The sequence below is a fragment of the Monodelphis domestica genome, chromosome 3 (assembly GCF_027887165.1).
Source record: "Monodelphis domestica isolate mMonDom1 chromosome 3, mMonDom1.pri, whole genome shotgun sequence".
In the NCBI taxonomy this organism is placed as follows: domain Eukaryota; kingdom Metazoa; phylum Chordata; class Mammalia; order Didelphimorphia; family Didelphidae; genus Monodelphis; species Monodelphis domestica.
The window spans coordinates 71,148,886-71,220,974 of NC_077229.1; the positions used below are offsets into that span (position 1 = coordinate 71,148,886).

Here is a 72,089-nt window from a genome sequence, read left to right on the forward strand (position 1 = left end):
GATAGACTGGAAAGACCAAGAATGTCTGAGGTCTAACGTCCTTTCCAGCATCAGCCATTTATGTTGTTATAGTGCATCAAGGCCAGACAAGGAACACATCATTTTCCTCCAACTGAAGCTCAAGAACCTGCGTAGACTGGAGGATTAATGAACTGCATGGGCTGTGTGTGATCCTGGGCAATGGCAGCTAAGTGACTTGCCCAGGGTCACACAGCTAGGAAGTGTCTGAGCCCAGACTGGAACCCAGGACCTCCTGTCCCTAGGTCCTGGCTCTCACAGCCTTGGGAGGGCCTGGCCGTTCCTACCCTCACCACCTTTGCTCTCTTAAGATAAACGGGCCTCCTGGTGCCAAATCCATGCTGTTTTGCTGTGAACAAACAATGAGCTGTGGGAGTGATGTTTTGCAAACAGCAGGACTCTTTGGGGGCCCCACAGGAAGCCTAGCTCCCTGCTGTTGTCACAGGCCTTTCTGGGCGTTGTTTGCTTGGAGTGAGCTACAGTCTTTATCTTGCTGGAGCCTAAGCACCACCTGGTGAGTTAGCAGTTAATTGCCGAGGAAGTTTCTGTTTAAAGGGAAAGGGCTTGGCAGGCTTTTTCACTATCACCACTATTCCATGCGTGTCCCTATCAGGGAAGCCTCCCTTTCAGAGCCTGGGGGCAAAGTTTTCAGATTCAAGAGTAAAAATCAAACTTCAGAGCTCAGAACTGTCCCATTGTGGAACCCAACCATCACCCACACCTCAGAGAAGCCAGGAGGGCGGCTCACGTGGCGTCTCCTCCCGGTCCGTGTATGCGTATTCACAAAATGTCACAGATGACATCAAGGTGGACCTCATTGGAAATGAGGGAACTGAGGCCCAGAGGACTCTCCTTTAGGTCACAACCAATTAAAGGCAGCTGCGATGGACAGTCCAGTCCTTGGCACTACTCTACCATAATAGCTTTCCTCAGGTCTCATTCATCTGTTCCCATTTCAGACTCTAAGCAATGCCCAGAATTAGCACACAAAGACACCATGAGGGCGGTGCCATTTGGAAGACTCCACCCACAGCACACGTATTTTTCCCCATAGGCTCTCACCCAAATAGGGAGTTGGTTGCGAAAAGAAACAACTGGGGTCAAGGGAAGAAATAGAAGGGCTTTTGAAACAGCCAAAGGCCCTCCCTCTCGATTAGAGGGTACAAACTGGATGGTCTTTCTTGGACTCCATTTGAGACAGACCTAAAAATCCTCATAGTTCTCCAAATGGCCATGTCTGGAATTCCTAGGAACATGAATGTGAGGGAAAACCCAGGGCACAACCAATCATTAAATCCAGGAATCTGAGTGGGAAGCCTCTGGCGCCAACACCCCACATTATGCCATCCCCTTGTACAATCACCTGGATGCCCAAGTGAGAATTTGGTCAGCTGTTTTCCAATGGACACGTGGCCGTATCTTTTCCAAATTCTTTGCTACGTTGCAGCTAGGTGACAGTGCATTGAGAGCTAGGCCTGGAGATGGGGGCTCCCAAGTTCCAATCTAGCCTCAGACATTTCCTAGCTGTGTGCTTAATCCAGTCTGCCTAGCCCTTACTGCTCTTCTGCCTTGGAACTGCTACTTGGTATAGACAGAAAATCCTTTTCACTGAGCTGGCTCCCTATCTGTTGCCATTAATCCTGGTTTTGTCTGTGGAAATATACAGAATACACTGAAGTTTTCCTTTCCTATGATTGTCCTTCAGAAGTCTGAAAAGATAAGGGACATCCCTGCCATGCTGTTCATCAGGCTGAATATTATTTCTTCAAATGACCTTTCCTTAAGGTGGATTTGACTGCCCTGACTGTGGCCATCTTCAATGTATTCCAGCTTATGAGATAGAAAGGATTCTCTTAACTACTCACTGACCAGTGCAGGCAGAAGGTCTGGCAGGTTTTTTTTTTAGTTATGGGATTCTGAGAAGCCAAAATAGGCACTCCAGCCCTGAATTCTGCAGTGGCCAAATAAATATTCCATCCCTTGACTCCCATTTATCTCCTGCATGCTGGAATACACTCAACCTCACAAAGGCCTTTCAGAATCCTCAGCCACCTAAAAGTCGATCTCACAAGTTCCCTCCTGGCTGCTGGGACTCTTATTCTAGCTTCTCAGTAGGAGGAAAATGGGGGCTGCTTTTCATTGTCTTTGTGGCCTCTGCCTCCACGGCCTTAAAACACAACAGGCTCTTAACAGATGTTCAATAAATTGAATAAAATCGACTATATGGAAGTTTACACAGAACACCAAGCTGGAAAATGGAAAAAGATGTCTTTATTGGTGAAATGTTAACAGGCAGGGGTGTCTCAAAATACTAGGGGACTGGCAACGGGCACAGATTGTGCCCCCACAGGTTCCTAGGTCAGATGGGGATGAGGAGCCCAGATTTCAGGTGGAATAGGTTTTACTGTTGCCTGTTATGTGCACGTAAAGATAACCAACCTTTAGACACATGTTTAGCCTAAAAAAACCCACAGTTCTGCCATCTCCTATGTAGTTGGCTCTACTGTGCCAATGATATATCAAGAACACTAAATAGAAGTCTGTGCAATAAATTATTACTATGATCACCATTGCTAGATTTATTCCATTTTTCACATGGTCTAGCTGGAAGGTAGTGTTTTGGAAGAAAAGGCCTTGAATGGCAAGCTTGGAACACTGAGAAGAAGAGAACAACACTCAATATGGGTTAAGTCGGTGGTGTGGGTTACCCTACAGGGATGTCACTGTGAACCAAAGGGGCAAGGGCCCTTTCAGGGGTGTGAGCACATTGCCAGTGAGAACATTTCAGGGAATAAGAGAGGGGCCTTTGTAGCTGCTTGCCCATCACTTATTCTTAACCACTGAGGTCAGCTCATGTCACACAGAAAAGGTCATTTGAACATCTCCCAAGAAGAGTAAGTAATACTTGTGGCTTCAAATATGATTTTTCTTTAAAAAAGACAAGACATTAATTGCTTCAGACAGGCAGGTTAGCAGGACCAAACTTTTTTAAGCCACCTCATTTATTTAGACGGGCAGAAGCAGATGATATTCTGCCCCACTGGACTCTTCCCTCCACACAACACAATAATACACACTCTACCCTTTTTGAAGACGCGGCCAGCCGCTATGGAATCTTCTCCCTTATTGGCAGCCGGGCCTCTAAAAAAAGAAAGGACTCTTCCTGCCAAGAGAACTCTCTCCCCAATTCTGTGACTCACTACCCAGAATAAGGGTAGAGTCATCTAGAAGAGGATAGGCACATGGACCGTGATATCTATTACCCCACATCCCTGAGGGACTAACGCCAGAGATCAGACTGACTGGTGGCCAAGGGACAAAAATGTACATGGGGGGGGCAGGGTGTTGAGGGGTTGGGACAAAAAACCAAAAACATAAAAAAAAAAAAGAAAAAACCGCCACCCTCCAACAATTTTTAAAAGTATTTGAATTGACAACTTAGTTAGCTATAATTTGGTGAAGACAACTTGCATTTTGCAAGGTACATTAGGAATATACTCCACACTACATTGCAAAGAAACACACACAAACACACATCCATCAGGCAAGGTCTTCATCAGAAGTCACCTGGGGAGAAAACAGCAGAGACTTTTCTGTTTCTTTCCATTTATAAAGATCTGATTAACTGGTTAGCTTTTGGCTATTCTTACTTCACTCTCATCTTTCCACTGCTTAGCGTCCTGTCTGAAACTGTAAGCATGTAAGTGGAATAAGGGCAAAGGGAGGAGATGCAATTCCACCAGTTGAAACTTCTGATGAAAATGGCCCCACTACTCGGACTTACTGCCAAGGACAATAAAGTCCTCCCAACCTCAGCCTTATTTTATAAAGGAAAAAATGGTGGCCTTGAAGTACATATAACTTACACCTCAAGAGCTCCACAGGGAGCTCTTTTAGATTCCAAGAGGTGAACATTTTATATCCCATTTTCCAGCCTGGGAACACAAACTCATGCTTTTTCAGTTTTCACAATAGCCGTGTCATGGAAAGAACACGAGTCGGATGGCTTGGCCCATGTCACTCACTTCCTGCCCAACCTTGTGAGGGTCACTTTCTCAGGGCCTGAGGATATTGCTGTAGGTCACTGGGGTGTTGTGAGACACAAATGAGTAATAACTGTGAGCAGTTATTACTGTTACACAAAGAACACTCAGACAATTATCCCTCACTTTAGACAACAAACACAGGCCTATTCATGAGCAACAGATGTCTTGCTCTTCGGATCATATTTACTTTAAGGGATCTTTGAGCAAAGCAAAATATGATTCCCCAAGTTTACCAGGAATGACTTCATGGAGGAATTCCCTATATTGAAAAACCAAAGATCCACTACCCAGCCTGGTCTGGCCTAAGAGTACCAGCTCAAGCAAGACTTAATCCAGAAGAAAATTAGACCATTATATCTCTGAACTAAATCAACTTTTATTCCAAGTTTCTAATTTATCTACTACAGTGGACTGAGAGGACAGGCCTAGGTTCTGGGTTGTTTCTAGCCATGTGACCCTGAGCAAGTCACTTAACTACAACTGCCTCGCTCTTACCACACTTCTGCCTTGGAATCAATACTTTGAATAGATTCTAAGCAGAAGGTAAGAGTTTAAAAAATATACACATACTAGATTTACTCAGTAGGAGACAACTTTGCTAAATTAGATTATAATAAAAACCTATTCATATTTACTTCATTTCATGTGAGAACTGTGTATGTACTTGAATACAATGTCAGAGAAGGGAAGGTCTTTAGGGCATTTAAATTCACTCTTATTCCAGAGGGGAAAGGCACATAACTTGATCACTGACTTAGTGCTAGAAGTTTTTTTCAAGATCCTTCTGGTCCAACCCTGGTGATGAGGAGTTTAAGGCCCAAACAGGTAAAAATGGCTTGTCCCCCAGAGGTCACAAGGCAGTGGCTGAGCCAGGGCCAATTCAATGCAGCAAACAACAAGGTCCTTTTCATTGTATGACAGGTCTATTTTGCCCATCTAGAAAAGGAGGGGATTTGTTCTCCACTGTCCTTATTTTTGGTTCTAACCCTTTGAATCTGGTGCTGAGCTGGGATTTTAAAAACTTTTAACTATCACCAGTGATCTTGCCTTTTAAGAAAAGATCAGATCACTCTCTGGTGCAATAGCACCATTATCCCAACTAGAGCAAATGGAGAAAGAAACCCACATCTTAAATTTGACATTAACAATTTAAGCATTATGCACATTCTCATAGTCCACGTGATAGCTATATAGATGCCATTGGAGATGACAAATGAACCTGGCAGGCTTTCACACCAACTCCCAGCTACTACTCTAAACTGAGTAAGAATAAGAAATAGTCTCACCTTTGCTCAGTTGGAATTTCTCTGACGAATGTTGCCACCTTTCTCATTCACAGCTGAACTGGCTTTTCTAAGAAGATAAAAAGAGGAGAAACTTAGCACAACTGGAAACAGGAAGCCTGGGCAGAGCCAAGCATTTATCGGTACATCTCTCCTCTCCTTTGTGGCTAACCTCCTTGAGAAGGCTCTTTACAACCAATGTATCCACTTCTCTCACAATCTTCTTGGATCTTCATGGTCTGGTTTCTATCCACAACATTCCACTCTCTCCAAGTACGAACGATCTTTTAATTACCAAATCTATTTGCCTATTCTCAGTCCTCATCCTTCTTGACCTCTGCAGCCTTTGAAGTGTCCATCACTCCCTTCTCCTTGATATTTTCTCCTCTCTAGGTCTTTGTGACAATGCCGTCTTGGTTTTCCTACCACCTGTATAGCAAACCATCTCAGTCTCCTTCATTGGATTTTCACTGAGCCTGTTAACTGTGTATGTCTCCCAAGGCTGTCCTGAACCCTCTTCTCTACTATTCCATTAGCATTTCAATGTGAAATGTTTTTCAGATCTACTTCTCTAGGCCTGTGCCACATTCAGGCACCTACTGGACTTTGTATCTCACAGACATATGAAACCTAATACGTCCAAAAGGGAATTCATTATCTTTGTCCCAAAAACTCCCCTCCCTCTTCCTGTCAAGGGTATTCTCCTAGTTACTCAAGGCTTGCAGCCTACATAGTGTCTTTGATTGCTTACTCTCTCTCAACCTCTTTCCAATGCCAAGTCCTGTCATTTCTACCTTTGCCACATTGTTCGTATATGCCCCCTTCTATCTTTCTACAATGTAATCCCTTTGGTATAGGCCTTCATCACCTCATGCTTAGACTTTGCAATAGCCTGCTAGCCTCCCTGACTCAAGTCTCTCTTCACCCCAATCCATCCTCAACTCAGCTGTCAAATTGATCTTCCCAAAGTCAACATTTGGATCATATCCTTTCTCTCCCACCCATTCAGTAAACCGTAGAGGCTCCCTATTACTTCCAGGACCAAGCATAAAATCTTGTTTGGCATTCAGAGCCCTTCATAACTTTTCCAGTATCCTTATGATGTGGGCTGGCAATAGGCAAGAAAAGGGTAGTAATTAGGAACGAGACTCATACTCAGAAATTTTTGCATTTCTCAGTTAGCACTGGTTAAACATCAACTACAAAATCTGTAGTTTTGGCATTAGTCAAGTATGAATTGTAGATGTTCAATTATCCACTCTGTGTACTGAATCTGTAACATTCTATACTAGACACCAGTTTTGTACCTACTGTTTCATTAATTACTTCTACTGTTTTAAGAAATAATTAGTTACCTATAGTGGTCCTCCAATGTACGCATCCCCCACCCCACCCCAGGCCCGCCCCATGTTCCCATTTAGATGGGCAACAAGATCTCTCCCACATTGACAAATGATGGCAAGGTAGACAATGGAGGAACACTGAGGACTCCGGCATTCCAGAAGAATCCCTCGATCTTGTGCATGCTCCTCATTCCCTATGGACCTCACCTAAGTTTGGAAAGGGAGATGCTAAGCTACCAGACCCTTCCACGGGGTATGGAAGCTGTCATTCTACAGCAGAGCTGTTATACCCTACTATCAGCTCCAAAGAGGCTACTCTACTAGCCCCTGGGCTTATCCACCAGCCCTAAGGCTAACTGATTAGCTCCCAGACTATTCCACCAGCTATTAGGCTATATTAAACCACCAAAAGCCATTTCTTCTTCAAATAAAATTCTTTTCTCACTTCTGGAGTTTGAGTCTCCTATTTTGGGGGCGAGACACTGCTACAAACTTGGGTGTGTTTCTCTTACATCATTTATACTTTATCTCCCCCACCACCTCCACCCCTCAGCCCAACACAAAGATCCAGTGACATTGGTTTCCCTTCTGTTCTTCAAACTTTCTATCTCCTGACTCAGAATGTTCACCATCTCCCCCACACACCTAGAACACCTTCTGGTTTCATCTTGGCCTCCTGGCTTCCCTCACTTTCTTCAAGTCTCAGCTCAAGTCCCACCTTCTGCAAAAAGCTTTTCCCTGCCCTCCTTACTGTGACTTCCCTCTGAGCCCAACCCCAATTTATCTCAAACATATCTTATTTGTATACAGTTGTCTGCATGTCGTGCCCCCCCCCTTACCTGTAGCTCCCTGAGAGGAAGAATCTATGACCTCTCTAGCACACAGGAAGCATTTAATTGATGCTAGCTAACTGACTTAAGAGTCCATCTAAAATGCATTAAAAAGATATACCAATATATGAGGCAAGCCCGAGAAGCTATTATTGTATATAAGGCCTCTCCTCATAAGTACCACCTGAAAATTCCCTGACAGAAGCATCATTCATTTCTTACTAGTTATGACATTCTTAGCTTCCTTCTGAAAACAATTTAAAAACCCATACTACACTATGGGGGGTGGGGCAGGTCCCCAAACCCTAGAAAGTGGCTCCCTGCCCATTTCTAGCACAGCCAGTACTTACAGTGGTGCAGCACCTCCATCTTCATCTTTTTAACCAAAAGTCACCATGAAGAGAGAAAAGAAAAGGCATATGAATTAGTTCATGGCTGTCCTATTTCTACTAATGATCAGCTCTTTCCCATATACAAGCTTGCCCAAGAGAATATACCTCAGAGTCATAAAAGAATCTAAAAGGAAAAGTAACTTAGAGATCATAGAGTCCAACTCTCTCATTTTACAGTTAAGGAAATTGAAGCCCTGAGAGGGAAGGGACTTCCTGTGGTTCTAAAGGGGTACCAGAGTAAAGGCTCCTCCTAGAAGGCAAGCCTTTGTATTCCTATTTCAGTCTTTTTTTTTTAAACCATTACCTTCTGTCTTAGAAGAAATACTATGTATTGGTACCAAGGCAGAAGAGTGGTAAGGGCTGGGCAACTGAGGTTAAGTGACTTGCCCAGGGTCACACAGGTGGGAAGTATCTGAGGCCAGATTTGAACCCAGGACCTCCTATCTCTATGCCTGACTCTCTAGGATGGAGCTACCCAGCTGCCCACCCAGTCTTTTTATAATAATGTGTGACAGCCACCCCGCTGCAATGAATTCATGTTTGAAAAGCTACCAGAGGTATGTATGGGACAATAGAGTGTTGCTGCTCTGGGTCAGAAGCTTCTCAAAGGTTTGAATGATGGCCTTATCTTAAGAACTGGTTTGAACACCAGAATATTATATGACCTTGGACAAATCAATTACCTTACCTGGTCTCATTTTCCTCCATTAAAAATCTAGGATTTCTTTTAGGTCTAAAAACTAAGAAACAGAGGAGTTGGACTAGATCATCCCTAAGACCCTTCTAGCTGCTTCTGGATAGAACTCATTTGTAACCTCCCAACTTCCCTAACTAAAAGATGGCCTTCTCTATTTTATAAAGAAAGACACAAAAGGTCCCAAAGGCACAATGCAACTGTAATCTCCATGATTCCATGCATTGTGTCGGGACAGGACACCCAGCACCTTCTGGAGACCAGAGTGGACGGAGAAGCTATTCAGTGAACCGTGGATATGCTAGTCATTGAGATTTGGACCTCATCCAATGAGTAAGAAAGAAGGAGAAGACTAAGACCACCACCACCACCCAGAAGCTGTGATGAGAGTCTTCAGTTAATATTGGGGATATTCTGGATCCTAGATGCATGCAGACAAGGAAGGTGTGAAGGACAGAGTGCTCATGTCATTAATGCTTCAAGCAGGCAAAATGCAGTCCGGGAGCTGTTGTCTTGGCTCAGGTTTCCTAGAGTTAAGTGAAAGTTCCCAGCACATGTAGAAGTCATGCAAAAAGTCATGAAGTTCATGCTTGAGACTCAAACAGCTTATGTGATGGTTGAAGTCGAATGACAACTGGAGGTGCCATTCACTTACCACGCGGGGGTTCAGCTAGCAGCAGAAGCAAGGGGGAGAAAACAAGTAAAAAGTGAAGCAATCATCACTCTAAATGGAACTATTATTCTGACCTCTAACAACAAACTTCACAGAACTAAGAACATATATTTTATTATCCACAAAGCAATTCAAGAACAGATAAATGCCCTTCAAAAACACTTTGAACATAGTCTTGTTTCTATTACTAGGAATAGCCCCTCCAGAACTATCTTTGTCACTTGATGGGAAACAGATATAATCTGACAATGAAAAAGTTGGAATTCTCTTAGAAATTTAGACATCTCTAGCCTAACAGAGTTTTCTCAGCTAAATGAAAAAACAGCAACAAAAACAAAAACAAAATCCAAATACAGTGGTCTGGTAGGGGAAGAGATAGACCTTCCCTCATTTTCCTGCTTATCTCTTCATTCCTCCCCCTTCTCAAACAAACAACTAAATAGAAAAGAGGCTGGATGCTTAGATTCCCCTGTCCCATCCCCTCCATATGCAAGGAAAGAGATTTTGTCATTCATATGTGGAGAAGTGCTGGAAGAGCATAATCTTAAAGTTAGAAGGGACTAAAAGGCAAATCTAGTCTAATTCTTAATTGATACAGAATATCCTTTACAACAACATCCCACATAAGTTATCTAGTCCCTCCTTGAACTATTTCCAGTTAAAAGTAACTCACAATCTACTGAGCCAATCTATATAACAGTGAGGGGCATCTAATTGTTAGAAAAGGCCTTCCTGAGATTGAGCCAATTTAAGACCCACCTGATGAGTCCATACTCTGAAATGAAATAAGCCTTCTATTTCTGACAAGCCTTTAGACATCATCTTCCCAATTCTCTCCTCTAGGCCCATGAGCCTCCTATGACCATCACCCTTTCCTGAACCTATGATTCTTCTCTGCTAATCACTCTCTGAAAATAAGGCAACCATGCCTGAATATTCTGGTCGTTGTCTGATCAGTACAGAAGATGGAGAGACCAGCATCATCCTTACTCCAGAACAGCAGTGATTTTTAGTGACCACATGACACTGGATTCATACTGAGTTTACTGTACCTTTACGAAAACTCTAAAATCTTATTATTATAAAAATGTTAAATAAGAAAGAGCTTAAGAAAAAACCTAGAAGCAGGCTAGAGACCTCCCTTTGGGAAGACATAAATCCATTGCAAAGTCTGGTCATTCATAAAGCTACAAATCTATCGTGCGTTATCATCACCCTATCCACACAGCCTCTCCTTTGTCTCTAAAAATGACCATGTTGGATGCCTTGCTAAAATCTAGGTACACGGCATCTTTTACATTTCCCTGACATATCAGTCTAGTAATCTCTTTAAAAAAAAGGGAAAGGAAAGGAAATTGAGGTTATTAAGGAAATGAGATCAGTTCCTCCTGGAGATTTAACATAATCCTTTTCTGCTACAATTTATGCCTCTCCTATTAGAAGTAGGGAACCTAGGATTTTTCACTCCCTCACTGAGGCACCTGGCCTCCAACTGAAAAGACCACAAAACTAACTCATGGAAGATGACTAACTTATTCAGGAACAAAACTTAAGACTTGTAACCTTTTGCTAAAGTTCTTTGATAGCCAGTATTTCCTAAAGGAGGGCTTAGGAGATTTAGAGTGTCTGGCTTGGTTCATGTATAAGCCCTTAAGGCTTTGAAAGATAATGAAGATGAAAGAGGGACAAGCAGGAAAATTTTGCAGAAGCTTAGGGACAAAAACTTTAAAAACTACATGCATAGGCTTTTTGCAAAGAAAATTTAAGGACAGAATTTAAGAAGGAGCTCAAGAATCACACACTGAATACTAATACTTAGCAAAATCACAGGACATTCCAGCTACACAGGAACTTATTAAAAGCACATAAAACACCTGAAGGAAGAGCATCTAATCCAAACCATTCATTTTGTGGATGGGGAAATTGAGGGCCAGAGAAAAAAGGGGTTGTTGCCTGTACTTCTCTTTTGGGCCATTACACTGCTCCCACCCCACCCCTGCCAAGGTCTTTGAAGATGAATTTTTTCAAGTGCCCACTGTAACCAGGTAAGAAACATCTAAATTTATACTCATATCTGTTACAGCATCCAGGATAACTAATGTCTTGTATGAAGGAATCATTCAACAACACAGCTACTGAACTGTTCTGGAGAAGAGACCTTGGACTAGAACTGTGATTTCATTTTGTTTATGGAAGTCATTGGCCAAAATTATGGGCCTTCTGTGTGGTGGCCTGCATTTTAAATATATGACCCAATATTCCCTTGCCCTCCCCTTCCCATCCTGTTTGGAAGGAGCAGATTCTTTAATGAATAAGCACCTTACCTTCAACAATATCATCAGTCCTTCTCCTCCTTTCATAGATGAAGATAATGATGACAAGGATCAGAACTTCTGCCACAATCCCCAGGAAGGGCCAAAGTGCAGCCAGACGGCTGCGCACTTTCAAAGTAATTACAGCAGTATCCGAGCCCTCAGAATTGGTGCCATTGCAGATGTACTTTCCAGGATCCTCCTTTATATCCGCTGAATTAATGTGGAGCTCTGTTTTTTCAGGAGTGCTTATTATTGACATCCTCCCTTCAGTATCATTTACAAGGATCTGTTAAAGAGAAAAGGATGGCTTAGAAGCCAACAATTCCCAAGAGGCAGCAGGTACAATGGAAGAGAAGTCAAAAATCTGAAATTCAGATTCCTTATCTAAAACATGAGAGGGAAAAAACCAACCTCTACAATTTTCCCCCAATCCAAATCTATGCTACTATAACCCCAACTATGCTGCTAACTAGCTATGGGATCTTGAACAAGTCAATCTGACCCTCTGCTTACTTATTTGTAAAATGGACAGAAATCTGGGATCCTAACACTTGCCCTAACTAAGTAGAAAGACTTTGTAGACTGCAAAGCCTCACACAGATTATAAGTAATTAAAGGACCCCTATTCCCAGGATGATACTTACCATATTAGCTTCCCCTTCATTTTCTTTGTACCATTTCCATTGTTCAATAGAGGGATAGGAAGAACTCTTACATGTAAGAACTATCGAGTCTCCCTCATTCCCATATTCTGACTTCTTGTTAATATAAACCTTCGGGGGACCTAAAAAAGAGAAAATGTGAGATGAAGAGTGCACAAACTTTGGTCTTGAAACCTGGCCTCCAAATTTGTTAGCAGTGATCCATTAGCTATCCTCCCAGTTCTGCCACTACCAAGGTGGAAGATTCAATCTCACTCTCAGACTACCAAATTAACAGTATGGCTCCTCTATCAATTCAGTTCCAATGAGGAGTGTACAGGTTAATTTAATTAAGCTAGTCCTTTTGGCTCATTAACCACTGCTCCCACCTCAGGAAAGGGGTCAGACCATGCTACTTGCTCTGAACTTATTCATTGCCACCTGGTTCAGCTACTGCTGAGCTTATTCCACTCACTCATATGCTTAACAAAAATTGCTTTCTAATAACTTCAACTGAAGTTCTTTTCCCCTGATAAACATACTATGCTGCTACAAGAGACACTCCAGAGCAGTCCCTTACTCCCAAGGCCATTCCCTGAACAAAGTCACACAAAACCAGGTAGCAGAAGGGCTTAGTTAGGTCGTGTGACTTTCCACTTCATGTTTATGGATTTTGTGTTAGCTGTCCATGCCTGATAGCAACACTGAATATCATTTGGCCAGATTTTCATTGCCCTTCGGTGCCCTCTTCAGTTCGTGTTAAAGTCATCCATAAACTCCTTTCACTTTTGTCAGCTCATCTTTTATAAAGGTCTTCTCACTTTTCTCATTTCTTTAGACTGATTATTCCTTATGGTATATGCTCCAACTTTTAAACCAATATTTCTCCTACCACCTCGAGTCAATAAAGCATGGTCCTCCTCAGAGAATACCACATGAGTTTGTTTTGTCTACTGCTGAACACCCACTGTTTCCGTTCTCAAAAACTAAATACCTTTCCTCTTTCAAGGGTCACTCACTCCATCTGTACCACCTTATGAAACCTTGTTGCTTTGCACCTACTAATTTCTAGGTAACTCCTGAGTCTAGTGGATCGCCATTTCTGTCTCTTTCCCTTCATCTCTGTCATCATTCTTGGGCATTCAATAATCAAGCTCACAGACCCTGTAGAAATCTGCTTTATTTCCTGTACTCCAATGAGCCATCCCCACTACCTCTAAGTCACAGAGACATGGTCACTTAGCAGTAATTTGTAACTTTCTTCCCCATCCCCTGCCTTTTTATATCTCTTCCCCTTTACTCTCTCCTTTCCCTTCTATCTTAAAATCTTAGAAACATAACCAATCCATTCCTCAATTTTTCTTAACTTTTTAAATATCCTTTAAAGACAAATATAAGAAACAGCTAAATGATAGAGGGCAAGGCTGAAATACTGGTAGGGTTTTGGGGAATGCAATTAGATGTTAATATGTAGGGCCAATATCAGAAGAATACACATTTGGGAAGGCTATCTCTGTAGGCTAGTCAGGAGGATCTGGGTTCAAATCTGACCTCAACCACTTACTAGCTGTGTGACCCTAGGCAAGTCATCTAACCTCTACTGCCTAGCTCTTGCTACTCTTCTGTCTTAGAATTGATACTAAGACAGGAGGTAAAGGGGGGGGGGGGGGGGGACGACAATACAGGTTCTAAAGAGATAGCTGCTTCTTCCTTCTCATTAGAACATTAGCCTTTCAATATCACAGAACCCCTGCTAAAATAAATTTATCTTTCTAGGTTTCTTTTTCCCTCCTCCATTTTGGAATTCCTATTTAGCTCTGTTCATCAGGAATCCCTGAAAAGCATTACATTTTAAATTTTAAAAATTAGCATGTAAATTATTTTTGCTTGGAAGTCTGTATCTTTTGCCTATACACTGTACTCTTAAGATCTCTTATCATCTCTGACAGAAGCAGCCAATCTTGTGAGACTGATTGTGGTTCCCTGATAATGTATTTGGAATTCTTTCTGGTTGCCTACAATATTTTCTTCTTAATGTAGAAGCTTTGAATTTTTCTATGACATTTCTAGGACTTTTTGTTTTAGGGTTCCTTTTAAGAGATGATTGATGTGGTCTTTTTATCTTCACTTTGCCCTCTGTTTTGAATTGATTTGAGTAATTTTCGATTACGATTTCTTGAAATATGGTGTTCAAGATTTTTTTTTAATTTTAAGGGAATCAAATGATTCTCAGATAATCTCTAGTTCTGTTTTCCAGGTAGATTTTCAAAATATTAGGTATCTTACATTTTCTCCTACTTTTTTTCAATCTTTTGATTTGTTCTATCTCATAAAATCATGATTTCTCATAAAAACCTCTGACAAAGGTTTAATTACTCAAATTTACAAAGAACTAAATCAATTGTACAAAAAATCAAGCCAATCTCCAATTGACAAATGGGCAAGGGACATGAACAGGCAGTTCTTAGCCAAAGAAATCAAAACTATTAATAAGCACATGAAAAAGTGTTCTACATCTCTTATAATCAGAGATGCAAATCAAAACAACTCTGAGGTACCACCTCACACCTAGCAGATTGGCTAACATGACAGCAAAGGAAAGTAATGAATGCTGGAGGGGATGTGGCAAAGTGGGGACACCAATTCATTGCTGGTGGAGTTGTGAATTGATCCAGCCATTCTGGAGGGCAATTTGGAACTATGCCCAAAGGGCGATAAAAGACTGTCTGCTCTTCGATCCAGCCATAACACTGCTGGGTCTGTACCCCAAAGAGATAATGGAGAAAAAGACTTGTACAAGAATATTCATAGCTGCACTCTTTGTGGTGGCCAAAAATTGGAAAACGAGGGGATGCCCATCAATTGGGGAATGGCTGAACAAATTGTGGTACATGTTGGTGATGGAATACTTTTGTGCAAAAAGGAATAATAAAGTAGAGGAATTCCACGGAGACTGGAACGACCTCCAGGAAGTGATGCAGAGTGAGAGGAGCAGAACCAGGAGAACATTGTACACAGAGACTGATACACTGTGGTACAATCGAAGGTGATGGACTTCTCCATTAGTGTCAATGCAATGTCCCTGAACAATCTGCAGGGATCAAAAAAATACTATCCACAAGCAGAGGATAAACTGTGGGAGTAAAAACACCGATGAAAAGCAACTGCTTGACTACAGAGGTTGAGGGGATATGACTGAGGAGAGACTCTAAATGAACACTCTAATGCAAATACAAACAACAGGGAAATGGGTTTGAGTCAAGAACACATATGATAACCAGTGGAATCGTGAGTCGGCTATGGGAGAGGGAAAGGGGGGGGGGGGGCGGGGGCGGGAAGGAAAAGAAAATGATCTTTGTTTCCAGTGAATAATGTTTGGAAATGACCAAATAAAATAATGTTTAAAATTAAAAAAAATATATATATCATGATTTCTGTTTGGCTTAATTCTTTGGGAGTGTTACTTGAATAAACTTACCATTTTCTGTTCTAGGCTATTTTATTCTATTTCTAATTCTTTCCTCTAGCACTTTTATCTTTTACTCTTGATTTATTTCTTCTAAGTATTCATGCAATTCTTTTTTTCTTTTGAGTTACTACTTGAGGTTGTTACAAAGTTATTCTCTCTTTCTAGGTTGGATTTTGGGGTATTTCTGAATCAGTTGCTCAGCCCTATTTGGAGCTATCACCTGAATTTGTGAAATTGCCCTTAATTGACCTTTGAGGTTCAGGAAGTCCTGATTCTGAGTGCTACTAAGACCATACCATTCTCAGTATCTGTTGAGGTGCAGGTTTCTGACCTCCCTGGGGCTTTTTTAGAGGAATCCTCTGTCTTTTTTTCCTATGGTCCTTCCCAAACCATTCCCTAAAGGTTTCTCCTTGTTCCACTTTTCCTCTAGGTGATTTTATTTACTCCCATGGCTTCAATTACCTCTATTCAGATGGCACCTGACTCACAAAAGATAATTCTAAAATACAATACCAAAACTGCCATAGATTTAAACCCCTTTCTTGTTAATGGTTTTGTAAAAACACATTTGACAGAACTAAAGTCAATAGGAATAAAGGATTTACTTTATACTTCTTAGAAATAAGCTCTTCAATCAATAAGGACTATTACACGTATAATCATCTCATTCTAACTTGCCAGTTTTTCTGTATAGTTTTCCATTAATTCACTTACTACAGAAAGAAGGCTAATGGACCTACTCAAGCTATACTAGCCACCTGCAAACCAGTTTCTAGAGAACTCATTCCTATATAAGAGCATACACAAGATAGTTTTAGTTTAACACAGCCAACCGTAACTCCTTTTATTTCCTTTTTAAGCCCTTACCTTATTAAGGATTGATTCTAAGACAAGGGCTAGGCAATGGGGATTAAGTGACTTGCCCAGGGCCACATAGGTAGGAAGTATCTGAGACCACATTTGAATCCAGGCCTTCCCATCTTTGGGCCTGGCTCTCAATTCATTGAGCCACCTAGCTGCCCCCATCCCTTTATTTCTAAAGCAATTTTTATTTACTAAGAATAAGAATAAAAGTTTGAGTTCCTACTCAGTCTTCTGCAAGAAATGTTCACTACTGCACATTATTATTTTTCTAAAACTCTCCAAGCTTCTTTCTAGTCGCATAAATTTTTGCATATGGTCTCCTGAAGTCTTCTGAGGGTTTGATTTGACTTTCATCTAGGTCTGAAACAGCTTTTTGGTTTGAATCATACACACACACCCATGGATTACCCCAAAAGGACCTATAAGTATCAAGATACCAATATTTATCTGCATGAAATGCTTTCTGAAGAAGTATTTTCAGAAACCATAATCTTTACATTCCCTCAAAAAGTACTGTCATATACACACATATTCTCCCCTTTGGCTCTCTAATGACTTCTTCAAGATTCTCAACCCTTTGACCTCCAACAAATCAATATTTAGTTCATTTAAATTTACATATGTGGTTACTTTCTTTGGCCTATGGTCCAATAACAAACATTACCTTTTACTTGTACATCAGCCTTTCCTGCAAGTTCTGGAAGAAAAATGCACTGATACTCCCCAGATCTATCATCTGACACAACCCTGGAAAAGGAAACAGGTTTAAGGTGGAGAGGGTGAAAAACAAACAGCCACAAGCAATTACAGGGGAAATCCAAGGATTTAGACTTGATATTGTGAGTATATCTGGTTCAGTACTATACCCAAGTGCTAACATTAATACAAATGTCTCCATTTTTCCAAGGAAAGAAAAAGTTGAGTCTGTGTGTAACTAACCAAATTATAAGGCATAAAAGGCATAAGGAAAACAAATTATAAGGCATAAAAAATATTACCTAACCTGTTTGAAATTCTTCTACAAATTAAGAATTCTCTAGGAAGGACTAGAAGATTCCCTTACTTCTGAAGGATTTCAAACTGTTTGATTCTAGGCAGTTTAGTTCCCTTGCTTTCAGAAAAGCCCAGTACTTCTGAGAACATGTCCCCCTCCCATCCAAAGAGAAGTCTAAAGAAACCCATCAGTCATTTCACGTAAAGAAAGCAACATGGCAAGTGCCGAAAAATGTGAAGTTTTATCACAGGTCTGCCACAAGCTAGCTAGCTCATTTCCTTGGGTAAGTCCTTTAACCATTCTGCCCCTTAGTGTTTTCATCTGTAAAAAGAAAAAGGCTAGGCTAGATAATCCCTAACATCCCTTAGAGTACCAACATAGGAGAGCTGTAGATTTCTACCAGTAGAAATGTGTACAGTATTGTAAACATCAATCTGCCTTGTCTTCTAGATGGTAGAGTAATAGGCTAGTCTTGGAGGAATAAAGACTTTTTAAAATCCTGCCTCTGATACTTACAAACTCTGTACTAGGCATGAGGGAATACAAAGACAAAAATCAAACAATGCTTGTTCCATAGGAGTTTTTAGTATTCTTTTTTTGGGGGGTGTATTAAAGATAAAGGTAAGTTATATCCAAATAAATGAGGAGTTGGTGGGGTTTTGGTTTGAGGGGGAGGAGGCAAAGGAAAAGGAAAATAGTTATCAAACTGTGCTGGGAGGAGCTAGAGATTTGGTAAAACAATGAAAAGTCATAAACAGGGAACAGTAAGTAGGCCAAATAACCTAAGCCTCTGTTCTTTCATCTGTAAAATGGAGACTATACCAGAAACATTACTACAAAGAGTTGTTGTGAGATCAGCTGAGATACTGTATATAAAATGTTTTAACTTTAGAGTGCTCTCTCCATATCAGTTACCATCCTGCTTCCAATCATTTTCCTTGGGTCAGAGGTCTCTTACCATTACTAGGTATTGACAGATTTATCTATAACCATTCAAAAACTTTCTTGTTTAAGACTCTGAGGAAAATCAGTTATTTCCATTGGACTATTTGACATGACAAAATTCAAGGTACTAGGCAGCCACCCTAAAAAAATCTGATTCTGTAATTCCAAGGCCCTTCATTGAAAAGGGAGTCTTTTGTATTATGGCACTAACCACAATGATGTTTGTTAATTCTATCAGATGGGTATGTTGACCCCTTCCCAAAAGCCACTGGGCTGAGGAATTGAGGTCATGGGAGGAAGGCCAGGTTATAAATACTTTAATCCTCATTTTGCTTCACTGTTGCCATGGGAGGGGGAGGAAGGAGAGGTAGTGAAGCCCATCAACTCTATACAAAGGACATGATGCCTGGGCTCTGAACACCAGCTAGAATTGATGGTAATGAGAAAGGAAAGCTTATTAAGCTTTTAATGGTCTAGTATTCCCATTAGTAGTCCCAGTTCTCACATTCTACAAAATAGCTATTCACACTTGGGAATGTTAACTATGAGAGATTTGATTTGGAAACACAGATTTTGTTAAGAGCAGCACAGACACCATTTGCCTAACCCTTGCCCTTCCATCTTAAAATTGTTAGTGAGATAAAATGTAAGGGTTAAACATTATCAAACCCACCCCTACTTCTGTACCTCCTTGTCTTCAGCCTGCCAGGCTTGGAATTAAGAGGACCGGGTTTCAAATCTGACCTAAAAAACTTCCTAGCTGTGTAACTCTGGGCAAGTTCCTTCCTTAACCCCATTTGTCTAGCCCTTACCCTTCTATCTGTGTAATTAGAACCTGCTTCCCAGGACTCTAAATCCCAGCAACCCACTTTCATTCTCATGTTACCTCCTTATGTTTTGGAGATAGCTTTGTGTAGTTCCACTCCTCTCTTTTCCCGGGAACACAGTTGGGAAAACGTTCTTTACTCAGGTTTTTACTTTTGTTCTTGTATTTTTTCTACTTCAAGTGATTATTAATAAATCTTGTAAAATATAATACTTGGAGTTATTGGATATTAATTTTAATCTCACATATCTTAAGAGTTGTTATTAAGGCAGAAAGTAAGAGTAGCAGAGATAAAACATTCCAAGTCCCTAGAAGGGCAAAAGACCACACCATCAGTATGATTCTTCTACAACTGGAGAATTTCTACAATTTCCTCCACTACCAGAAACTAACACTCAAGAATTTGCTTTCAAGCTTTCTCTGGGCTGTCCCAATGATCCAAAATCACTTTTTATGTCAATAACTGTCAGTCCAACTGATAGGGGTTTATTGAACACCTAGTTTGTGCCAAGCACTGAGTTAAGACACCCAAAAGACAAAAGTGACAACAGTCTTTGCCCTAGAAGGGCTTACATTCTATCAAGGAAGATCATGTATACACATAGGAAATACACAAAACAGATACAAAATAATTTTTAAAGGGGAAGATCTTAGCAGCTAGACCAGGAAAGGTCTTAAAGGAGACTAGGAATCATAAGAGGTGGAGGTGAAGAAAAAGTACCATTTAGTAGAGGGGACTAGGAATGCAAAGGCAATGACATGTATGAAGAATGGCAAGGCCAAGTGAATGGACCCTAGAATTTATAAAGGGGAGTGATATGGAATAAGACTGGAAAGATAGGCTGTAAAAGGTCTTAAAATTCCAAACAAAATAGTTTATATTCCTCTTGGAGGTCGGAGGGAGCCCCTAGGTCTCTGAAATTTAGTAAGAGAGGGACACAGGCAAGTGTGCACTTGTAGAAAGTTACTTTGGCAACTATGTGGAGAATAGGGGAGTAGAGACTCAAGCCAAGAAGACTCATTAGGAGAGTAACTGGAATAATCCAGGTAAAAGGTGACTCAGTTGATATTGGTGGCCATGCAAATGTAGAGAAGTAAACAGATGCAAGAGATGCTATGGAGGTAGAAAGATCTGACAACTGAATGAATTCACAATGTGATTATGAACGTGGGTGATTAGTGGTGCCCTCAAGAGAAACAGGAAGTTTAGAAGAGGGATGGAATTGGAGAAAAGATATATTCAATTTTGGACAGGCTGATAGTGATAAGAGACTAGGGCTGGAAATATAGTCATGTGTGTAGAAATAAATCCATGAGAGTCAATAAGTCCAACTGCAAAGAGAGAAGAGGGCACAGAACAGAGCTTTAAACTAAGTCCACAATTAGGTAGTGTGATACAGAAGATAATCCAGCAAAGGCTCCCAAGAACCTAGATCTAGAGCAAAAAGAGCCCATCTAGTCTAGCCCTTTCATTGGACTGGTAAGGAAACTGAAACCAAAGGAGGTTGTGACTTGTCCAAGATTACACAAGAGTAGAGTCATAGCAATATGTGAACGCAGGGCCTGACTTCAGAACTAGTGGGTACTGTTGTGTCCTAAAAGAACATTGAAAGAGAACAGTCAGACAAATATAAGAATAGAGACCAACATTCCAAAAACCAAAGAAAAACAACCTAGGAAGAGGGCTGTCAAGAGAGTCAAATGCTGTGAAGACCAAGAAAGAATGAGGACTAAGTAAAGGTCCTAAGATTTGCCAATTAAAGAGCTCACTGATCACTTTAGAGAAGGGAGATTCAGTTGAGTGAGGAGGCTTTAAAAGTGAGAGTTTAAAAGCAGAAGCTGGGAGAAGTAGGTGGCTAAGTGGATTGAGAGAGTGGTCTTGTGTTCAAATATGACTTCAGACATTTATTGGCTATGTGACCCCGGACATGTCACTTAACCCCCATTGCCTAGCCCTTACTACTCTTCTGCCTTGGAACCAATATGCAATATTGATTCTAAGACAGAAGGTAAGGTCTCTAAACAAACAAATAAAAGGGAGCAGAGACACAGTTCAGAGAGAAGAGATCTTTTTGCTGGGACATTGAGAGCAAGAAGAGTTCATGGGCATGGTTCCTGGGCTTGAAAGAAGCTTGGTAAGGGATCTGCCAGCCACCCACAGCTAGAGGTGTTTTCTTTTTCTGATCTGTTTTTAATTATTTAACAAATAATTTGAAATTAAGATAGTCTCCAGAGAATTTTAATATGAACAATTCCTAAATGAAGAAAATGCTCAGTTTGTTGGAAATTAGTAAAAACAAATAGATATTTTCCCCACTGAATGCACTTGAAATGTATCTACAAACTCCTTCAGGACCTACTGACCCTAAGTCAAGAACCCCCCCATTCTCTAATCTAGCATACTGAGTCTTTTGGAATCGCCTTTATTCTTCTAGCTTTCTGTCATCTTTGATAAGCATTGTCATTTATGCCATTATCCAGATGACTGAAAAAAAACCATGACTCCTGGGGCATGCTACTCAAGCAGTCATCTATCACTAATGACTCAACATTCAATCTACCCTCCTATATTGTCTAGCCCATGTCTCTACCCCCTTCATGAGAATAGCTGGACAAATTGCTAGGTCTTTTGTTCAAATCTAGATAACCCAGATTGCCATAGTAGCTAGAAAGAAGAGTGGATGGAATCTTGTCTCAGACACTAACTGGGTGACCTTGAGCAAGTCACTAGATCTAGCTAATTATAATTTACTCTGATCTAAACTAGTTTATTCAAGTCTGACTCTTTACGACCCCATTTGGGAAGTGGTCTGCCACTTCCTTCTCCAAATCATATGACAGATGAAAAAATTGAGGCAAACATAGTTAAATGACTTGCCCAGGGTCATATAGCTAGAAAATGTATAAGGTCAGATTTGAACTTGGGAAAATGAGTCTTCCAGACTCCAGTGCTGGCACTTGATCCACTTTGCCATGGAAATGGAGGTTAGTCTGGCACAATTTTTTTTTCTTTATCCTTAACTTCTATCTTAGAATCGACATCAGTTTCAAGGCAGAACAGTGGTGAAGGCTAGGTAATTGAGGTTAAGAGGCACACTTTATTCATGAAGTCAAGCTGGCTCTTTTGTAAAGACAATATTCACTCCAACATGATCATTTCCTTTTAAGGAGGAGAGCACTTAGATATTTTTGCTTCAAATAGACACTGTTCAAGTCAATCAATGTCAATACTTTCTAAATTTTTTGGTCTACTCGGGAAATTCTGGGCTCTTGGCATATGATCTGGCTGAAGTTTTGCCATATCCACATATGATCAAACTTGCATGTCTTTCCATGTCTACATGCCTCTGAGGACTACAGGCTGGGCCAAAGGAACTGGGGTTTAACCATGGGGTTGGTTTGACTTGCCTAGGTTTCTAAAGATGCCTATAAGGAAACTTCCCTAGAATCAGGAAAATCCTTGATCTAAAGAACAGAAACTTCAGTTTAAATTTTGAAGTTTCTTTAGTGTCTGATTGTGCGTGTACCTAGTAGTACAAGAAATCTTTAATAAGCCATTTAAAATTGACTGAAATTACTCAAGGTTTAAAAAGACTGGGCAGAGCATTAAGTCAACATATTAAAATAAGATATTAGCTTTTCCATGATCCTTCAGCTATGAATATTTGATTGAAGGGATGGTGTTACAGTGCTTCTAGAAGTCAAGAAATCCCCTAGTCTCTTGCCTCCCTTTCTCAATTCACTTCCTCTGAACAGTCTCAGCTTCCACCCAGCCACACATTCTCCTCTGAATTCTTAGTGAGGGGAAGGACAATGAATCTGAAGGCATAGTTGTACATATTTTGGAGGGTTTTGATGTACATTAAAAAAAATTTTTTTCCATCTTGTTGTAGCCCCTGTGACACCAGGAAAAAAAAACAACCACAACACAATAGAGAAATACTACCTTTGTAGCAAATTTAGTTTAGTTTTTTTAACCTACTCATATTCTGTGGTTAGGCTATCCGATTTATCTTCTTTCAACACCTTGTCACCCTTCAGCCATCGATGACCCTCAATGGGAGCTGAAATAGCTTCTTTCAATTTACAGGTCAGGAGTGTTCTATGGCTAGAAACATCTATAGCTGTCCAAATGTTGTTTCCTACAATTTTAAAAAAGAAAAGAGCAAAGTTAGTCAAATAAATAACAAAAAGATTTGGGGGGGAAACCATCATCTTTTCAAATTGAGAATTTTTTTAAAATTCTTTTTTCTTCCACTTTCTTACCTTCTCATCCCCCATTAATTTTTTATAATTTTCTACTTAATGGGGTGAGAAGGAAGAATGGACAATGCTAAAGACTAGAGACCAGAGTGCTAAGTAGAGACTGTATAAAAAACTGTTTTCTATAATAGGTAGGTAGCATTCTGAGCCACTTTTGATAGGCATATTCTCAAGGAAAAATCAACTGATTTCAACAATCCTAAGAGAATTTAAATATTTTCTGCAAGAAGAAATTTTATCAATACTCTAACAAATGTCCTTATTATCAACAGGTTAATAACATACATTCATTGCTTTGTTCTTATTTTAGCCTCAGAAATCTTCAAATTAAAGGCTGAAGTAAAAAAATGGGCATTGGCTTCTGACGCATCTGTAAAATGGTGATGACACCAGTGTAGGAAGTGCCTCAATGGAGTGATATGTAGATCAAAGAAAGTATATGTAAAGCACTTCATAAGCCATAACACATTAAATGTCATAATTATTATTAGTAATTGCCTTTGCTCTCAAACTCAAGATTTTCTGGAGAGACAAAGAAAATATTTTTTTAAAAGTATCCTTGAGCAGCCAAAATTGAGGTTAAAATTCTCTCCACAAATAACTACCACAAAATCTATCTACCCTCCTTTTTTATGCCCAGGTCACCCTGGCCTCACCCAACAAACTATTCATACAGGGCTGAAAAATATTCTTTGCTTTGGCCACGTTGGTACAGCCCCACCCCGCGGTGCAGCTTGGATTGCATTATCAGCCAGGGAACATTTTAAAGTCATCTGGCTGCAACAGTTTAGAACACCAAAAAGCTATCTTAGGAAATCACACGCAATTTCAAAAAGTACAGTGTTCCCAAAGAGGTAACCTATTTTTGGAGTAGATCCCCTCCTAGACTTTCAGCTCTGTATGCAAGGTTGGTTCACAACATCAAGAACTATGATCTACTTGTGTAACACAGAGATGGCCATTTCAAAAACGGTTGTATCATCTGGAAAAAGGCAGGATTCCTCTAAATGCAAGGCAAAGTATTCATCGAACAAAACAAAACACAAAAAAACCAGAAGTACTAGTTTGCTAGTAATAGTTAAAACAGAGCCCTCAAACAGAATCAAGACTCTGAAATCTGGAAATACAGAACAAGACAACTTAGGAAATGGAACAGTTCTAAGCCTTTGGAATCCAGTGCCATAATCAGACAGTATTTTATATAAAAGTCACACAACCCTTTTTGAGCAGGGCCTCAGTGGTAAGGGAATGAGAGGGAGACTCACAGGAGGAAAGAAGTTTCTGAGGTCTACGAAGCCAAAGCAGGTAAGGGGGGAGACAGTGGGCTTTCAGAAAGCCACAGGGCACAAGTGGGAGGTAGTGCACTGCAAATTTCAGACATCCAAAGAAATATGGAGTCTGGTCAAGTGTTTCAGCCTAGCGACTCACGTTCGATGACAATTATGTTTGCCTGGGAACGAACCCACTTGACTTTGGGACTCTTCCACAAGTGATTGCGGTCAGGGTCGTTGCTGGCCCGACACTCATATGTGCCAGAGTCGCTGATTGTGAGGTTAGAGATGAAGACAGTACTGGTAGAATGCTCATTGTAGGTGGCATGGATTCTGATCCGGTCCTGCCGAGCACCATCCCACAGCTGGGAGAAGGTCTCATTGGGTTCATTTCCTTCAAACCACCACTGGATCTCTGGGATGGGGCGGCCAATTGCCTCACAGTGTAATTCCACACTGTCCTCCACCAATGTCTTTTTGGATAGTGGTGATTTTATAAAGCCAGCTATGAGTTGGAGAGTTATTAGTGCAAATGTTAATTTAAAAAAACAAAACAAAGAATCTCTTCTCTAAAGCTAGTTCCCCGTGCTAATGAAGGCAAAAGGATGGTATTTCCCAAGCTTCAAAAAGATTGGAAATTCTCTGATGTGGTGAACACCTACAATCCTTGTCCTTAATTATCATAAATAATGAGTGGATGTGACAGAAGATTAATATAAGTCTCCATTTAAAAAAAATCCTTTTGTAGGTAGTAGTCATTGTTTCTGAAAAGCAACATGCTAGAGAAAAAGTGGCAAGGGAAGAAGAACCCAGAAGAACTGGTCACTTATGAGACTCCACCAACTAGAGCCTCATCTGTCCTTCCTACTTCACAGAAAGGTAAAGGATCAAAAATGTCTGAGGTAAGTCAGAACTGTCACTATTATTTTGGTTGCTCAGAAGCAGTTCTGCTTCTTAGTTAACCACTATTTTGATATCCAAAAGTTTCTTTTTAGCAAATTCAGCTAAATTAAGTGTTAGGTGAAAGAACCATGCTCAAGAAGCAAACAAAGACAAGGCATTTCCTTAACTTAAGGGAACATAGTTTTTTTGTTGTTGTTTTTGTTTTTTTTACAATTTTTTCTTTATTCTATTCTAGTAACAAATTTACACATTAAGTTTTCCATGGTTACATAATTCACGTTGTCTCCCGCCCAGCTTCCAGAGTTGACAAGCAATTCCCCTGGGGTATATATATCTATTATCACTCAAAACCTAGTTCCATATTATTCATTATTTGTAAGAGACTAATCTTGTAAAACCAAAACCCCAAATGGTATACCCAAATAAACAAGTAATAAATCACATGATTTCTTCTCCAATTTCTACTCCAATAGTTCTTTCTCTAGATATGGATAGCATTCTTTTTCAAAAGTCCCTCAGAATTGTCCTGGATGATTGTATTGCTGTTAGTAGCAAAGTCTATTACATTTGATGGTAGGGAACATCCTTTTGAAGAAGTGTCTGTGAATAAATTAACTCATAATCCTACATGAATAAATGACTACAAACACTTTAAAATAACAGTTTCCTATCAACTTGTCTTTATTATTCCAATTGCTGTCTGTTTGCACCTATCCTATCCACTAGGTAGCAGAGGAGGGAAGAAAAAAAAGATAGGAGGAAGAATATAGAAGTTCAGTATAGAAGTTCTTCATTTCATAAATTTGTATATCTCCTTCCTTCCTAAATGTGTCAGATAACTTTGGCACATTATTCTAAAGTCTAAACTATCTAAATGTATCTCTAAAAATACCACGTAAGCCAAACATTTAACTACAGTTCACTAGTATCTATAATTATATCAGCTCCTGTAAAGTTATTTAATAAGGGCCAGGTTTATTCTTGTGACCATAACTGCAACAAACAAATGCTTCCCACTGCCAAAGTTGCAACTTAAAAGTAAAGAAAGCTCAAGTCCATCTAAACCAATCACATTTTTGCTGTAGGTAATAAAGTCCAGAAAAGAGAAAAGTACTCAGTTTCTGAAAAACCCAGAAAAGCTAAAGTACAAGATACAAACCTGGTACCTGGCCAGGTGTAGTAATTCAGATCAATCCAACAAGCATTAACAGATATTCCAAATAAATATTTGACAAAAACATTATTTGCCTAAGCCAGCATACCACCAACCAATCCCTGCTGGGACTTCATGCCCAGGGTGGCTCCCAAGAGAAATCACAGGATTTGCCAATGGTCATGGTCGTGTGGTCACTTATTTGTAATGACAAAGCCAGAACCCCAGGGCTCCTGACTCCCAGTCTAAGACTTGTTAGCAACACACTGACTGACCAACATGTTCTCTTTTAAGGGGGTTGGGCACCCACAAATCCATCTGGAAATAACAGCTGTCATTAATTCAGAGGCCAAAAGAATTTCTGAATCCTTAAGGGATTGCTTGGCCTGAAATTTTCTAATAGTGCCACTAGAACAAAATAGTTATCTTGCCTCATTTCAACTCAAACATCTCAGAAAGAACTAATATGTTCAGAAATTGCAAAATCAATGGTGTACATGCATTCTGTGTTCCAAGTCATATCCAGGAAACACAGTCCTAAAGGCTAATGGTAGCATACAAGGAATCCTAAAATGAAGGATTGAGCTTATAAACTTTGTGAAATCAGCTGACCAGGTCGAACAGATCTTTGCTCTGAGTGGGCCATTCATTATCTGGGCCAAGTATCAGTGTGGATCTTAAGCTCCTTTTACTTTTCTTCTAAGGTTCCCAAAAGAATGCTGCCTCTGCCCATAAAACTGGATGAATCCCGACTGAGCCATACATATATCTGATTGTATATTTTATAGCTTCATGGAGGTGATAGAGAGGCTAAAATTGGGATAGCTTCAAGAAACCAAACATTAAACTGTTATTCCATTCAATAAAAGAAACATTAAGTATTCACCCACTACATGCAATACATGCTATTTGCCTCTCAAAATACACCAAAGATGAATAAAATTTGGTACCTCCCTACTGAATAGGAAAAAAGCAACATACAGAAAATAACACAGGGGCAGTTAGAGCTCAGTGGATAGAAAGCCACATCTGGAGATGGGAGGACCTGGGTTCAAATCTGAACTCAAGAGACTTCTTAGTCATGTGACCCTGGACAAGTCAATCAATTCCAACTGCCCAGCCCTTATAGCTCTTCTGCCTTGGAATCAATACTTGATATCAATTCTAAGACAGAAAGAGATTGGGGGAGGGAGAGGAAAGAAAGGAAGGGAAAACTAGAACGTGATAAATGCAAAAACAGAGGATTAAAGCTACATGGTATGAGATAACTGAGGAAGAAGTAATCATTTTCAGCTTGTGGTAAAGCAAGCTAAGAACAGGGAAGAATAAGAAAAGCTTCATTGAAGAAGTAGAATGTAAGAGAGGAAAGCAGATTCATCATGCTGGAAGACCAACTTGAGCAGGGGAAGGGGCAGGAAGGACAGAGAATTCTGGTGAAAGAACTGAGGAGCTGAGAGAATCCAACCAGTTTGCTCACTTCTCTTTGGGGAGCCCTCCAGAGAGGTTGATCTGAGAAAACTTCTGAATCTTAATCATCCTTCTGTGAAGCCAGACCCCCTGAATCCAGTGGAAAACAACAGGAGTGGATAGGACTGTGATATAAAGCTATCCATCCCAGGAAGATTTCTTCTCTCCCTCTAAAGTAGTCCTTGAACTTCATATCATAACTAGGACAGTTAGAAGTCAGGACAGCGATCACAACTGACCCCAGAGAGTCAGACAAGCAAAGCCTGATCCTGTAGGATTTGGGGAGAAGGGGTTCAATTGTTAATACTTAGGGACTTCCCATACCCTTATCCCACAATCTCACTTACCCTACCTTTTGTGTGTTCCTCAAGAATAAATAGCTATTTCCATAGATCAAGTGCCTGCTCATAATATTTAAGGGAGGGACCTGAAGCTTTGGGGAGAATTACATTTCCTCTCCAAGGAAGAAGAAACAGTTCAGTTCTAGATTTTATTTCAGCCCAGTCTCTCAAGAAATTATAGTCTATGAATCTGAAGTTAGCCTGTGGGGGGTTTACTAGGGAAAGAGAGGAGAAACAATCTGTCCCCTCTTTCCACCTTTTAGCTCCATTCCATCTACCACACTCTAGTCCTGAATTAAGTAGTGGGGGACTCCATTTCTCCCCTTCCATTACAGAAGCTTCATTGAAGAAGTAGCACCAGAATTGGGTCTTAAAAATGCAAAGGCCTCAGGATTTCAACAGATGATTTTGTTGTTGTTTTTGGTGAAAAAATTTCCTTAATCTGTATTGCAACCAAGGCAATAGAGAATCAAAATTAAAGACATCAGTGCTACCAGAACATAAGCCCTAACATTTGGTGGTATGTTCCTACATTCAAAGGTTAAGGAGTGGGCTGGGCTGATGATATTGGAGTGCACAGGAGTGGTTTGGGGTTTGAGTTTTCTGGAGGAAGGAGAGGACAGTATAGAAGAGGATAGAAAGGGAAGCAAGTCATCTGTTCCAGGCCTGGGGTACAGTAAAATGAGCAAAGGAATATAGATTAGATGGCAAAGGAAATGAGATCAAGGTGTGGCAAGTAGAACTGAATGTAAAGGGGAATAGGAAAGGCTAGAAAAGTAAAACAGCTAAATTTTCAAAGGATTTAAGGGACATTTTACCTCATATATAGATGTGCCAGTACAAATAAGAGGTTCCCTTGTTTCATGGGTAAAAGGTATGGTAGTACATAAACTATATTCCAGAAGGTGAATACTCAAGGGTTTAAAAGAATCAAGCCTCCTTTAAACCTTTCACAGATTTCATTAAAAATGAATCAAAAAAGCTTCAGAATAGACTGTGAAGACCTGGCACCTGCTAGCAGTTTAATACTAGTATGTTTTTCAACCCTATAACATTATTATTATTATTATGGCATTTATATATCATCTACTATGTGCCAGACACTGGGCTCAGTACTTTATAATTATTATCTCATCCTAGCTTCATAAAAACCCTGGGAGGTAGGTTCTACTATGATCTCCATTTTACAAATGGGGAAACTGAGATAAAAAGGTAAGTTGACCTGGCCAGAGAAATGAAAAGTAACTTGGCATGTGATGTATCCATTTGAAGAAACAACCCCAATGTTTCATTCACAAAAGAGAATGTAGTATTGCTTCTAGGTGCTCAGAGAGAAGCTTTTTAGTCACCAAAAAAAAAAAACAATTTGGCAGGAATCCTAATTCTACCATTTTGCAATATCTCATATGCCCCCTACTCTCCTCTGACACTGCCATCACTCTGTCACCTCACGCCTACTGGCTAGCCTGGCTCACTCCTCCCCATAGTTGTCAAAGTGGTCTTCCTAAACTACAGGTCTGGGCCATGTCACCCCCTATTCAATAAACTCCAAGGACTCCTTATCTCCTCCAGGATCACTTATAAAATTCCCTGGCTTTTAAGTCCTACATAATCTGGACTTTTCTTAACTTTACTCCCTATGCCCCTCCACACCTTGTTGTTTCCTGGAACAAGATACTCCAGCTTCAAATTCTATGGGTTTCCCCCCAGCTGTTTCCCATGCCTGGAAAGCAGTTCCTATCACCTACCTGCCTCAGAATTACTCTACTCTAAGGGATCAAATGAGATGATGCCTCATAGAGCCTGGCTGCTTAATAAAGGTTTATTTCTTCCTTACCATTTCTATTCCTCAACTCCACCTCCTTTTAAGACTCGGCTAAAATCTTGCTTTTTCATGTCTCCAGTAATGCTAGTATTTTCCCTCTGAGATTACCACCAAGTTGTTCTCATGATATTTCTCCAATTACACTTCGAGCTCCTCCAGGGCAGGAACTGTCTTCTGCCTTCTTTGTATCTCCAGCTAAGCTTAGCACAGTGCCTGGCAAAGTAAATGCTTAACAAGTGCTTTTAACTAGTTAAGCCCAGGGTTCTAGCACTAGCTCTGCCACTAATTCATCATGACCTTTAGCAAGTTGTAAAAACATAAGTGGCCTGAGTTTTCTCACCTATAAAAGAGAGTTTTTAAGTGATATAAAAGTGATCTCTAAGCAGATATCTCTAAGGGGATCCAATAGGGGACAAGAAAATCCATGTTTATCATCTACTTTTAACTTGAAATATTATGGAATGTACATATAAAAATTTGAAAAAATCTGTAGGAAGTAGTTCACACCATTCATCACTTATTTAGCAAGAATTCACAACAATTCAAGCCTGGCTTTACAGGTGCCCTGAAGCAATAATTCACTGCCAACCACTCAAATAATATATACAGTCACTGCCTGGATAACATGAACAGAGTACAAAGGGTATAAAGTTCCCCAGCAACTGGGAGCACTAGGAATGTGTAAAATTTCTTTCCACAATCAGTTTAAAAGTTAAAACTCTACTACAGCCAGCTGATCCTCTGCCCTAAGGAAACCACGTGATCTACTGACAGACTTGGGAGTAAAGTCACCTTCACCTAAAAACAGATATTACCTGCTCCAGGGAAAGAAGGAGTCCAGAGAGCTTGGCCTGTGACCAAAAAAGTTTCACTGAGATAGCCCATAACTGGTGGGGGACAGGTCAACCTCCACACCCTCTGCTGCCTTGTAACACACTCACACCCTGCAGCTTTCAGATAATACTAGGCTCCTTCCCAGATAACCTGCTAATACAAGTCAACTCTAAATTATCTATACTAACAGATTTAGACAGGGTAAATGGAGCTTCAAATATACTTAGCCCATTCTGGCAGAAGTGAATGTGAGACACTAAACAACCTGAAAGAAGGTAGCAGCAAAAGCCAGAAGAACAAGTAGTAAGGAGCTCTCTTTGGACAAAATAATATCTAAGATCCCTTTCTAGATTTTTATGCTAGAGTTCTTTTATAAGTAAAGTAGATAATTCATCTAAAGAAAACTAGGAGTTCACTACATTCCAAGATCAGGGCAGGAAAAAAGTCAAGACTGAAAATCTGAGTCAAAATTTTTTCTTCTTCTTTGAGATCTCAGATAGTGTAAGAAAAATCAAACTGATTCAAGCAATCTGACCAGAACAATGTGGCAGATTGAAGTAGCTTCCCCACCTCCTCAAAATAAGGTACACTAAATTTCAGTTTTTCCTAAGGAAATAGAAAGCAAATGCAGCAACTCAAAGAGGAGAAATATCCTAAAAAATAACTTTTTGTTCTTTCCTGAATATGACACCAAATGCCTGACTAGGGCACAAAACAGGAGCCATTCAAAGAAAAAAGAAATAGGAAATATGTATTACAGTTTTTTTATACTGGGAAAAAGTTGGAAATTCAGGGGTGCCCATTAATTGGGGAATGGCTGGATAAATTTTAACATTAATGTAATGCCATTCTGCCTTACTGTTAAAAATGAAGAGAGGGACAGCTAAGTGGCTCAGTGAATTGAGAGCCAGGCCTAGAGTCTAGAGATCTTAGGTTCAAACCTGGTCTCAGGCACTTCCCAGCTATGTGACCCTGGGCAAATCACTTAACCCCTATTGCCTAGTCCTTACCACTCTTCTACCTTAAAACCAATTTTGATTCTCAGATGGAAGATAAAAGGTTAAAAACAAAACAAAAATAAAATGTAAAGATAGTTTTGGGAAAAACTAGGAAACGACCTGTATGAATTGATGTAGAATGAAGTGAAAAGTACCAGGAGAAGAATTTATACCATATAACATCAATATTGTACATAAGATAGTTTTGAAAGACTTAAGAACTCTGGTCAGAACAATGATTAACCATACTCTCAGAGAATCTATCATGAAGATAGATTCTTCTTAGAATAGAAGATGAAGATATCATGAAAAATGTTACTCCTCATGTGGCAAAAAGCTAATGGACTAAAATAAAGAATGAGACACATTTTTTGAACATGGACAACATGGGAATTTGTTTTGCTCAGTTATGCTCATTTGGTACAAAGTTACAAAAACTTTTTTCTTCTTGAGATGGGAGAAAAATATAAATGCTTGATAACTGAAAAAAATAAAATTTAATTCAAAACAAACCTGTGTGGCAAAAAAAAAAAGCACAACATAAAATTAAAAGTGAATTCATCATAAGAACAAAAATTCTCTCAGGTGAAAGCCTTTCTTTTTCCCCAGGCAAAAAATATAAAGGGGAATAAAAGTTCAACCTTTCTGTTGGGCTCATCTTGGTTTCACAAGTGTCCAGTAGCAGGGAGCATTGAATTGTTTTTAATTATGAGAAAGAGGAAAGAAGCTGATTAAAAAATTATAAACACAATATTAAGATAGAAAATGCAGAAATTATAGCATTGTATTATAGTAAGAACACTTTAAATGGAAGGCAGAAATTTTGCAATTCCGATACTATGTAACCTTGAGCAAATCAGTCCCTTTCTGAGATTCAGTTTTTATCATCTGTAAAATTGACAGTAACACTGGCAATTTCTAGAATTGTTATAGAAAAGGGAATTCATGAAAAACCCCCAAGGGGCTATAGCTATATTCCAAATCTTCAATTTATTTCATGTGGACCGACAACACATCTATGTTATTATGAGCCATCACTCATACTGTGGCTCTTAAAGTATGTCATTAAACTTCAAAAGGGTAAAATACCCTTTCTTGAAGCCCTGGCTCACCTTTTTCAAAACTCCTCCCATAGTGCATGTCAGTCAAGCTGAATTTCTAAACCAGAATTTGGAACATTAAAGCCCACAAACCCATTGTAGCTAAAATTTGTTACCATACTTTAATCAGGAACCAAACTGAGGGAGGAAAATTTTTATTTTCTTCCTTTATATAAGCAAAAATTTATCATACTATGTAACATAGATGATGGCTAGCTCCTGTCCTAAATTGAGTACAAATGGATCCCAGTTGGAAATATAAAGAGCCTTGGGGAGACAGAATCTGAGTTGCCAAACTTGGGATGTGAGTCAGAGATCTTTCTCTATGGTTCCTGATGAGACTGTCCTTAAAACAGAACTTCCTCAATTATAAATCCCACCTCTAGCCCAAATTCTTCCACTCAGGGGAGATCCCATCTCCTCAAGTCCCCAAACCCATCCCCTTTCCTCTAGGCACTGGCTCACCCTTCCCTTTCCAACCCACTCCGGCCAGGTACCAAGCAAAAGTCTCCCCCCCTCAGCCCTCCCCTCCTCCCAGCTAAGACCACCGTTTGACTCCTCCCCTTCAGGTCTCTCAAAAGACTTTCTGGTCTTCCCGCCTGGGATGCCTCTCACACACACTGTACCCTTAGATCTCCCCTATGACCCCAGTTCCAAGTTAACTCTCCCTTCTCAGCCACAGCTTCAACTCCCCCAACTCATACCAGGTCCCCTACGGGGATCCTACCTCGAGACCTCATTTCTCCCAACCGGTCCCTTGGACACCTTTAGCCGCAACCCACCCACCCCTCATCCCCACCCGGGGCCTGCACCTCCCCCACCAGACTCTCTAAGCTTCGGCCCTCAAGCCCAAATCCTTTTCTTCCCAATTCCCTGGGTCTCAACCCTCAAACCCAATCCCGAGCCCCAGCCCAAAACGTCCTGAGCCTCAATCCCCCAACAAGCACCTCTGTTCCTCCAGAACCACTTGAGCCTCAATCCCCCTAGTATGCACTCCTGCCCCACCTCGGACCCTTTAGCTTTAATCCGAGCCTGCACACTCCCCCCGAGGCACCTTTAGCCTCAGCCCCTGAACCCACGTCCTTTCCCCCGATTCCCCAGCGTTTCAATCCCCAAGACTACCCCTCTGCCCCCTCCCGGACCTCTCGAGCCTCAATCTCCAAGCCTGCACCTTCTCCCTGGATCCCCTGAGCTTCATCCCCCAAACTCACGTCCTTCGCCCCCACCCATCCCCGGAACCTCCAGCAAGCACCTCTGCCCCTCCCTCAGACCCCTAGAACTTCAATCTCCGAACCTGCAACCTCTCCCCAGATCCCCCGAGGGCCCGTCTAGCCACCCCCTGGGCTATAGCTGCCCCCCCCATTCCGGCCCCACCTTGGGTTCCCTCCACCCGCAACGGTCCCCAAGCCCGAGCTGCAGGGGCCTCCCGACGGCCCCAGCTCCGCTCACCAGTTCCGGAGGCGGCCCGAGCGCAGAGCAACACAGCTGCCAGCAGCCACAGCAGCGGGGCCCCCATGTTGCGGCTTTGGTGTCTCAGAGTCTTGCAGCGGCCGGCCCACGCCTTCGCTGACTTGCCGGGTCACTCAATCCCGGCGGGTGCCCAGCCACGGCCGCTATAAGAGCCCGCGGAAGAGAAGCTCGGGGACGCGGGCGCAGAACGCGGTGACGGAGAAAAATAAGGGTCGCCGTGCGAGAACGCGGACGCCGCCGGGCTCGCGCCCGCGCCCGCGCGACTTCTAACAACCAATCGCTTTGCAGCCCAGTCCCTGGACTCCGGAGCCTGGGTGAGGCCAGGGGGAGGAGCGAGCGGGAAGTAGATCCCGTGACGGAGGCGGAGCAGAGCGGCACGCTTCACTCGTGCTTGGAGATAGTCCTTTGTAGGTCAAGAGCTGTAAGCTTTCTGCTTGCTCGTCAGCCTCCCGCTTAAGAAACTGAAGTGCATTCCTGTTATTTCACATTCATTTTACTTATAAAGCTTCTCAGCTTCCTTCCTGAATCAGAGATCTGGAGAAAAGGCCATCAAGGGCAACCCCCTTTTTTTTTCAGATTTGAAAACGGGCTTGGTGAGGGGAAATAAGTAGCCCAAGGTCAAGCAACTAGTAAGTGTCAAGGTTGGAATTCGAACCCAAGTGCCTTGTCTCTACCACTTCACTCACCCACAACTTCGTCTTTGCATCCCTAGTTTGGCGCCCTATCTTTGCATTTGTTACTGTTCTGTGATGTGTGCCATTCTTCCTGACCACGTGGGCTATAGCAAGCCACGCCAGTGCGGTCCATGGAGTTTTCTTAAGACAAAGATACCAGATGGTTGCTATTTCCGTCTCCGGACTCTAATAGGACCTGTGTATCTTGGGTAACGCCGTACAGCATAGCTCATAGTGCAACGAACTTTTGCAAGCTCTTGTACATAACAAGGGAGTGTGATCCAGGAGGGGTATTTTTCCAAATTTCTAGGTAATTGCTGGATTCCGGTGAATTGAAATCTGTTCCCTCATCCCTAATCAACATCTTTTAGCCTGGCATCAACATCCTCAGGGAAAGTCGGGATTGCCACTGGATTCTTTAGGTGCAACTTCAGCCTACAGGAATTCTCTTACTTACAGATGAACTTTTTTTTCGGAGGAAAATCTGCAAAATGATCGTTTTGTCTCTCTGTTCCCAAATGTTAAATCCAGCAGATCAGGCACCCTACTTGTGATTGCAGCTGCTTTTTATGAACTCAATCATGATAATACTTGGAAACTGAGTAGATTTCACAAAGATGAAGAAACAGACCGATAGGGGCTGAGGCTCGCGCATGGTTATACTGCTAATAAACATTATCTCCTTTGGGGGTTCTCTTGTTCCTTTTCCCCCTTCCCCCTATCATTGCTTCTTTCCCTCTGCTTCACCTGTTCTTGGTCCTTATCAAGACCTCTGTTCCCTCCATCATGAATATTTTCCTCCCTCCCTAATTGATTCAATAGTTAGACATTTCAGTTCTACAGTATCCTCTGCTTTAGAATTCCCTTATCTCTTAATTCTATTCCTGTTCCTCTCTTGCTAGACCTCAGCCCAGGATTATTCTCATCCCTCTTCCTTTTCCTCCTCATCCTCTTTCAAAGCTGCTAAATTAACTGAAAGAAGTACCACCGCTGGGCTGACTGAATATATTAATCCGTGTTCTCTGTCCCCATTCGGGTCCTCTCTGAAGCTTCAGTTCTCCTTTTATTCCTCCATAATCGATTCCCTCTCTCATTCCCCATAGAAACTATCCCAAACTATTTCTTCCTCCTTCAAGCCTTTCATATCTTCTCCTACCCTCCAACTGTTAGATTGGAGGTCTTAGTCTCTTCATTTCCTGAGAAAATTGAGGTCATTTAACTTGAATTCTCTTTTCTCCCATTCTCTTCATCTCAAAATCTATTGAAATCATCTCCCTATGTTTCTTAAACCAAACCAAATAACTTAAATAAAAAACTAAATAACCAAAATGTCAGTTACTTAACAACAACAACAAAATAGGTAGCCTTTCTCCTTGCCAAGGTCAATCTCTCTATATATGTACTTGATCCTGTCTGATTCTGTCCCTCCTATCTCCTCAAACAGGTTGCATCCTCACTTTCACTTGGCCCCTGCCCCTCCCTTGCAAATTTTCAACTTTTTCCTGTCAAATCCTTCTTTACTGCCAACTCTCTCCAATCCTTAAAAAACTCTCAATAGAAGCTCTTTTTGTGGTAGCAAAGAATTGGAAATTGAAGGATTGTCCATCAATTAGGAAATGGCTGAACAAATTGTGGTTTTAATCATTGTGGAATACTGTTGTGCTATAAGGATTAATAAGTAGAATGATTTTAGAAAAATCTGAAGACTTACATGAACTGATACAAAGTGAAATGAGCAGAACCAGAAGAACATTGTATACAGAGTGATACCAATATTTCTTGATGAACAACTGTGAATGACCTAATTTTTCTCAATAATTCAGTGATCTAAGACAAACCCCAGAGACTCATGTTGAAAAATGCTATCTGCCCTTCAAGAAAGGACTTCTGTAGAAAGAGAGATTTTAGCTGGGCTTCAAGTAAACCAAGAAGTGGACTTGGAAAGGGAGAGAATTGCAGGCATGGGAGACAGCAAGTAAAAATATATGGTGGGACAGCTAGGTGGTTCAGCAAATAAAGTCAGGCTTTGAAATGGAAGGATGTGGGTTCAAATCTGGCCTCAGATACTTCCTAGCTGTGTGATCCTGGGCAGGTCACTTAACTCCAATTGCTTAGCCCTTATCCCTTTTCTGCCTTGGAATCAATACAAGGAAGGAAGGAAGGAAGGAAGGAAGGAAGGAAGGAAGGAAGGAAGGAAGGAAGGAAGGAAGGAAGGAAGGAAGGAAGGAGGAGAAGAATAGTTAGGCAGCTCAGTGTATAGATAGCCAAGCCTGAAGACGAGAGGTTCTAGATTCAAATTTTGCCTCAAACTTCCTAGCTATGTGACCTTGAGCAAATCACTTAACCCCCATTGCCTAGCCCTTACTATTCCTCTGCTTTGGGACCAATACTTAGTATTGATTCTAAGACAGAAGGTAAGTTTAAAAGGAAAAGAAAATATATGGAGTAAATAAAATGTTTGAAGACAAAGAGACCATTGTCACTATCTCTATCCACTGAACCAACTAGCAGTTCCTTCAATAGCTTCTGAGTGCCAGGCACTATAATAAGTATTTGAGATACAAAAAAAAAGAGAGAGAAATGGACAAAAAGATTGAAAAAGAAGAGAAGGAGCAGATTATGGTCATTGAATGCCAAACAGAAGATTTTATATTTGATCCTGGAGGAAGTGATCACTAGAGTTGACTGAGTTGAGGTAACATGGTCAGACTTGGTTTAGAAAGAATACTTTGACTACTGAATGGAAGATGAACTGGAGTGAAGAGAGACTGGAGACAGGGAAACCATTGTAATAGTCCAAGTGTTCACACAGAGATGGTCACACTGACAGAGGAGAGAAGAGGGCACAGACCAGAGATATTACAAAGATAAAACTGACAAGCCTTGGAAACAGATTGGATATGCAGAAGTACAGAATAAAGGATGCCACATCTAGGTTGAGAGTCTGTGTGATATCGAGGATGGTGTGGCCTCAATAGTAATAGGGAATGGGGACAGCTAGATGTCTCAGTAGATAGAGAGCCAGGCATAGAGATGGAAGGTCCTGGGTTCAAATGCACCTTGGACATTTCCTAGCTGTGTGATCCTGGGAAAGTCATTTAACCCTCATCATCTAGCCCTTGCAGCCCTTCTTCTTTGGAACCAATACATAGTATTGACTCTAACACCGAAGGTAAGGGTTTAAAAAAATAGTAATAGGGAATTTAGGAAGAGGGGAGAGTTTAGTGGGAGAGAAGATAACAAGTTCAGTTTTAGAGATATTGAGTTTTAGATATCCAGTTTGACTGTTGAAGTGTTGGAGATGTTCGATAAACTCAAAATGTATATTTGAATTAAGCATATTAGTTCAAAACATGAAAAAAATAGAGAGAGCACACCGTTATCTTTTGAAGCTATTGTTTAACCAAATTGATCATAAAAGATTAAATAGATCATTTCAGGCACATAGAATTTAAAGGCTTTGGAACAAGCAGAACCAACACAGTGGGAATAAGAAGTTATTGACTAGTTAAGAGACAGTGACTAGGGGGCAGTTGGGTAGCTCGGTGGACTAAGAGCCAAACTCACAGATGGGAGGTCCTGAGTTCAAATCTACCCCCAGATGCTTCCTAGCTGTGTGATTCTGGGCAAGTCATTTAACTCTTGTTGCTTAACTCTTACTGCTCTTCTGCCTTAGAACCAATACACAGCACTGATTCTAAGATGCAAAGTAAGGATTGAAAAAGAGAAAGAGCAGAGAGGGAGGGAGGGAAGAAAGGAGGAGAAGGAAAAAGGAGGAGGGGGGAGGAAGAGAAAGATGACAGAAAAGGCTCAGGGTTTGAAAACTGGAATCCTTGAACCTCAGATATTTTGTTTGTTTGGGGGGCAAATAATTCTTGCCAGGAGTATAGTTTGTCTCTAAGAGATGAAAATTTGGAAAGTATATGGAATATTCACTCTACAATGGCATGAGGTCTATGACAAAGGAACTCAAAACCTTCATCTTAGAGAGGAATTCAAAGAAAAGGCTAAAGCTAAAAGTATTCATTCAAGAGTGTTCTGCTTGGTACCAGAGGTCAATAATATCTTACATGGTAAATGAGACGTTTTAGTAGTCAAAACTCTGAGGAAACAAGAGAAAGGAGACCCATTGCTCCTCTAGTGCAAGGTTGGTTTTTTCCTAAAAGAGCTAGAAAGGGTCTACTATGTATACTTGTTTGAGAGAGTTCTCCAGATTTGTGGGGCAAATATTTTATTGCTTCTTTTCTTACTGTTTTTTACCTGGTCATATCTTCAAATGTCCTGTAGCCTTTTTAGCAGGTTGAGGAGAACTCACATGAAAGTTAATTGTGTGGGAAACACACCAAAGTTTGTAGCAAGTCCTTGCCCCCAAAATTGGAGACTCAAAACTCCATTCTGTCCAGAGATATGAACGTATTTATTGAAAAAGAGGTTCAGCTATACCCACAGGGCACTAAAAGACTGCCTGCCCTTTGATCCAGCCATAGCACTGCTGGGTTTGTACCCCAAAGAGATAATAAGGAAAAAGACTTGTACAAGAATATTCATAGCCGCGCAATTTGTGGTGGCAAAAAATTGGAAAATGAAAGAATGCCCTCTGATTGGGGAATGGCTGAACAAAATACTATTATAGTGCTCAAAGGAATAATGAACTGGAGGGATTCCATGTGAACTGGAACGATTGTATTTTAATTTAAAATCCAAGCTGAGCAATTTTAAGATTCACACGACCTCCAGGAACTGATGCAGAGTGAGAGAAGCAGAACCAGGAGAACATTGTACACAGAGATTGATACACTGTGGTACTATTGAATGTAATGGACTTCTCTAGTAGCAGCAATGCAATGATCCAGGACAATTCTGAGGGACTTATGAGAAAGAAGACTATCCACATCCAGAGAAAGAACTGTGGGAGTAGAAACACAGAAGAGGAACACCTGCTTGATCACATGGGTCGATGGGGATATGATTGGAGTTGTAGACTCTAAATGATCACCCTAGTACAAATATGAATAATATGGAAATAGATCTTGACCAAAGACACATGTAAAACCCAGTGGAATTTCATGTTGACTATGGGGTGAGGGGGGAGGAGGGGAGAGAAAAAATATGAATCATGTAGCCATGGAAAAATATTCTAAACTAATTAATTAAATAAAAATTTTCAATAAAGAAAGAGGTTCAAAGAAATAGCCTAAACTGATGGGGTGCCCTAGACCATTGATTAGGATTTGCATATCTATTGAGGTCTAGGGGGTTTTCACCTTCATTCCAGGGAATTCTCCAACTCTTCCCCAAATAGTCCTCCCCTGGGTGTTTTGGGGTGTTCTGGGCAGAAATCTCTGGAAAATGGGCATAAATTAGGAGGGTACAAATTCAGTATAGGTGTATTTTGGATCTGACACATCACAGATTAGCTTAAGGACTCCAAAAAGGGAATAAGGAATATGTACAGACTTGGGGGATTCTTCTGGACTATAATAGTCTTCAGTGAGCATGTCTTATGTTCCCTTTGTTGTTCTGTTTGCCATCATTTGTCAACCTAGGTGATGTCTCACTACCTTCCTGGAATGCCCTTATCACCTGGGTGGGGGATATAGGAAGATACGGAATTGTACAAGAATAATTCAGATATATAATTAATACATACTTTGCTATGTGTGCTGACTAATACTAACTGGTGAAAATACAGGATTTCAAAACATGAAGGTCCTCTTCTATTCACTGTCTGCCTCCATCAATTGAGATCTAGGGATCCAGTCATAGATCATTCATCCTCAATCTATCGATTACCTCATTAATATGTATATATATAGTTTTCACTCAACATTCTATTGGGTTAGGAGTATAGGAACCCCCAAGAAAAACTACAAATAACTCTAGGCCCTACCCCCAAACCTTTATTATTTTTTAAAAATTTATTTATTTAAGTAATTAATTTAGAATATTTTTCCATGGTTACATAATTCATTCCCCCCCCCTCCCCCCGAGCAATTCCACTGGGTATTACATGTGTCATTGATCAAGACCTATTTCCATGTTATTGATGTTTGCACTAGGGTGATCATTTAGAGTCTACATCCCCAGCCATACCCCCATCTACCCATTTGATCAAGCCGTTGTTTTTCTTCTGTGTTTCTACTCCCACAGCGTTTCCTCTGAATGTGGATAGTGTTCTTTCTCATAGATTTCTCCAAGTTGTTCTGTATCACTTTATTGCTACTAGTAGAGAAGTCCATTACATTTGATTGTACCACAGTGTATCCTTCTCTGTGTACAATGTTCTCCTGGTTCTGTTCTTTTCACTCTGTATCAATTCCTGGAGGTCATTCCACAAACCTTTATTTTTTTATAATGTTGATCATATTTATTTAACACATAAAACAGCACCCATAAAAAAGTTGTAGTTTCTATGAGAGAGATTAGTGGTATCTCACACACATTAAGCAGAGTCTTTACTACAAACACAGCATAAGTGGGGGAGCACAACCAGATTTCTGAATTGAAGCAATCAGAAGTATGAACTAGGTCTTGATCAATGATACATGTAAAAACCAGTGGAATTGCGTGTTGGCTATGGGAGGGGGGAGGGAGGAGGGGAAGGAAAGAACATGAATCATGTAACCATGGAAAATATTCTTAATTAATTAAATAAAATTTTCCAAATTAAAAAAATTGTATTTCAGGTTGATATGACGTGGAATGTGTTGTAACTGGCTGAAGAAATTTTGGCCAAGCCTTTTGAGTTTTCCATAAGCCAATCAGGACCCCAGGTACCTGTAAGAGTAGTGGAGAGATTAGCTCTAGTCTTGTCCCTGGGAGGGAATTGGAGAAGCTGGTGGGAGCAGGGAAGAAGAGTAGAGTCCTTATTTCCTCTCCACCCTCCTCTCTACCCTGCCAAGGGAGGACCTTGGGGACTTCGGGGTCTGGAGATTCGGAATTGGGTGCCCATAGAACCTTGAGGAGAAATAGGAGATAGATTCTTGGGGAACCTTTCTCAGAGAGAGGGAATAGAATAAGGATAAGAAATGGGAAGATGGAGACAGAAAAGAGAAGGAAGGAGAATATGCAGACATCATTAAATGAGTGAGTGGGCACTGACTGTCTGCTGAGATCTTCACACTTGTATTCACTTTAGAGTTGACAGAAGGCTCCCCTCACAACTACCATGGAAAGAATAACTGGCAGGGATTCTAAATCCCCACTCTTTTCTTTTTTGTTCAAACTTGTGATTTCTTTAGCTTAGTTACAGAACTCCATAGTGAGGAACTTCCCTCTGCCCTTAAATTCCCTAACTAGCTAGAGAATTGCCTGGGGACACTGAGAAGCTAAGCCTTGTCCAGGGTCACATAATTAAATTTGTATCAGAGTCAGAACCTGAACCCAGATCTTCCTGACTTAGAGGCCAGTTTTCTATCCATTCTGCTCATCTGCCTTTCAATGCCCATTTTATAGATGAAGAAAGTAAAGCTCAGAGAAGGGGAATAACTTGCACAACATCAAAGATAATAAGTAGCAGAGCCAGAGCTCCAATCTCATATCCTCTGGCTTTAGGACTAGGACTTGGGTTCAAATATCAGTTCTGTGTGTTGACCTTCTTGAGAACTACAAGTTCTAGCTTTGCTATTTTTTGCCTCATTGTGCAAGTTACTCTATGTGCCTCCTTTTTCTCATCTGTAAAATGAAAGGGTTTGACTGGATGGATGGCCTCTAATGTCCTTTTCAGCTCTAGATTTGTGGTCCTGGACTGAATCTCAGAGTTAGAAGGGAGGCCAATAAGTTCAACTATTCAACATGTACAATGAAGCATAAAAATAGCAAAACTAGGACTTGAACTTGTGCCCTTTCACTGCAAATGTAGTTCTGCATCCCTCTGCTGTTCTGAAATCAAAATTTCTTTTACTTTCTAGCCTTAGCAGAAATTCAGCTCTCCCCTGAAGTGCACCACATCCTTGAGTCAGCAAGTTGACTTTAGGGGTTGGCGTATTAGTATTACAAGTCATAAAGATCTGGTTTCGAATCCTGCCTTGGCCACTTACTCACTATGTGACCCTGGGCTAGTTACTTAACCTCACAGTCTCATCAAATTAAGGGGTCGGATTCAATGACCTCTTCCAGATCTAAATCTGTGATTCCATGATCTTTTAGGTAGAGGACATGACCAATGGTAGGTCTGGGCAACTTGAGTTCTTCCTTCTCAGCTTAGGTCCCTGGGGTGAAGAGGGAATACACTGGAATGCCTTTCCAACATTTGCAAGTGCTTGTTGACTGATTAGTGGAAAGATTTGAGGTTTTCTTGGCAAAGATACTAGAGTGTTTTTCCATTTCCTTCTCCAGCTCATCTTACAGATGAGAAAATTAAGGCAAACAAGGTTAAGTGACTTGCCCAGGGTCACAGAACTGGTAAGTATTTGAGGCCAGATTTGAACTTAAAAAGATGAATCTTTTCGAATCCAGGCTCAACACTCTGACCACTGTACCACAGACCATTATAGATTTGGACTGCAAGTCCCAGGTTGGTGTTTAGTCTTCTTTCCAAGAAGCTGGGTTTCCAAGCTCTTTCCCAGCCCTGCCACTGCCTCTGACTATTGCCATCTCTTGGTCCAAACCCTCTCCTTCACTCCTAGAACTGCTGATTCACCGCCAGAGGCCTGGGTCCCCTGTTTCCAGCAGCCCTCACTTCTCTTGAGGGCCCTCATGTTTGAAAGCATGGATGATTGTCACATACCTCTGCCCTTATTTCTCTCTGGACCCAGTTGCTATGAGAGCTCCATCCTCTCTTGAGGTCACTTGGTTGAGAAGTTCCAACAGTGTCTTTCCAAGCTTCCATCAATAGTTTCAGAGAGGGCAGAAAGGGAAAAGACTGTTCCTGAACTTTAGTTTCCTATCTAAAGGGAGAGAGGATGGGGGAGACATTGAATTCTCTAGGTTGTGTAATCCTGGACTTCTTGCCAAGAAGGCAGATCTCCTGACTAGCACCAGCTTTGAGAGCTGTTGATGAATCTTTCCAAATTCAGAAATTCTAGAATTCTGTCTTTGGAACTTCTGGAGAGCTATGATTTCCTATTGATTGCAGTTCTTTGGAGAAGAAAGGAGGCAAACCACATGGTTCCTGTACAGTGTCCTTTTTGGAAAGTAAAGCCAGTGGGTTACTTAGATGGTGCAGGTCTACTGAAAAGAGCTCTGCTTGTTCAGTAACTTTCAGAGCAGCAAATATACTTAAAAAAAGAACAAACTCAGGAAAAGAAAATGATTTTTGTATTGAATGAATAATGTTTGAAATTGACCAAATAAAAATTATGTTTAAAAGTGAAAAGAAAATAAAATATATTTACCATGAAAAAAAAAAGAACAAACTCTAAAGTATATTTATTTTGGGGGAGTGTCAAAAGCACAGTCATACTATGAGTCTTCCAGAGAGGATGTAGGAAGCCTTCTGGGAGGGGAGTGAACCTCACTAGAATGAGAGCATCTCCAAAGTCAGTTCTCTTCCTGAGGCTGGAGGGAAGAAGAGCAGTGAGGTTGGTGTTAACAATCAGTTATTTGAATTGTACAGATTATGCTTCTCTAATTTTTCTGGAGCTCCTGGGACTTTTTATGCATCTTCTGTAGGATGAAAGAAATGCTAAACTATAACCATGGGCCTTTATTGCAAATTGAGTCCCTGATCTAGGGACCCTGACATTTACATTTGGAACACTCTAGGACCCAAGCTATGCCTCAGCTTTTGTCTCTGAGACATTCCTGCATTAATCCATGTGAAAGTGATAAATTAAAGGAAGAGAAACTTGACTCCTTTTGGGGACGGGTTGTACCCTTGTTCACACCTAAGTCCCTGTGAGTCCACAGTCCCTTTTGGGAGCTCCCTGAGCCTCGGGATACATTTATTTATAACCTCAGCACCCAGTACAGTCCCCAGCATGTAGTAGATGGTTAAAAAAAGTTATTGACTAATTGGCTTCTTTCCATCTGCCTACAAATATGCTGCTCTACTCTTTTTTTTTTTAAGTTTCTCTTCTCTCCTATCCCATTCACCTTTACTTTTCTATCTCAGTCCTGTCACACTACTAAATTGATATTCAGTTGAATTCAAGTATCCTTGCCTCATCTTCTCACCTCCCACTAGATTCTCAGCACTTTTGCAATCTGGCTTCCATCTTCAGAAATTAACTGAAACTGTGCTCTTCAGGATAATCAACTCTCTCACTCTCTCTCCCTCCTCCTTGTCTTCCTCCTCTTCCTCTTCCTTCTTCCCTCCCTCCCTCCCTCTCTCCCCTTTTCTCTCTCAATTTCAATCTCTGTCTACCTGGCTCTCCTCTTTCTCAGTACAAAGGCTCTCTTCTTTTTTTTTTTCATTTCTGATTTTCTTCTTCCTTCCATCCATTGAAAAGGAAAGAAAAACAAAATTCATTACAAATACGTACAGTCATGCAAAACAAATTCCTGAATTAGCCAAGTTCCCCTGCCCCCCCCCCCCCAAAAAAAAGAAAGAGAAAATGTGCATTGTGAGTCCATCAGTTCTCTTTTAGAGGGTGTTGTTTCATCATGAGTTTTTTGGAAATGTTCTGGGCCATCATGTTATCAGTGACTAAGCCTTTCAAAGTTGGTTACCTTTGTAATATTGTTTCTATATAGATTGTCCTCCTAATCCTGCTGAAATCACCCTGTATGTATTAGGTCATAGAAGTTTCCAAAGGTTTTTTAAAAATTATTCCCTTCGTCATTTCAGGTTTTATTTTTTAAACCCTTACCTTCTGTCTTAGAATCAACATGGTGTATTGGTTCTAAGGCAGAAGAAGGGAAAGAAGAATAGGTAATAAGGATTGGGAGGGCCAGGTTAAGTGACTTGCCCAGAGGCATACAGCTAGGAATTATTTGAGGACTTGTTTGAACTCAGGACTTCCAGACTCTAGGCCTGACTCTCAATTCATTGAGATAGATGAAGTTTTTGTAATTTATTTATTTTTTTTTACCAATTACATATAATAAATCTCCATATAAGTTTTCTGAAGTTATATGATCTAAATTGTCTTCCTTCCTCCCTCCCTTCCTACTTCCTGCAGCTGGCAAGCAATTCAATCCAGGTTATACATGTATTACATAGATAAAGTTTTTTTTTTTACATTTTATTTTATTTTAAAAATTTTCCCATGATTCTTGTTGTCTCCCTCCCCTCGTCTCTTTTTTTCCCCACTTTCCAAGCAACTCCCAAAGCCCTGATCTGTTGACCAGAACCCCTCCCCAAGTTGACAAATAATTCTACAAGGTGTCAACATGGAAATATAGGGATCCCCAGTTTATTTAGTTTGAGTGTAGAAACCCCAGGTTTTGACCTTGTCACAGGAGAGGTTTCCCCCTGAGGGAAGGTCCCTCTTCACCAGACAGTGAACTTCCTGGTAGTTTGGGTGGGAATAGCTAATCCCATCCCTTTTGTCCCAATGGGTTTCTCCCCCTAGGCTAAGGTCCATGACCAAGGTGACCCAGCCCTAGGCTGAGTCTTTCCCTTTTGTGTCCATTGTGGGGCCCCAGCCCCTCACTATTATTCCTGTCTGGAACTCTTCATTTTCCTTTCTCACCATTGTAAAGTCAATCAACTGTCCCTCTCCAAGCCCCCAGGTCATCTAGAGTGGTATATAGGTTCCCCAAGTTCTTTTGTTCCTTGGAGCCCATCCTGAGTCAGTGGCACTCCCAGGGGCTGGTGACCAGGGCGTCTTGACTCTGTGCAGTCTTGGGAAGCAGCTCTGTTGTCGCATTAGTAGCGCTAACCCCTTTTCCCTTGATTAAAGAGTGATTTTGACTCTTTAATAGTTCTGTGTTTTTTCTAGTTGACATTAATGGAGGTTCCACCGAGATCCGAAGTCCCCGCTGCCTGAGCCCTCCAGCTGACAAGGACCCCAGACTTGAGGTACCTCACACAACCCGTTTGGGGTTGGGTCAGGAGTCCGGTTAGCAAGGGCCAGGTAAGCGGCTCTCGGAGGTTTGGGAGTGACTTTAGTTAAGGGATCCTTAGTCGAGCGTCTGTGGGGGGTACACAGCCGCATTTGTCCATAGCCACCCCGGCGCTCTAGGACATGGGCAACAGCTTGTCTGTTGTCCCAAAATTTGGTGGGGACGGTCAGCAGCCCAAAGAACCACCTAGAAGTACGGCCGCCAGTTACAGGGTTTCGAAGTATAGACCTGATGCAAGCAAGTAATTGGATAAATGGCAACCGGTGACAAAGGCCAATCCAATCAAATGCTTGTGATTTAAATGTTAGCAAATAATGTCTGTAAGTTGTGTTAATGGATTCCTCCCAAAAGCTGAAGAGGAGAGACCAGAACTGGTGATCTGGATACATGAATATCCAGCAGGAGGCAAAAGGAGGTTCAGAAATTCTTAACTTTAAGGTCTAATTTTTCTTCCCAAAGTTTTGGTCTTGTTAATGGGTGAAACATTGGGTATCAAGCGCAGTTAATATTGGTAACAAGGTGTATTTTATTCTAGGTACCAACTTGGTTATTTGAGTGCTATAATTTCACTTTTTTGTTTTCCAATAGCAAGGTGTGTGTGAGTTCTGGAGTGAAGAAAGTTCATGTTAGGATGGTCAACTACAGACCTGACTGGTCATTGAATTGGTGTAAATGGCAAGAAATAATGGGGAAAAGGTATTGCTTTAAATGGTAAGGAAACCCCGAACATTTTAAACTGACCCGACAAATTTCCTCTCCAGGAGCGGCTTTAACCTTAGGCCAAAGTGGTTTGAGGCAAGGATAAGAGAAAGGGAAACTTGGAGCCAAAAGTAAATTAGAGCAAGAAAAAAAGAAGGAAAGAAAAGAAAGGAATTGTAGAGGTATTCAGAGTTAAAGGTAATTTTAAGCTTTCTTAGTAATCCTAAATTTTGTGTTTGGAAAAACATGCTACTGGTTTTAGATTCTGAAAAAGTAAAAGGATCATGAACTATAAACTGATTTTTGAGTTTTTAAGGTAAATTTCCAGAGTGCAACCATTACAATAGATAGATGAAGTTTTAAATGTGTAAACACATTACCCCATGCTCCCTTTGTGAAGTGTCAAATCTTTGTGATTGGGTCAAGGGAGGGATTAGCATAACTGGCCAACTAACTGAGATAACCATGCTTCTGGGAACTCTAAACAGCAGAGGAATTTCAGCATTTGACTCAGTACAATAGGGAAGGAGTCAAGCATGTTGTGGAAGGCAGACTCTTGTGACTACACCAGAGGCATTCTGGGAAGAGGAGGAGTGAGACCAGAGAGACTATTACATTCCTTCCCACTCTGGATCTATATCATCTAAAGGAACAAATTGTTTTTAAAATTGCTTTATATTTATTAATCATAAACCAAGTGATCATATATGATCCTTTAGGTAGATAAAGGAAACTACAATTTTTAGAAAAAGTTAAACCCAGTTAGTAAACTGTATAAGATGTCAATTATAATCACAGAAATTAACCATAGTATGAGAAAGAATAAAGTTTGCTGTATGAGGATATTATAGCAACTCACTAGATTAAGAGCTTCTTTTGGAGGAATAAAAACTCCAGGTCTGTGTAGTTATTTAGGGAAGCTGAAATCCATGAACTGACCTGATGAAATCATATGAAAAACAACTTTGGCGTGTCCAGGTGTTGTTTGATCCTGTAAAGATTTGTGGCAATTACAGGCTCCCCAGAGCATTATGGTCAAGAGAGATTACTTTGACCCAAACTCTCCCAGAGGTAGTATGAGAGTTCTGAACTAGTAATTAAGAGAATTAATGAAAAGTTCTTATCTTAACCCTGTACTAGAATTTATTACTTTATCAAATGTTACAAAACATTAGAGCAGATTTCTTAACATTAATTAACTGTCAAAACCTATAAAACACTGCTGACCATTTACTAAAGGGGGTCTTTCTTTGCCACAGGCTGGGCATGGTGAGACCTCCAGTTTGAATCTCCCACGTTATAGTCTGCATCTTCAGCAGAGATTTCTTTATTACACATCAGAGAAAGTGAAGCCTCTCTCTGAGGAGGAGCAGAGACAGACCCAATAAAAGCACCAGGCAAACAAAGAGACACACTGATGGGGAGGCAGAGAAAGCAGCTTCCAGGGCCATGACCCTTTTAAGAAGAAAAGAATGCAGATTATGGGCTTAAGAAAAGACTCAGTAACTAGGAGTTGAGAGTTTACCCTTTGGCCACAGGCATCTCTATTTGTGAGTCTACCTCACCACCATATTACTCCAAGCTGAAAGTCACTTTTTTATCAAAGTAAACAGTAAAATGAAATCGGAGATGTGCAGATTAAAATAAACCTATCAAAAATACATAAAAGCCAATGGTTTGTTTAGAAGCAAAATAAGATCTTGGCTCAAATCAGGAGAAAGATCCTCCTGAGGGGAAGCCATTCTCGACTGTCTCTAGACTTGCATTCTCTGGAAGTCCAGGGACATGTAGGGGTCAGTGGCTCTGGGGGACTCCTTTTCTTTTTTCTAAACCCTTATCTTCTATCTTAGAATTGATACTAAGTATTGATTCCAAGGTCAAAGAGGGGGTAAGAGTTATGTGACTTGCCCAGGGCCACAAAGCTAGAAGTACTGGAGGCCAGGCTCTTTCTCCTTCAAGCCTGGTGCTCTATCCACAGAAACACACAGTTGCCCCTCCATTTACTTTTGAAAAGGGTATATATTTTTTTCTCTCACTACTACTCTTAAAACCCTCCAATCTTCTATCTAAAGAATTCCTTTCACTCATGCAGGACTTAGTGCTCTCCAAGCCAGTCAAGAGTCACATCTCCCTCCACATATACAGAGTGTAGGTCACAGTCCTGTCTACAAAAACTATACTAAGCTTTGATCAAAATGGGGTTACATGGGGCAGCTAGGTGGCTCAGTGGATAGAGAACCAAGTGGATAGTGGATAGTGGATAGAGAACCACTTAAACTCAGCCACCTAGCCCTTACCACTTTTCTGCCTTGGAAGCTATACTTAGTACTGATTCTAAGACAGAAGGGAGAGGAAGAAAGAAAGAGAGGGGGAGAGAGGAGGAAGGAAGGAAGAAAGAGAAAGAAGGAGAAAAAGGAAGGAAGATGATGTTCTGTGGGTATGATTCTATAATGGAAACAGTGGAGTGAGAGACTAGGGTTACTCCAGAAGAGACAGAAACGGACAGATACTTTCTTTCCAAATCATCACAGTGTCTGATTTGGGACTTGATACAAACCAAAGAGATTTTATTGACCAGTAGTGTTTTAACTCCCCAAAAAGAAGACAAAAGAAAAAGTCATGTGAATTCGAATTCTCCTAGGCACAATTCTTCTAGGCATGAAGGAACTTATTCCTGTTGTTAGGGGAAAATTAAAGAGTAGAAATTACTTCCCTCAGAGGCAATTGCCTTGTTCCCTTCAGCTCTCCCCAAATCTTCCCAAACAGGTTTAAGGAGTTCCCTCCCTCGGTGGAGGGGGAAAGGTAAGAGTAATGATTAAAAAGAAATACATGCCTGAAGGGAGAAGTAGACAAGATCGTCTTTTTGCTAAACTGGACACCTTCTAAACCTAGATGTCATAAGGGATGACTACCTCCAAAATGCATCTATATGCATGCCTATACATGTATGTGTATATATGTATGTACATATCTTGTACATAAGTAAGACACAGACCTCTTTTTCCCTAAGGGGGGAAATATGTGTTGAGACATGTATAAATGTATACATTGCTACATACATACATATATGTACATAGATACATCTTTCTGAGAACTTTGCCACCATGATGCAACCTCCTTGATTCCTTGACCCTGAAGCCCCCTTTTACTATTGGCAAGTTCTGACAGGAAACCTTCATTTTGAGTGAGAGCCGTCATTCTGCAAAATTCCCAGTCATTGGCCCACCCTGATATCCTCTCTGTCTCTGTCTTTGTCTCTCTGTCTCTGTCTCTCTCCCTCTCTCTCTTTCTGTCTGTCTGTCTGTCTGTCTGTCTGTCTGTCTCTTGAGTTTTGCCTCCCTCTTCTAGTTTGCTTTCTTCATTCAAGTGTAAGCTGCTGGAAGACAGGGACTGGGTTTCTGATTTTTTTTTTAATCCCCAGAGCTTAGCATAGTACCTGGCAAATAGTAAGACATATATAAGAGTGTGTGTGTGTGTATGTATTAGAACATGCCTGGCTGCATATATGTGTAAAGAAATACATATGTTCACGATATATTGTATATACATATCCATGCACTCATATCCAGGCTACACTACACGGCTGACTCGTCTCCACAGAACTTTCTCCCCATTAGAATGTAAGCTCTACAATTTGAAAGTACACCCCCAAAGCTATTAAGCTGTGCATACCTGCTGAGCCATGGAGACCACCACTAAGGCTAGATCCCAAAGAGACCAAAGAACAAGGAAAAAGACCCATATGTACAAAAATATTTGTGGTAGTTCTTATTGTGGTGGCAAAGAATGGGCATCTGAGGGGCACCCATTACTTAGGGAATAGCTGAAAAAGTTGTGACACATAAATGTGATGGAATATATGGTAGAACAATATTAGAAAAGAAGGAAGAGAGAAAGAAAGGAGGAAGCAAGGAAGGAAAGAAAGAAGGAAGAAAGGAAGCAGAAGAAAAAGAAGGAAGAGGAAGAAAGAAGGAGGGAAAGGAAAAAAAGAAAAGAAAAACACTCTAGAATAACTTCAGTGGAAAATTACCCCTCCCACTGAGATGTTGCCATGGAGACATGGTAGGTGGGGCTGTTTTGGGACAGTCCTGGGAGTGTTGGCACAACCATTATCTTTCCTAAGTTTCTGGAGAAATGAAAAGATTTCCTTCCAAAGGGAGAAGACATTTTGGAGCTCAGAGAAATAGGAAGCCTAATGGCAGTCAGCTCCATGTTTCTCCCAGCCTACCAAGCATGGAGCTTAGGAGCAGCATTCTGGTCTTTCTGCCACTAAAAGCCTGGAGTAAAGTAAGGTGCTAACCAAACCAGAGGAGCATAGAACTGGCCGGGTCCATAGGTTATTGTCTATCTAGTGCCAATAAGGCATCGTGCCAACCCAAAGACATTTAGAAGAAAAATTAAAAAATAAAGCAAAACAGGCCCTTATTTCAGAGAAATTTCATCTCAAAGGAACTAGCAGAACATATGGGGGTTCTCAAAATAGCAGTTAGAAAACTGGGGTAGAATAGAAGTCACCTCCTTATCCTCAGTCTCAGGGGACAAATTGTCCAGAATGAAAATTCCTCCCATTGGTTAGAGTACACAGAAGAGGCCATAAATATCTCCAATGGATTCCTGTGATAAATAGGGCAATTCCAATTGGAGAGCTAGACAAAAATATTTCCAGTGGGTCCCTGAAGAAGCATAGGGGACCCAAAATTTCTCCAATGAATCCCTAAAAAGCAAGACAGCCAAATGAAAATCTGGTCACCTTTACATAGGGCAAGAGCACATAGCACCCACAGAAACAGAACAAACTCCAGTGAGCCCCACAGATGTGTGGGGCTTTCAGAAAAGGATTAAGCACTTTGGGTTGGTTAGAATCATCTCTTTATATTCCAGATAAGCTTCTAAGATGTGTGTAAACTGTGACACCAATGGGTCCTCTCCCATCAGGGACTCTGGATCTGGATTCACATAGACCCGGCACTGCCTATTATTGGGGGATTCTTTATGAAAGGGTGAGAGAAACCTTACCCTCTTCTATGAGTCCTGAGCCAGAGACCCTCCTGATGGGGCTACAGAAGTCAGTCTATAAGACAAACAGGATCCAGATTTTCCAAGCCAGGGTGAGATACAGCGAAGATAGGAAATTTATGACTAATAACATTGAACATTGAAGTAAGAAAGAAAGAGAGAGAGAGAGAAAGGAAGGAAGGAAGAAAGAGAGAGAAAGAAAGAAAGAAAACAAAACAGTGGGAAAAACCAACCAACTTGGATTTGTACCCACAATGTGAGGATGTTTCAGCAATAGGAAAACAATTATCATGGTAAATCATTCATAACAAAAATAACAAGATTATATTAATTTATACACTGAAAGCCTGCAGTTAGGTTAAAACATTAAAAAGCACAACAATTAGAAGACCTTTCATCAACATGATTAAAAATTTTACCCAGAGTTCCAAAACCTATTGTTATAGAACTAAAGTTCAATTTCCTGTGCTCCCAAGAGGGGTGGGGAGGAGTTGGTGAAAGCAGGAGAGAGGAGAGTGCTAAGCTCTTTGAATCTCCTCAGATTCTTCGAGGTTTTCAGGCTCTTTAGGTTCTGGAGTTATTGTGGGTATTTCTGACTTCCAGCTTTGAGATAGAAGAAGGATAATGCCAACCTTATTTCAAGTTGCTAAAGGAAAAGATTCTGGGAGAATGCTGGCATGAGAGGAGTTGGCATTCTCTATGATGCTCTTATCCCCAGCCCCCCAACTTACTACATTAAGATTTTGGAGAACTTCCCCTTAGGTGAGATCTATGATCATCTCTATCTCTCTCTGTCTCTCTCAACTGAACTAACTTACCTTGCTTCCAACTGGAGAGCTCCTCCACTTTCTCAGATTTCTGCTTGCTATGGACTTGGATAAAAGTGTATTTTTTGCTACTTGCTATATGTGGTCATTGTAAAACTGGGCAAGGGGGGCAGCTGGGTAGCTCAGTGGATTGAAAGCCAGGCCTAGAGACAGGAGGTCCTGGGTTCAAATCTGACCTCAGACACTTCCCAGCTGTGTGACCCTGGGCAAGTCACTTAATCCCCATTACCTAGCCCTTACTGCTCTTCTGCCTTAGAGCCAATACACAGCATTGATTCCAAGACAGAAGGTAAGTGTTTAATAAAATAAAAAAATAAAACTGGGAAAATGCTCATGCCTTGAAGATAAAGCTTGAGGTCCTCCTTTCTGTCCAATTAATGAGTAGCAATCAAGAGTTAGTTTGAACCTGAAAATCACATTCCCTAGACCTGTGGTGGCAAGCCTACGGCACATGTGCCAGAGGAAGCACTCAGACATTTCTCTGTGGGCATTCTCACCATTGCCCCAGCACAGAGTTCACAAGAGTTCCTTAAAAAATCCAGAAGGAAGTGGGGACAGGCTGCTCTCCTCCTCCTCTCCACACATTCCTGAGGACATTTCTTATAGCACCTACCCTTCTAAAAGGTTTGCCATCACTGTCCTAAAGTATAAAGAGAGACAACATGCCCTAATCATGTTGGCGAACCTATGGCACATGTGTCAGAGGAGGGGCTGCTCCCCTGCCCCTCTCCACTGTGCCTGAGGACATTTCTCCCATCACTCACCCTCTGCTCAGTAGCCCAATGGGAGCACTTCCTCCCTCCCCTGTCTGGGGTAAGGGGGTGGCTCATATGTGGCACGAGGGTTGCAGATTGAGCACTCAGTCTCTTAAAGGTTCACCATCACTGCCCTAGACTAATAATATTTGAGAGAGAGAGAGAATTCTAGACCAGAACTCCTTCCATCTCTCTAAAAAGAGTGGAGCATCCAAGCTTCTGATCCCAAACTGATATGGGCTGAAATGTCCCATCAGCCCTGCCAAGTAGCTGTATACAATCAAAAGAACACAGAAACAGTAACTAGTTTGGGGCTACCTAGATAATTAGAATGGGGCTACCCTTTAGATAAGACACACAAGTTGCTTAAATTCACAATTATGAGAAAATTCCTCACATCAAGCTTTTGACATAACCTAGGTCATTGGTTGGGGTCTCTGGACAAGTACAGGTGGTTCTTTGACCCAGTCACACAGGACTAGGTTCCTATCGCCTTCCTGCTCAGAAAATAGCAAAACTTGATTTAAAGATGCCCCAGGGTATTTAACAGATTATTTGCATCCTCTTTACATTGTGGTTTGCTTCCTATTATCCATGGGCAAACAGAGTGAACTATGGGTAAAGTCACCAGACCAAAGTGGACCATGGATTCCCTAGAGATACAGGGCAACAACTGCCCAAACAGCTGCCTCCTTCCTGAGTAACTAAGCAAGATAAAAAGCATTTCTGAAAACCCCTTCACACACTCTTTACTTTCACACACTCTCTTACCTTTACTTATCACACCTCCTTATCTTAATAATTATTTAATTACTTAAATAATTACTTACTATACCAGCTACTTTGTTACTATATTCTCTTATAATAAAGCTTGTTTCCTTGGAATGGAGTCAGTCAAGTCATCAATCAATTTTTTGGATGAGACCCAATAAGAATTATCCTCGTCATAACATCCTGATTTTCCTCCTGGCAGGAATCAGTCTTCTTGGCAGAAAGGGGGTGGGGAGAAGAGGCTAGAGATATTGATTCTGTCTTCTTTTGAGTCACACAGTGACACCCCCGTGTCATGTGGGGTACAGTTCTTGTTACAAAAATACTTATCTAAAAACAAAGACCTAGTTTTATATATAACTGATAAACACTAGAAGCTTTCTTCTTAGATTCCTGGGGGTAAAGTAAGGTGATCCACTGTCATCACTATTTTTAATATAGTTCTAGAAGACAGGAAGTTCTGAGTTCAAATGTGACCTCATTCACTTCCTTGCTGTGCAATTCTGGGCAAATCACTACCCTCATTGCTTAGCCCTTACAGCTCTTCTGCCATATATACAGTATTGATTTTCAGATGGAAGATGAGGGTTTTTTTTGTTTTTGTTTTGTAAATATAGTACTAGAAGTGCAATCTATAACAATAAATCAAGAAAAAGAAATTAAGCAAATAAAGACAAGATAGATCACATTTATTAATCAATGAAATGGTGGTTTACTTAGAAAACCTAGAAAATCAACCCCAAAAGTTAATTGAAACAATAGCTTCTAGAGAGCAACAAGATAAAAATACATTTTTTCAACAAATCAGCAGCAGAGGCATCTAGATGACTCAGTGGATGTAGAGCCAGACCTGGAGACAGGACATTCTGGGTTCAAATTTGGCCTTAGACACTTCCTAGCTGTGTGACCCTGAGCAAGTCACTTAACCCCAATTGCATAGCCCTTAGTTCTACTTTGGAATCAGAAAGTAAGGTGTTTTTTTTTTTTTTAATCATCAGGGGGCAGCTGGGTAGCTCAGTGGATGGAGAGCCAGGCCTAGAGATGGGAGGTCCTAGGTTCCAATCTGGCCTCAGACACTTCCCAGCTGTGTGACCCTGGACAAGTCACTTAACCCCCATTGCCTAGCCCTTACCACTCTTCTGCCTTGGAACCAATACACAGTATTGATTTTAAGAAGGAAGGTGACAGTTAAAAAAAAATCATCAGCATTTCTGTATATTACAAACATAAACCAGAAGGAAAAATTAGAAAGAAGAATAGGGTGGAAATGGTACTGATCTCGATGGAAGGATCTAGCAAGCAATTCCTCTGGGTTGTAGATGTATTATCACTCCAAACCTGTTTCTACATTTCTTATAGCCCATTAGTATTCCATCACATTCATGTACCATGAATGACTTGTTGAATGACTTGTTCAGCATTTTCTAATTTTTCTTTTAGAAAAGCTTTTCCTGATCCCTCCAGGATGGTAGTTTCTCTCTGACATTCTGGTTTATCCTCTCTATATCTTGTTTGGATGTAGCTTGCTTGTTGTCTCTCTCATTAAAAGTTTCTTAGAATAGGCACATTTTTTCCCCCAAGATTTTACAATGTGACCTTTATTAGAATGTACTTTATGTATCAGTGTGAATGTAGCAGGTAGACTTATAAAGATAAAAATAATAATCTTACAAGGATGAGGTGTATGGTAGCAAGACAAAAAAACAAATGATACTTGCATAAATGTTTCCTTATGCATACATAGATTTTTTTTTACTTTCTTTGTATCTCACTGCCCTTAGCATAGTGCCTGGAACTCAGCAGGTACTTAATACAAGGTTATTGATTTGATTTGTTGACTTGACTTGTTGGCTGTTGACATAGAACTGAGATTGTGTACGGTGGCAGACAGGCAAAATCATGTTCTCTTCCCTGTTGGCAAGCAAGGGAAGAACTGCTATGAGCCTCTGGGTAGTAATGACAGCTGCCCACTCTCCTCACGCAGGCTGACATGTGGCCGTGAGTACACGGGTCCTCTGTGGTTTTGCTTTCTGGTTTATTGTTTCCCATTTGAACTTTGAAAGGTCAACAGGACCACCCCAAAGTCCAGCAACTGGAGGTTTTCTCAGAGCCAGAGTTGGTAGCAGCAGCAGCTGAACTAGGATTCTAGTGTGGAGTGAAGAGCAGCACTGCCTGCTCCAGCCTAGCAGTGAAGAAACCCAACAGCTGAGATATTTTGTCTTGTAAGCAATGGAAACATTCATCTATTAGCTTTACTGCATTCAGAAGTCAACTAGGTGAAAGGAATGTTTGAGGCTAACACTTTAAATTTGAATGCACTCTCCCCCAAGACCAAGGTGTAGGGAAGAGAAATGTGTCTTGGGTCAAGGGAACATTTTTGTAAAATAGGTTATACTATATCTTTTCAATTAATATCCCTTTGTGGGGCAGCTGGGTAGCTCAGTGGATTGAGAGCCAGGCCTGGAGACAGGAGGTTCTAGGTTCAAATCCCAGCTGTGTGACCTTGGGCAAGTCACTTAACTCCACACACCGTACAGGTTTTAATAAATAAATAAATATCCCTTTGTAAAGCTAATTGTTTAAACTATCTTGGGGAAAATCAACTGGTTAAATTGAAAGGATGCTAATCCCTAGAATCAATTATATTGCAGAGATATTAATTAGAACTGTTGAGGGGGCAGCTGGGTGGCTCAGTGAATTGAGAGTCAGGCCTAGAGATGGGAGGTTCTAGGTTCAAATGTGGCCTCAGACACTTCCCAGCTGTGTGACCCTGGGCAAGTCACTTGACCCCCATTGCCTAGCCCTTACCACTCTTCTGCCTTGGAGCCAATATACAGTATTAATTTTAAGAAGGAAGGTGAGGGTTTTAAAAAAAAGAACTGTTGAAATTGAAACTGGAGGGAACATAACAGATGGGGGCTCTGAGCAACGGTATTAGAATTTATAGGAGTTGGTGTTGACTGAGTAAATTTTTAAAATTCAATTTTATTTTGTTTTTATTTCTAAATTATCTCCCACACTCTACCCATTGAGAAGTCAAGAAATACAAAACCTATTACAAATAAGAAGTTATGCAGAACAAATTTCTGTATTAGCTATGATCCAGTGAGGAAAAAAAAGCCAAGAAAATGAAAGAGAGGGGTGGAAATGCTTTGATCTATACTCTGAGTCCATCAGTTCTCTATCTGGAGGTGGATGGCATTTTTTATCCTGAGGTCTTTGGAACTGTGGTAGGTCATGTGTTGATCAGAGTTTCTAAGTCTCTCCCAGTTGATTATCTTTATAATATTGCATTTACTGTGTAAGTTATTATACTTCTGTTCACTTTACATTAATTAATGTTGTCCCAGGTTTTTCTGGAGTCATCCCCTTCATTATTTCTTATAGCCCATTAGTATTCCATCACATTCATGTACCATGACTTGTTCAGCATTTTCTAATTGATGGGTATCCCCTCAGTTTCCAATTTCTTGCCATCACAAAATGAGTTGCTATAAATATTTGCTCTTTGGAATATAGATCTAGTAGTGATATTTCTGGGTCAAAGGGCATGCACAGTTTAATAGTTTCTTGGGCAAAGTTCCAAATTGCTTTCCAGAATTGTTGGACTAGTTTAGTTCATAGCTTTATCAACAATGCATTAGTAATACCTATTTTGCCACATCTCCTCCAGCATTTGTTATTTTCCTTTTCTGTCATCTTAGTCAATCTGATGGGTATAAGGTTGTACCTCAGAGTTGTTTTAATTTGCATTGCTTTAATTATTAGTGGTTTTGAGCATTTTTATATAACTATTCATAGCTTTGATTTCTTCCTCTGAAAAAATTGCTTGTTTTCATTCTTTTGACTATCAATTAGGGAATATCTTTTTTTATTATAAATTTAGCTCAGTTCCTTATATATTTTATAAAATATGTATATTAAATAAGACCTTTATTAGAGAAACTTTCTGTAGAGATTTTTTTACCCAGTTTTCTGTTTTTCTTCTAACTTTTTCTGCATTGGTTTTTTTTGGTGGGAAAACTCAAATTCTATATAATCAAAATTATCTGTTTTACTTCCTGTGTATCTCTTTGTTTCCTATTTGGTCATAACCTCTTTCCCATATTCTTGATTGAGTAAATTAATCAAATCATCCCATCCTATTTAAAACAAATGTCAAAGGGAAGCCAGTGGCTTAGGTAGGACCAACACCAGGGATGGTGGAGCGGGAGCATGGAGCAAGAAATAATGAAGATGATGACTCCAGAAAAACCTGGGAAGACATATTAATGAATGTAAAGTGAACAGAAAGCAACTCAGCTTTCCTGGGTGCTGAGTAGAGTCCTGTGGCTCTCTGGCCACCCTGAGCAGGGAGCTGCCTAGCAGCCCCAGATCATGAAAGAGAAAGCGCTAGAGGTTTGCTAGAGGTTTATGATCTAATTTAAACTACCAGGGACACAAAAAAGCCAGATACTTTAGAACAGTGATGGTGAACCTTTTAGAGCTGGAGTGTTGAGTCCTGCCCCCCATCCCATCCCCAGACCTCATTCTGTGCCCCTCCTGCCTCATCAAGTTCCAGGAGCATGCCACCCTCCCTTTACCCTACACAGAGGAGGAAGAAATGTTCCTTCTGGGCTGCTGGGTGAAAGGGCAGGTGAAGTGAGGAATGTCCTCAGCAAGTATAGAGAGGGGGAGAGGAGTGGCCCAAGTACTCCATTCCCCTTCAGTTCTGCCACCTGTGAGCAGCCCACCTTACCCCTGTGCTTTTCCATTGGGCTTCTGGACAGAGTGATGGGGGATGTGAAAAAATGTCATGAGGCACAGTGGAGAGGGGGAGGGGAGCAGCTCTGCCCAAGTCCCTCTGCCTTTCTAGTAACAAACTGGGGCAGGGGGAGAAGGGTGGCCATGTGCCCACAGAGAGGGATTTTGTGCCATCTTTGGCACCTGTGCCATAGGCTCACCATCACTGCTTTAGAAGAACTAGAAGTGGTAACAGAAAGTTGTGTAGAAGTTAAAGAGATACATGAAAAAGATCATGGGGGGGGGGGTTGCATCTAGGTGACTCAGTGGATTGAGAGCCAGGCCCAGAGACAGGAGGTCCTGGGTTCAAATCTAGCCTCAGACACTTACTAGCTGTATGACCCTGGGCAAGTCACTTAACCTCCATTGCCTAGCCCTTACCACTCTTCTGCCTTAGAACCAATGCACAGTATTGATTCTAAGATGGAAGGTAAAGGTTAAAAAAAAAATTATCTGGTTATTATGAAGTCCACACCCACAGAATAAAACTTCAGAGGTATTTGCCTTTCAAAATAAGTTGGAAATCTACATTTCTGAAGGAATCTATTCCACAGAAGAAGATATAAATAAACAAATGACAAGGAGAGAGTAGCAGCTGCAATGGAGAACCCCAGCTTACAGGAAATTGTTGAACAGTGCTTCTTTGAGCCTGATTAGCAGCTTTTGTGAAAGTTGCCAAATTATAATCATTTGATATATTTGTTTAACTCTTTGTTAACTAGAATGCCCTTTTGTTTATTACTTGGACAATTTATACCTCCAAGCACTTTTTTAAAAGACAATTTCCCAAACAAGACTATGATGTTAATGTACATAAAGTTCTCGGGTTTTATCACATTTGGTGATCAGACAAAAGAATATTTTCTAGCTACTGTGTGCTGGGAGCCATCAAAGACCACGCTGTTTGACACGGTCCACGTGGAAACTGAAAACTACAAAGCAGCCCCCAGGAAGGATGGAAACATCCACTGAAACCCTCCTAAGTGACTTTCCTTATTAACATCCCCTTATTATTGGAATTGCCATGATTATTATTCTTACTTAGCCCCAGGAAAAATAGATGAGAGCAACATGCTTGCAGGGTTAATTACAGATGTCCCACTCTGTCCCCCCAGGATATTAGTATTTACAAAATTAAACCTAAGGATTCTTATATGCCCACTTACATAGGACCCCCTTTTCTAGCCATAAAAACTTTTGGCAAATCTGTGCTTTGAATTCCCTAGCCCATATCCTATAAATATAAATTTATATTTATAAATATATATATTCTTATTATGAGGATTAGCTTGTTTTAAGCCTAGGATGAGACATTTTTTACGATGCCCTTTCTAATACTACTGTTCCTTTGCAGATCAACTATCCCTACTGTACGCAGACAAAGCAGGCTTCAATCATTACTCTGTAAAATAGAAATAAAATGCTGATGATACTTATGATAAAAAAGTAAAAAAAAAATAAAATAAATATCAAGATGCTAAGTTTGGCTACATTTATTAAGTGACAAATCTGGTCTACATATCAGGATTATTTAGTAATGAAAAATTGGTCAGGTGAGAATACATCTCAATCTTATTCTATATTTGAAAAAGACCTAGACACCTTCTTGAATCAATAAAAGACATTTAAATTAGGTGCAACATAAAGTTAGTTTCAACTAAGTGAAGAACTCTGTTATACTCTAAAGAGCTTGTTTAAGAGTTGAAGCTAGTTCAGAACCTCAGAGATTTTGAGGGCCTGACTGTAGAGAGAAAAGAATAGAGATGGGAATTGTGGAAAGAATCAGCAGCAGAGAGGCAACTAGTGAAAGAGAAAAAAAGAGAAAATAGAATTGAATGGTGGCAAAGAAGGGAGAGATCAAGGAGAGCCATCAGCCCTACAGGAATCTCAAAGCAAAAGACTTGGGGTGATGCCACCATTTGTACCCACTTCCCCAAGAATTCAAGGGAGTTCCAAGAAGAAGATTTGCTCTTTCCCCAATTTCCCCTCCTGGTATTTGTCAAGGAAGAAATACTGTAATGTATGCTGCTATTCTTTATCCAACTTTTTGATAACCTGAATTTTGTCTTAGTTACAAAGGTTTTGAGGACTAGGATTAGATAAATATAAATATAATTTAAGACATAGAGTCGAATATCTGTGTAAATATTAGGAATTTTTCCAACTGGGGGCTCAGAGCAAATGTGATAGTATTCCTAACATCACTCTATATAAACTCCTTATAGCAGCAGAAGAGGAAACTACAGGGACCTAAGGGGCCATTATATTGCTCCTAGGCTTAAAACAAGCTAATTGTTATAATAACAATATATATATTTATAAATATAATACAAATAATGCAAAATAAATATAAAAGAACATGCTTCCAGACTCTTAGGATTCCCTACAATCTTGAAGGTAGAAGTATCAGCTGCCCTCCCTCTGGGGATCCAGTTTGTCAAAACAAGTGAGAGTTGGAATTGTAGCCCCTTGGGCATGTACCACAGACCTTATATAAAAAGGAAGATTATTCACATGAATTTTGAATAGTATTCAGCCTTGGAGAAAGAAGAAAATTATCAACAATTGTAATAAAAATGATAATCTGAGGAGAATATTTCTGGTTGTGGTAAATGGGTACCCTGGCTTTGCAGTCTAGAGCGGTACTAGGGGAACTTCAGGGATGCCTATTTGTTATGGAGATAGAAGTATTTCTGAGAGATGGAGAGATAGAGATGCTGCTAGAGGGGTTGCTCTGGGCTGCCTATTGATCACTAATAGATCAAACTATTTCCTACCCTTCCTCCTACCTTCACCTCCCAGTTTTCCACCCAAAGCCCTCCTGCCACCCTTTCCCCTCCCCCAGTCTTAGCCAGTCACCTTTCTATATAACTCAAAGGTAAACTGTGAGATTTAGAGATGATACTCTTGTTCTCTTTCTCAGGTAAGGAGGTTTATTGGTAAAGATAGGACAGGATGGAAGATGAGGTGAGAGGGATGAGGGTGTCCCTAATCTCTAAGGAGAATTAGGAGAGTGAGGGAAATGTCAGTCCAGTCACAGCTGTGACTCAGGGACAATTAGAGAGTTTGGAGGACAAGTATCTTTCTTCCTTTCTTCTTTCTTTAGTCAGATAATCTCTGCTTGAGTAATTCACGTCCAGATTCTGTCAAAAGCCACAAAGGTCTCTCTCTCTCTGCCCAAGTCAGGAAGAGCCAGTCTCTCCCCTTTGGTCAGAAAACCCCTGAAGAGAGCCCAAATCTCCTCAGTTCATCTCCCCTGGCCAGCTCCAACTGACTCCTCTGGAAACATTCTGTTTGGAATCTTCACCTTGATTGACAGATCAGGCCCCCAGCTTTGTTTCTTGCATGCTTGTCTGTATCTTGTAAGTCCTCTCTCTCTTCATGCCTCTTCCACACAGGGCCCCTAAAACTTAAACCAAAAGAACATTTCAGGAGGAAGAAGGCACAAGATAGGGTATGTCTCTTGCTACCTTTATTAAAATATTGAGCTTTTCAAATAGTGGGAGTCTGATGGGGAGAAATTATGAAAACAATCTAATATTAGAAAGAAATGAAATAGTTGTCTGGTACAATGAACCAGATTTATTCATCAAGACTTAATAATATCTATTTTAATTTTAAATCAATTTTAGATTCAAATGATCAAAATTTAATTTTAATTAGTTTTAAATCAAATTTATTAAGGAAGACTACGCATATAGCAACATAATCTTTGAGAAACACCAGAACATTAAGTACTGGGGAAAGAAGTTTTTATTTAAAAACTGCAAGGAAACTGAATAGAAGTTTAGCAGAAAATATGTTTAAACAAATACTTTTCATAGCATATCTAAATGGATTCACAAGTTAAATATAAATTTAAAAGTTAGGGAAGGGGGAGAAAGTTCTCCTTTCCAACTGTGGTAAAAGGATTAAGTCATGGCAAATTACAACATAAAGAATCATTAAAAAAAAAAAAGATTAGGGGGATGCTGGGTGGCTCAGGAAAGTGATAGCTAGGTCTAGAGACAGGAGGTCCCGGGTTCACATCTGGCCTCAGACACTACCTAGCTGTGACCCTGGACAAGTCATTTAAACCCCATTGGTTAGTCCTTACTACTCTTGTGCCTTGGAACCAATACACAGTATTGATTCCAAGTCAGAGGGTAAGGGGTTAAAAAAAAATCATTTCAGCTACAGATATTTTCCACAAACAAAGTAAATGAAATTAGAATAAGAGTAGAGTCAAAAGAAAATAAGGATTAGGGAAAAAAGCTTAGCCAAAAAAATCTAAAGAAAATCAGAGATCTAAAATCTGCAGGGAATTGACACAGTTCCATGGTATTGAGCGCTTTGCCGATATATTGTCAGAGGATATGAACGACAAATTCTGAAAAGAAAAAAATGCATATTGTTTAAGGCTGCCCTCATTAACTTGCACTTATAATTTAAATTCCCTCTATGGCAACTAGCCCAGATTCCAGGTACTCTGTGGGTCTTCAGTCCTAAAACTATAGCTTCCGAGCTCCCACAGATGTGTTTCTCTTCAATATCCACCTAGAAAAAACACCAATAGTACAAAATAAAGGCATTTACTGGAACGTCATAGCATGTAAGTAGTAAGAAAGCCTTCTCTCACGCCTTACCACCAAACCTGGATCGCTCTTCTACAGGGTTACAGAGCTTCAGTATCTTCCTCCACCATTGTGCTTCTTGGAATCCTATGGTTTCCTCCAAGACTCTTCTTAAGCAACCATTCCAGGTCTACTCCTTTTCTCCCATCCCTCAGCTGCTACTTGCTTTCCCCACTTATCAAATGAGATAATATTTATAAATTTATTCTTAGCATAATACCTGGCACATAATAGTTGTTTAGTAAAGCCTTGTTCCTTTCTCCTTCTTTCCCTATTTGATTTGTAGATGTCTTGTATATACTATCTAAATTTTTGTTTTCTCCTCCATTGGAATGGAAACTCCTTGAGGGAAGAGGCTGCTTTACTCTTGTCTTTGTCCCTCCAGTGGTTGGCAAAATTCCTTTTTTTAATTAATTAATTTAGAATATTTTTCCATGGTTACATGATTTATGTTCTTTTCCTCCCCTCCTCCCACCCCCTCCCGTAGCTGATGCACAATTTTACCGGGTTTTACGTGTGTCATTGATCAAGGCCTATTTCCTTATTATTGATATTTGTACTAGGGTGATGGTTTAGAGTCTACATCCCCAATCATATCCCCATCGACCCATGTGATCAAGCAGTTGTTTTTCTTCTGTGTTTCTACTCCCACAGTTCTTCCTCTGGATGTGGAGAGCATCTTTATCATAAGACCCTCAAAATTGTCCTGGATCGGGGGCAGCTGGGTAGCTCAGTGGATTGAGAGTCAGGCCTAGAGATGGGAGGTCCTAGGTTCAAATCTGGCCTCAGACACTTCCCAGCTGTGTGACCCTGGGCAAGTCACTTGACTCCCATTGCCTAGCCCTTACCAGCTCTTCTGCCTTGGAACCAACACACAGTGGTGATTCTAAGATGGAAAGTAAGGCTTTAGAAAAAATAAATTGTCCAATCTCTTAGAAATGGAGGGCAGGGGGTAGCTGGGTAGCTCAGTGGATGGAGAGCCAGGCCTAGAGATGGGAGGTCCTAGGTTCAAATCTGGCCTCAGACATGTCCCAGCTGTGTGACCCTGGGCAAGTCACTTGACCCCCTTTGCCTAGCCCTTACCTCTCTTCTGCCTTGGAACCAATACACAGAATTGACTCCAAGAAGGAAGGTAAGGGTTTTTTAAAAAAAAGAAAAGAAAAGAAATAGAGGGCAAAGTGAGAATAGAAAAATACACTGGTTCCCCCCTGAAAGAAACTATGAAATGAAAACTTCCAAGAACATGATAGCCAAGATCTAATCAGCAGTCAGAAAGGAAGAAATCAAAGTACCAAGGAGCTACAGTCTGTATCACTTACAGTTTTCCAGAAGGCAAAGGATATAGGCTTACAGTTAAGAATAAAATACTCAGCAAAATCAAATATAATCCTAAAGAGGAACCAAGAGATTTTTTCTTACCCTTTCTTTCTGTCTTGAATCAGTACTGTGTATTGGTTCCAAGGCAGAAGAACAATATGGGCTAGGCAATAGAGTGAAGTGACTTATTCAGGATCACACATCTAGGAAGTGTCTGAAGCCAGATTTGAATCCAGGTCCACTCATCTCTAGGCCTGGCTCTTGATCCAGCTAGCCACCTAGCTGCCCCCAGAACTGAGTCTTATCAAATCATTTTGTTCTTCCAGGATCCCAGCCCAATGTTCGAAAATTATAATGTAAGTTTCTTGGAGAGTAGAGATGGTCTTATTTTTTGGTATGTGTCTCCCCTAACATCTAACATGTACACCTGGCACATAGTAGGCACTTAATAAATGTTTGTTGATTATTTGATCAATAAATGTTTGTTGAATGTATGAAGAACTTTACCATTAGAAGGATCTTAATTTTTTTTTAAACCCTTACCTTCTGTCTTGGAATCAATACTATGTATTGGTTCCAAAGAAGAAGAACAGTGAGGACTTGGCAATGGGGATTAGGTGTCTTGCCCAGGATCACACAGCTAGGAAGTGCCTCTGGCCAGATTTTAACCTAGGACTTCCTATCTCTAGACCTGGAACCATTCAGCTGCCCCCCTTAATTTTTTTTTTATTTTGTCATCTTTTAACTCTTATAATACTCCAAGTGGTGCTAAGAAAGAGTTATAACATCAATAGTTAACACATTTCTTTTTTTAATTATAAAATTTATATTTTTCCCCAATTACACATAAAAGCAATTTTCAACAGTTGTTTTCTAAAATCTCAAGCTCTAAATTCTCTTCCTCATCCTCGCCCTCCCCCTTCTGCCCTTCCCGAGATGGCAAGCAATTTGATCTAGTTTATACATGTGCAATTATGCAAAACATATTTCCACGTTAGTTATGTAGATAACAAATTTCTTGAACACTAACAATGTACCTGCTGGTGGTAAGCACTGGGGATACAAACACACAATGTCTAAGAGCAGTTCTAAGCCATTCAATTTTACTGAGACTTCTGGTCTACCATCTACAATAAAATCCCTCTGTAACAACATCAGTAGAAAGAATGTCACAAAATAATCTGAGGTGAATGTTTCAAAATAACACCAAACAAACATGGCCCTAAAGAAGATGTAGAAGTCCTTTGTGGATGTGGGAGGGGCGTGGAATATTTTATATGTTATTTGATATATTTGATATATTTTCAGATTATTTTCTTTGATGCTTTGATTAGTTTTATTTCCCTCCCTTTTCTTCCTCTTTTAAAATATATTTTAAAATATTTTATATTTTTATATATATTCAATTTTATATTTTTATTTTATTTTATATATTTTCAGATTTTTTTTATATTTTATACATTTTCAGATTGTTTTCTTTGATGCTTTGATTGGTTTTGATTATTTCCCTCCCTTTTCTTCCTCTTTTTCTTTTAAAAAATATTCTTTGTACAAGTAAAACCCAGTGGAACTACTTATCAACTCTGGGAGGGGGGAGGAAAGAGGAGAGGGAAATAACATGAATCATGGAACCATGGAAAACTTATGTGTAAATTTGTTACTGGAATAAAATAAAAGGAAAAAAGTCCCTAACTGTGTGACCCTGGGCAAGTCACTTAATCCCAACAAAATAGCTTAGTCCCATTACCTTACCACTCTTCTGCCTTGGGACTGATACTTAGAAGAATTAGTATTGATTCTAGGACAGAAGGTTAAAGAACAAAACAATTAAAAGAAGAATCCCTTCTCTTAAGACCTTTACATTTTAATGGGATAATAAAATAGAGCTGGGAAGTGGGGGAGGGAAAGAGTCAGATATAAAAGTCTGGAGAATGGAGAAGGGATGGAAAAGGAGCACAGATAGATCTCAGGAGAACCTGGGGCTCATGTTCTTCACCTCTAAACTGAGGAGGTTGGACTGGATGGCCTCTGAGGATTTCTAAAACTCTTAGTAGTTAATCAATCCATCTAGGAATCCAGGGAAATGTCCTGAAGGAAGTGCCATTTGAGCTGGGCTTTGAATGCGAGAGTCCAAGAGACAAAAGGAAAGCAGGTTTGGTGGGAAATAGCCCCAGAGAGCCAAGACAGGCATCTCTGTCTTTCCTTCCCTCTCCAGCTTCTGCAACCCCGCCCCTCCCCTTTCCCTCTCCTCCCTGCTATACTGAGCATCTAACCTTTCTGTCCCTGGGCTCTGTTCCAAGGATTCAAACACTTCATCTATAAAACTCTCTTTAAACTAGGATCAGAGACTCATAGATTTATAGCTGGGAGGTCATCAAACCAAATGGTCTCTTTTTTACAGATGAGGCCATTGAGGCCCAGAGAGACTGAACTCCTTGGCCAGGGTCACCCCGGGTGGCGTCTTCCTTCCACTTCATGGTGCTGCCTCCTCTAAAGAGACGACGTGCGACGCCTGCCTTTTGGCTCACACGTGTTCCCTCGCCTCCACAAGGTTCTTCTGGGCTTTTAGTAGCAGTGAATGTCAGAGCTGAAAGGGATCTGAGGATATAAAATGCCAGAGCTGAAAAGGACCAGAGAAGGCAAACTGTGAGAAAGGGAAGAGCTGGGAGAACATCGGCCAGAACTGAGGAGGGATCTTAGAGCTCATGGACAGATCCCAGAAGAAACTGGGGCTCGTGTTCTTCACTTCTCGATTGAAGAGCTGGGACTAGGTGGCCTCTGAGGGTTCTTCTATTTCTAAAAATATGAGTAGTTAGTCAATCAGTATTTATTAAGCACCTACTTTGTGCCAGGCACCAGGCTAAGCTCTAAGGGTAAAAAAAGAGGCAAAAGATAGTCCCTGAAGAACTGTGGAAGTAAAAATCCAGAAGAAAAACAACTGCTTGATCACATGGGTCCATGGGGATATGATTGGGGATGTAGACTCTAAACGATCAGGCTGGTGCAAATATCAATAATATGGAAATAGGTCTTGATCAATGATACATGTAAAACCCCATGGAATTGTGGGTTGGCTACAGGAGGGGGGAAGGAGGAGGGGAGGGAAAGAATATGAATCTTATAACCATAGAAAAATATTCTAAATCAATTAATTGAATAAAATTTTCCAAAACTTGGAAAAAAATAAATATTTACTAGCCCCTCCCCAAAAGTAAAAAGCTTGAAAAAAAAAAGATAGTCCCCTCTTACAGTCTAAAGGGGAGACATGCAAACAAATATAGGCAAAGTAAGTTATATATAGGATAAATAGGAAGGAACTAACAGAGTTAGTTGCATTGGAACTAAGAAAGGTTAGGGAAGGCTTTTCCATGTACAGAGAAGAACTTGGAACACAGATAAGCATAACTGGAAGGAATCTTAGAACCTTAGAACAACATTTTACCCATTAGTGCAGTGGTTCTCAATCTTTCTAATGCCTGACCCTGCAATACAATTCCTCATGTTGTGGTGACCCCAAACCAAAAAATTATTTTGGTGGCTACTTCAAAACTGTAATTTTGCTACAGTTATGATTCAGAATGTAAATACCTGATATGCATTATGTATTCTCATTGCCTCAAATCAAACATAATTCAAACATAGTGATTAATCCCAAAAACAATATTTAATTATATGTTGAGAAATATTAATCCAGCAGGAGGAAGCCTGAGCGCTGGGGCAGAAGGTAAGTCCTGCCTGGGGAGGGGGTCCGAAGACGCTGCCTTCTTCCTGTCGTCTCCCTCCAGCTTGAGCTGAGGTTCATTTTGCTGGGGTTACTGCTCCATTATCCGCTCCAGGACTCGTTCTTAACCCCTCCAGATACAGTGCCCGGATGCTCTCTCTGGGTCTCTGTTTGAGTCCAGTCTCCAGGCAACAGGGTAAATCCATCCCCCCTCATAGGGGGAGGGCTGCTGATAGGTAACTAATATTAGTACAATGTGAAGGCAGCAGGGTCCCCGTTCTTTCCGAGATCTTGCTGTAAAGTAGCATGATTTCTCAGCAGCTAAAGCCATCGGAAATATGTATTTTCCGATGGCTTTAGGTGACCCCTGTGTTTTGGTCGTTCGACCCCCGCCGGGGTTGTGACCCACAGGTTAAGAACTGCTGCATTAGTGTGTCAGTTCTTATTCTTACTTCGTCCAAAAGTTCATAATGAAAAATGCTATCTACCTCCAGATAGAGAACTGATTGAAGCATCTGGTTTTTTTCCTTGTTTTTTTGTTTTCTGTTTTCTTTTTCTACATTGCTAATATGGAAATGTTTACATGGTCTGCACATGTACAATCTATATCAAATTGCTTGTCTTCTCAGAGAGTGGGGAGAGGAGGGAGAGAGAATGAAGAACTTGAAATTTTAAAAATGAATGTTAAAAATTATTTTTACGTGAAAATTGGAAAAAACAAAAATGAATTTTTTAAATTCAAAAGTTAGACTTGAGGTTTTGGTTTTATAAGTTTACTTACTTATAAAAATGAATAAGATGGAAAAATAAAAAATTTTAAAATTAGAAAAAAGATTACAAGCTCTTTGTGGGTAGAAGTTGTTTCATTCTTTGTACTTATTTCTTTAGCACCTACTGTGGTGTCTGGAATATAGCAGGTGATTAATAAATGCTTGTTGATTGACTGATTGAACATAAAATGAAAGAATCAGGAGGAACCATAAATATAGATAGGGCCAGGGGTGTACTCATCAATATCTCTAACCAGATCTCTGGGGAAAAAATTGAACTTAGGCTTTTTAAAAGTTAAATCTGGGGCACAGCTGGGTAGCTCAGTAGATTGAGAGCCAGGCCTAGTTCATATCTAGCCTCAGACACTTCCCAGCTGTGTGACCCTGGGCAAGTCACTTAACCCCCATTGCCTAGCCTCTCCTGCTCTTCTGTCTTAGAATGGATACTGAGACAGTAGGAAAGGGTTTAAAGAAGAAGAGATATGAGAAAACATTTCTTTCTGTTTCTTTGCAGATATGGAGGGGTCCAGCATTGGATATGTTAGAGTTTTTGTTGGGTTTTTTAAAATCTATAGATTGATTTTTCTCAATTTCTTTACTTTTCTTTTTTTTTAAAGTAGATATTAGGGATGGTTCTCTGGGAGGAACACAGGAGGAAATGTAGGTGATGTAAAAATGAAAAATAGAAATAAAAATCCATAAAAAAAAAAAAGAACCAAGAATGTCAGAAGTTGGAGGGCCTTTGTGACCTAGAAGGTTATACCTAGGAGGAGCCTAGGAAAACAGAATGCCACTACTGGGCTGGAACTTCAAAGATCATTCAGCCCAACCCTTTTACATTTTTGATGGGGAAAGGAGATTTAGTAATTTACTTTGATCACAAAGAGCTGAACTGAACAATGACAAGAACCCAGGCCACCTGGTTCCTAGCTTAGGCTTCCTTGGGGAGGAATGGGCTGGGTCAGCAGAAGCATTTCCAGGATTAGACTTGAGTGGTGTCTAAAGGGCAGCTCCTATGTTTCCAATAAAAGGTCTCTCAGTGAGAGCCAGGAAAGCCGCCCAGTGCAATCCAAGCACATGTTTTAAGGTTGCACCCAGCCCTTAAAAGCTACTGGAGCGGGAGACAGAGGGAGTCAGAATTAACTAGTCAGGCTGCCAGTGTTTCCTACTCTGCCAGAAGTCAAGGGTATCCCCAGGAAAGGATGGTGGAAGATGGTAAATGGGTAGAGTTGGGTGA

The 72,089-nt window shown here is 40.6% G+C and overlaps 1 protein-coding gene across 2 annotated transcripts; it reads right to left on the reverse strand.

Moving 5' to 3' along the window:
• Nucleotides 1–2,267: 2,267 nt before the first annotated feature.
• Nucleotides 2,268–35,269, reverse strand: BSG (basigin (Ok blood group)). 2 transcript variants are annotated; one of them, XM_007489427.3, is made up of 9 exons: nucleotides 34,938–35,251; nucleotides 23,316–23,475; nucleotides 17,233–17,315; nucleotides 12,239–12,378; nucleotides 11,604–11,880; nucleotides 9,262–9,276; nucleotides 7,871–7,895; nucleotides 5,351–5,417; nucleotides 2,268–3,585 (listed from the first exon to the last, which is right to left on the reverse strand). In XM_007489427.3, the coding sequence occupies exons 1-8, from the start codon at nucleotides 35,002–35,004 to the stop codon at nucleotides 5,357–5,359; spliced, it is 828 nt and encodes a 275-aa protein (XP_007489489.2). In that variant the 5' UTR covers nucleotides 35,005–35,251; the 3' UTR covers nucleotides 2,268–3,585; nucleotides 5,351–5,356. The 2 variants fall into 2 exon arrangements, with proteins under 2 accessions (XP_007489489.2, XP_007489490.2); XM_007489428.3 differs by lacking the exon at nucleotides 9,262–9,276 and having other exon boundaries at nucleotides 34,938–35,269.
• Between the last annotated feature and the right edge of the window lie 36,820 nt (nucleotides 35,270–72,089).

What these genes read in the sequence shown, in the direction of transcription:
- BSG (XM_007489427.3), bottom strand. Translation starts at nt 35,004, where the DNA reads ATGGGGGCCCCGCTGCTGTGGCTGCTGGCAGCTGTGTTGCTCTGCGCT. An exon ending in TCGGGCCGCCTCCGGAACTG is followed by an intron (nt 23,476 to 34,937) that starts GTGAGCGGAGCT and finishes TTAAAATTGTAG; the next exon opens with GAAACAACATTTGGACAGCT. An exon ending in GGCTGATGTACAAGTAAAAG is followed by an intron (nt 12,379 to 17,232) that starts GTAATGTTTGTT and finishes TCTCTTTTTTAG; the next exon opens with GTCCCCCGAAGGTTTATATT.